Source organism: Solanum pennellii, chromosome 4 (genome assembly GCF_001406875.1).
Source record: "Solanum pennellii chromosome 4, SPENNV200".
In the NCBI taxonomy this organism is placed as follows: Eukaryota; Viridiplantae; Streptophyta; class Magnoliopsida; order Solanales; family Solanaceae; genus Solanum; species Solanum pennellii.
In genome coordinates, this window is record NC_028640.1 from 13,051,943 (window position 1) to 13,124,031 (window position 72,089).

General features: G+C 37.2%; 1 pseudogene across 1 annotated transcript; it reads right to left on the reverse strand.

The window, feature by feature from the left end:
- Positions 1-13,404: 13,404 nt before the first annotated feature.
- Positions 13,405-22,026, reverse strand: LOC107016521 (annotated as a pseudogene). The gene is made up of 8 exons (XR_003577939.1): positions 21,652-22,026; positions 18,661-18,940; positions 17,009-17,027; positions 16,363-16,416; positions 15,894-15,996; positions 14,179-14,345; positions 13,975-14,088; positions 13,405-13,766 (listed from the first exon to the last, which is right to left on the reverse strand). The product of XR_003577939.1 is annotated as a T-complex protein 1 subunit epsilon-like (transcript).
- Positions 22,027-72,089: the final 50,063 nt, after the last annotated feature.

Below are 72,089 nucleotides of genomic sequence, written 5' to 3' on the forward strand. Positions count from 1 at the left end.
CTACACTGTAAGTTCTTTAAAAAAGGCATAATGTGCAAAACTTCACCCAAAAATCAAGAAACTTCAATTGCTAGTCATATGTATATTATTAAAAAGAATGACTAACCTTTATTCTCAAAAATATAAAGGTAACAGGACTTCATGTCGGCCGCGGCCTCCCATGTTGCACCCTCAACTAGATGATTTTTCCATAAAACCGTTACAGAAACCACTTCTTTATTCCTCAACTTCTTGACTTTCCTATCAAGAATTTGAACTGGAACTTCCTCATAAGAGAGGTTATATTTGATACAAAGACCCTTAATAGGAATAATGGACTCGGGATCACCGATACACTTTTTCAACATAGAAACATGGAAAACTGGATGAAGCGAATCCAATTCACTAGAAAGTTTCAATTCATAGGCAACCCTACCAACCCTTTGCAAGATTTCATAGGAACACACACAACGAGGACTCAATTTGCCTTTCTTGACAAATCTAACCACCCTTTTCATTGGTGAAATCTTCAAATACACTTACTCACCTTCTTCAAACTCCAAATCCCTTCTCCTATGATCGTCACAAGACTTTTGCCGACTACAGGCCGTTTACAACTGGTACTCTATGATATGAAACTTTTTCCAAAGTCTTATAAATTATCTCAGAACCATGAAGTAATACTTCACCCACTTCAAACCATCCAATAGGAGGCCTACACCTCCTACCATACAAGGCTTCATAGGGAGCCATGGAAATGGATTAATGAAAACTATTGTTGTAGGCAATCTCCACCAAAGGTAAATGCCTATCCCAACTCCATTCATAATCAATAATGCACACTCTAAGCATATCTTCAAGGGTTTGTATCGTACGCCCCGCTTGAGCATCCGTTTGGGGATGAAAAGTGGTGCTCAACTACACCATAGTTCCTAACCTTTTTTGGAACGACCTCGAAAATGTAGATGTGAATTGTGTTCCCCGATCTGATATGATGGACAAAGGAATACCATGGCGGCACACAATCTCAACTACGATGATTTTTGCATAATCCTCCGTCGAATATCAAGATTTGAAAGAAATAAAACGAGCAGCCTTAGTCAATCGCATATGGAATCATAGGACTTTTGGGTCTGAGGTAAACCTACTACAAAGTCCATATTGATGTCTTCCAACTTCCAACTAGGAATTAGGATCTCTTTCAGTATGCTACCCGACTTTAGGTATTTGGCCTTTACTTGTTTGCAATTTGGACACTCAGCGACAAACTCCGCTATGTCCCTTTTTAGCCCTTCCCACCAATATATCTCCCTTAGGTCATGGTAAATTTTTGTTGACCTTTGATGAATTGAGTAATGGGACCCATGTGCTTCTTCTAGAATCCGATCTCTCAACCCATCTACATCGGAAAACATAATCTCCCTTGGTACCTTAATACACCATCCCCCCTAAGGAAAATAATTCATTCAACTTTCTAAGAAACGATTCTTTGAACTCCATAAAGGCTAAATCAAGGTGTTGTTTGGACTTCACCTCAACCACTAAAGATGACTCGGAGTTATGATGAACTAGTACCCCCATCCGGAGAGCTCTCCACCCTATCTCCCAACCTAGACAACCTATGTACTTTACTTGCTAGGTCATTTTTGGCTTCATCAAAATGGGATAGGGTGACGAAGGACACTCATATCATAATCTTTCAACAACTCTATCCACCTTCTTCTTTGGATATTCAACTCCTTTTGGGTAAACATATATTGGAGACTCTTATGATCGGTAAACACATCAACACGAACCCCATACAAGTAATGCCTCCAAATTTTCAAAGCAAACAGCACGGCCGCTAATTTAAGGTCATCAGTTGGGTAATTTCTCTCATGTACCTTTAGTTGCCTAGAGGCATAAGCTATAACCTTACCGTGTTGCATAAGCCACACCCCAAACCCACTCGGGATGCGTCACAATAAAACACAAAACCCTTGTTACCCTCCGGTAAGGTCAACACCAGAGTGGAAGTAAGCCTATCTTTCAACAATTTGAAGCTCTTCTCACATACGTCCAACCACTCAAAATCTTTACTATTTTAGGTAAAAGTAGTCAAAGGAGATGCAATGGATGTGAATCCATCCACGAACATCTCATAGTAACCCGCTAAACCCAAGAAACTCCTAATATCAGTCAAAATGCCAGTTTTTCACTGCTTTCATTTTCCTTGGGTCTACCTCAACTCCCTCACTAGAGATGATGTGCCCAAGAAAAGTCACCGACCTCAACCAATACTCACAATTACTATATTTGGCATACAATTGACGTTCTTTAAGGGTTTGCAATACTCCCCTTGAATGACCCATATAATCATCCTCATTCTTTGAAAATACCATGATATCGTTAATGAAGACAATGACAAATGAATCTAGGTAATCTCGAAATACTCTATTCATTAGGTCCATAAATGCCACTGGAGCATTAGTGAGACCGAAAGACATGACCAAGAACTCATAATTCCCATACATAGTCCGAAAGTCCATCTTTGGTATATCCTCCCCTCTCACCCTAAGCTGATCAGATCGTGACCTCAAGTCTATCTTTGAAAAGTACTTCGCACCTTGGAGTTGATCAAATAAGTCATCAATCCTACAGAGAGGGTACTTATTCTTAATGGTAACTTTGTTGAGTTGGCGGTAATCAATGCATATTTAAAGTACTTATCTTTCTTCTTCACAAACAAAATCGGAGGACCCCATAGAGAAATACTAGGCCTTATAAAACCCTTTTCTTATAAATCGTTGAGTTGAGACTTCAACTCTTTCAACTCGGTCGGAGCCATCCAATAAGGAGGAATTGATATGGGATTTGTATCCGGTGGCAAATCAATGCGAATGTCAATTTCCCATTGAGGAGGAATACCTGGAAAGTCATTAGGGAAGACCTCCAGAAACTCACTCACTACGGGTACCGACTCAATGGGAGGAACTTCAAAGTCTAGATCTTGGACTCTTACTATATGATAAAGACAACCTTTTGATATAATTTTGTTTTTGTTTAGACAAAAAATAATACGACCTCTAGGAATAGAATTTCCCCCCTTCCACTCAACAATGGGTTCATTTGGGAATTTAAACTTCATTACTCTTGTCCAATAATCAATGGATGCAAAACATGCATGAAACCGATCCATACCCAATATAATATCAAAATCAAGCATGTCTAGTTCTACTAGATCAACATTAGAAACTCTATTGGGCAAGATTATAGGAAACTTCTATACACCCTTTTTGCAATAACTGACATCCACTAGAGTAGATAGTATAAAAGGTTCATGCAAAATATCGGGTAAAATTTCAAACTTTATAGCTACTACAGGTGTAACAAATGATAAAGTAGCACCAGGATCAAGTAAGGAATATAGATCAAGAGAAAAAACTTTCAACATACTGGTTTACCACAGCGGGAGAGGTCTCTTGCTCACCCCTAGAGCGGAGAGCATAGAAGAAGTTTTTCTTTAAAGCATCACTAAACCACTAGCTTGATCTTGGCCACTACCCTTGTCTTGACTCTTCATGTTTTCACAATCTCTCATATTGTGACCAGTCTTGCCACAACTAAAGCAAATATACGTCCCCTCACCATAGTGCTTTTTACCACACTTTCCACAAGTTGGCTTCTCATTTGCTGAATTAGTACATTTTCCCTTCTTAAGTTTACGGTTAGACACCCTCTCACCACTAGCTCTTGGGAATTTGGAAGGAACTTGATTAGAAACCCGCTTCTTAAATTTCGGCTTGTGTTGAATCTCAAGCCTATTCTTTGAAGAACCTCCATTAAATGACCTTTCCCTCTTAGCATCTCTACTTTTTTTTGTTAGCCCTTGCCTCTTCAACCCTTCTTGCATAAACCATAAGACGAGAAATGTTCATGTTGTCATGTAGCATGGCCGATTGGCACTCCTCTTGTAAGTCCTTCGACACCCCCATCACGAAATGGCTCATTTGGTCTCTAGGATCGGATACCCAAGGAGGAGCATATTTGGACAACTTAATGAATTCCAAAGAGTACTCATGGACACTATCCCTCCTTGGCAAAGATTGATGAACTCCGTCACTTTATCCTCCCTCATCTCCGTAGGGAAGAACCATTCTAGAAAAGCCGCCTTGAAGATCTCCCAAGTCACTGGACAATCCCTCAAATTCCTATTATCCCTCCATTGCTCATACCAAGTTTGAGACACATCCTTCAGTTGATATGTGTCCAAATCAGCCTTTCACTTGAAGACATCCCTATAGAATATAGTATATTATAGACCTCATCAATGAATTCTTGGGGGTCTTCATCTACCTTAGACCCATAGAAAGTAGGAGGGTTCATCCGAGAGAATTCCATTAGACGGGAAGCCATAGTAGTGACTTGTTGATGAAGACGGGGAGCGATATCCCGATTGGCTTGGGACGTCATAGCTTGGGCTTAAACCGTCACGACTTCTCCTTGAGTAGTCATGGCTTGGGCTATTCGATAAAGAATATCCCTCATCTCCGTCTCTGTCATAGGTGGAGGGTTTGCCGGGCTTGATCAACATTAGCATTTTCCTCAAGTGGCAGAACTTTATGACCATTGGGAGGAGCTCCTGAATTAGCAACTTCCTCCTCAAGTCTTCGAGCCGCATTCCTTCGAGTGTTCATACTTCCTATAAGCATTAAAATAGGATTAGATGCAAAAACATACCATATGTATACTCTATTGGCAGGACATAAAATTTCCAAGAAAGAGAGTGATTCCTAAGCATCATATAGATTCCTACTCATAAATGTGGCGTGCTTCACAATTATGAATACAAACCTACATAGACGTGGTAGAGAGAGACATAATTTAACGATATTCAACCTCATGCTTTGATACCATGTTTGTTACATCCGGGTTTACCCTCTAGATGTAACCGGCGTCATCAGCCTTTTCAAGGAATAAGACTAACCTCTTAGTCTCATGTCATTACATTCATAGGTTGAAAATGCGGAAAAAATTAAAATTTTCATTATCACTACTTGGAGGTTTACATAGACCTCTATATACACAAAATATATATATATTCATATAGAGTATACATAGACCCTTCATATATGAATGTTATATAGCCTTCTACATTTATTGCATATACATATATAAAAATATAGAAATAGTCTCAACGATTATCTCATCTCATACTATCTAAACGAATATCACAATATGGGCATAGCCCTTACATCAATTCAACAAGACCATGGATAGGTCATACGAAAGTACAATAGTCAATTAAAAAGGAAAAGAATGATAGAGTCAATAAGCTCATAACAATATACGAAGCTAGAGGATGTCATTGCCCTTAAAAGTTAAAGACTTACCCTACTTGGATTAAAGGAATACAAGCCTTCAACAATGACGCCTCTAAACCTTCTCAATGACCGGAACCTAAACTATTTGGAAAAAGGGAAGAAAATAGGGTTCGTACTCCACATGTACTAAGTATGAGATCTTATGCACATACACAATCAAATCATGCAAAAAAGGGACTTTTTATCAAAACATGTCATTTTAACCCTTTAGGGACTTAAGCAAAGTCGAGTAAGTCATATCAATCAACCGACATGCTTGCTATCATACAGGTAATACTTATCCCAACATATTTGAAACCATGATTGACCACAACCCTAACATCAAGGAATAATATCACAAGAATGAATAAGAGTCAAACATATCATAATAAGCAACAAAACTACTCAAAAGTCAGTACCAAGTCAACAAGTTCAATGACCAAACAAATACCCATAACCTTAATCAATCAAGTATCTTCAACAAGAAAACATGACCGATGTCCAACTTTACATATAATGGCATTTAGACTTGTATTTCATCATATATTATCATTAGAATCCAAGGCATATTCATAAATTAACTAATCAACCTATAGTATGAACGACGTGTCATGGTCATTCCATACACATCATATATTATCATAACATTAACATATATAAGAACCTCCTCCTTATAATTCCCTCAAGGCTAACTAGTGCAATGTCTAGGTAAAGTCTCATACCCTTATCTAGAGTAAGCTAGACCCCTTAGGTTCTCCAAGTTAGAGTTCAAGTACTTGAATTTGTTTTACCTTTTGAGAACATATTACCCTAACCGACATAGACTGCATGAGCTAATGTGGAATTTGTGTCATAAAAACCCTACACCGAAAGAAGGTGGACTACTTGCCAAGGTAGTACCAAAACATGAAATGTAGCAACTATGTTGATCCACTTGCTAGTATTCCTATGGGGACAACATAGTTCAATAACTAGGAGATTCAGTTGGGACCTTCTTTATGCGCCATGCATTATAGTCTCCAATCTAGAGAGTAATGTAGTGTTCCTACCTTCCCTATGTGGGAAGGAATACTCCTCTATCTAGTTCCCTCGGTGCTAAGCTAGAGTCATTTTTGAAATGTCTATAAGCCCTTAATTATCAATCATAGCTTAATTAAGGACATAGGTCTACCCCTTGTATAATCATCATCATCACTAGCTCAATAAAAATTGTACGAGTATAAGTCATTTCATCGCAATTCATATAAGTGAGGTTAACACATTAGCATTTCATAACATATTAAGGCACATTGATAGTTTTCACCATCCTTATAGCACCTATAACTTATCAACCTCACAACATAGTCAAGACATTTCAATTCAACATCATACCACCCTATAATCCTAGTATAAGGCATACTTCAATGTAATATCATGACTTAACAACAATTAATTACAGTTGGAAGTAAAGATAGAGATTCTAAGATTTACCAAATCTTCCGCATAGTCAATTATCAAGGTCTTACCATCAACCCAACTTGGGGAGTAACATCAGCACACAATGATAACCAATAGAATAACAAGGCCAATTGCATCTCTACAACACAATGCATCTTTAGATAACAACCTGACACAAGGTACATAGGATAATTTCACATTATAATTCATAACCTAATCACATCTCAAGAACTAGAAATATAGGCCTATAATTCATCTTAATTTTATCATAATAACACCATAGGATAGTAATCAAATTAAGTTGAATGATCACAAAACAATTAAGGTAAAGATCACTACCTAGGGTTAGGGATACAGGATCATATTCTTTCATTTAGACCAAACCATCAACAGTTACCATAAACAAGTTTAATTACATGTTAATTTAATCAATATAGCCCTAATAATTCATTAACAACTCAATCCATAACTTCAATTTCGTAACTGAATGAAACTCGTAAGAAAACTCAACTTTTTGAAATCTATTTTGAAGGAACCCTTTGAGGAAAGAATCTCAAAGGTGCATAGAACCCATACCTTAATTATTTGTCCACAATTTGATGGTGAATTAGTCCCTTTCCATCCCCCAAACCCTAGTTCTTGCTAGAGCCTTCAATGGTGAATTCATGTAGAGAGAGAAATAAAGAGAGAAGGAAGAGAGTTTATTTGAGAGTTATCTTTAGGTTAATACAGGTTGAGGGTATTTATAGTGGGGCTTAATTAACTTAATTAGTCTCCCTTTAACCCCCAACTAACCCCTAAACTACTTAATTAATTAAATGAAATTACTTAAAATCAAATAGTGAAACTCAACCCTCATAGACGAGACCCCGATCGATGGTCCATCTATGAGTCGACGGACACCCCCCCACCTCCATCCTTCACTCTGTCTTCTTGGTCAGAGACTTTGCTAGAGAGGGATTCCTCCAATTAGTCTAAGTGATGGACGACGGTGGCATCGACGCCCTGTCGATCCACACACGGACCATACCCTGTACCTATGCACTCCGTCGATGAGTCTAGAGATTGTGCAGTTGAAAGGACCTCTCCACTGGCCTCAGTGTGGGACGACGGTTGCATCGGCGTCCAGTCGATCCACACACGGACCGTCTATCCTGTCGATGCACACTGCCAGGCAGAGTGCTGCATCAAACTACAGGGGTCCTCCTCAAGGGCCCTTAGTTGGTCCTTGGGGAATCTTACCCGGACGTTTCCAATCATGGAACAACTCAAACAACTATTAGATATGTTTCCACCAATTTTCGTACATTTCCGACTCCTAAAAGTTAGTCAAAAAGGCTAAGGCACACTAACATACCTTTGAACTAACTTCATGGACGTTTTGGACGTTTTGGTTCTTAAGCCTCCTAAATGACCTATATTCATTAAAAATGGACTTAGAAATAGTGTTTAGACTTTATGACACCTATGTTAGGCTTTACAATGAGTCTTGGATTTTAAAGGTGTTACATATGGTCAGGCAGTTCCTCCATATATGCCCCTGCTGTCCACAAGAATAAAAACATGTAGAACCCTGCCTACACCTCCTAAATTTTATCATATCACAAATAGATCAACGCGGTGGTGTTTTTTTAGCATGGCCTAAACTCCTATGTTTCTGAGAGACTGATGCTCGTGAACCCTTAATGGAGACTGACTATTCCTGATTATCAAATCTACTATCTTGGAACTACTTTGGTGGAGGTCTAGGTGGACTACTAGAATATCGGGGTCTGGGATCACTCTAAAAATATCTCGGTGAACCATCGGGCCTAGCCTTCTTTTGTCTATCCCTCTCGACCCTCTCACTCATATATTGTAGATGCCGACAATCCTTTATACCCTCTACGAATGCTGAATTCACGAATTATCCATATTATCATTTAGTCTGGTGGTATAACAAGAATCGATATAGGTTGAGTCAAGTTTTCCCACAAATTTATGCATCCTATCATACATCGTTTCAATGAATTTTGGTTCATATTTAGCCAATAAATCAAATCTCAGTATGTACTCTCTGACACACATGCTGCCCTATCAAAGATTCAGGAACTGGTCCACCCGTCCATCCTTAACCTGTTGAGGCATATAGTGATCTATGAAAGCTTCTCTAAAGTTATCCCTAGTGGGTAGATATGTATCTTTTCTCATGCATTAATGTTTTTTATGCATACGGACCATACTTAGTACATGTATTTTGTACTAAACCATATTTCTTCCTTTTTCTCCCAAACATTGAAGGTTTGGGCCATAGAGGTATCTCGAGGCTAAATAAAGAATGTTTGGACTAGACTCTCCACGTTTTGGTAGGTCCTCTAGTTTGAGGATGACACCACCTATTCTACCTTAGTTGTACTTGTATTGTCTAAAGACATTCTTTTCTCTCCTATCGTTGAAGATGTTTATGTAAGCCCTATGTGGCAACTATGATTTTGTATAAGGGCCATGCCCGGATGTTTTACTTCATTTAGATGGTTTAATGTGAGACAAAGACTTAGACTAAATTCTTATGTAATATTATGTTGTCTTATCCAAAAGCCGAAGTAAGCTTCCTTCTTGAGGGGTCTATGTAAAACTTACTATGTATATATGGAAGTTCTAATTTTTCAGCACTTTTAAACTATGATATGTGATGAAGAATACTAATAGTCTTGTCTTAGTCCTCTTTGAGGACGACGACGCCGGGAACGACTAGGATGTACTTTGGATCGTTACAATAAACTTATGTACAATGTTAAGATAAGGAGATTTTCGGTGCAATAAGTGTCTCTTTAATTTACATATCAAAATTCTACTCTATTATATATTAGTTAGTTTCGAGGGGAAACATAAATTTATGTGATTATAACAAAAAGACAAGAAAATAGGACACTATGTAAAGGAAAGTTAGGAAAAAAGACTAACTTGGAAAAAAGATTATCTTTGAGCATCTCACCATTCCCAATGTTCCAACTTCAAAGGTCGTGAAGTGGCCGAAAACAACATATGACAGATGAAGATTCATTACCTTTTCGACTATGTCTAGCTTCTTATCAGAAACATAATGATGTGACTTATGTGGCATTTGGGGTTATCTAATTGAAGGTTTTGATGTTTTAGAGGAATACAAATAGTCAAGTGGTAAAATTAGGTCTCTATAAAATAAATGGAGAAACAAGAAAAAGTAAAATGAATATTTGAACTTCCATTCTAATATTCCATGTTACAGAGAAATGGAGAGAGAAAACATGCATTAAAGGGAGAAAACTATGAGATATCCAATGATGATAAATATTCATCCTAACCCCAAAATGAAATATGTTTTGTAATAACATACCACACAGACATTGAGTAACACCTCAAAAAGACTCGGAATCAGAAATTGAAAAAACATTTAGAGATCAAATTTCACATTTTGGGACTGATGGAATCGACGAAATTTCATTTCGACACTCAAAATTTGAAACGACACCAAAAATCACTTTCTTAACTACTTATGCTTCCATACTCAAAACTTACCAAATTCTCAACTTTTAACTCAATGTTTAAAAACCAAGTCTTCAAACTCAATCATAGAACAATCGGAGTCAATATCGGAAAGGAAATAGTAAAATATATATGTTAATAAGAATAAAAGGATAAATATACCCCAAACTATCATAAATGTTATATAAATACCCTCTGTCATACTTTTCGGTCATTAATGCCCCTGTCATCCAAAAATCAGAGCACATTTGCCCCTCTCCAAAAATCGGAGCACATTTGCCCCCACTCTATTAGAAAAATAACACCAAGTAGTTATGGAATGAAATTATAGTATCACTTATTTCGTTTTTTGGTTGGCATGTCCAGAATAGCTTGCCCTGGGATTAACAATTAGTACTGGGATAAGTTATCCCTCCCTTGGATGATATAGTAATCTCGAGATAACTTATCCCGAGATAAAATAACTAAATGATAAAAATATATTCATAAACCCTTTTTATACATAATTGTTCATATTCATGAAGGGTATTTTGTAAGAAAATAAATTTTTCTTAAAAAATTATTTTTTTGAATACAACAAACTAGAACATTCAATAAAAAGTAATCTTGATAACTTATCTCATCATGACTAATATTATTATAACTTATCCGATCATAACTAATCACATCATAACTTGAATTCAAACCAGACAACTCTTAAGGGTTTTGTTTCCTGAATTCTTCTTTTTATTCTTTACGTTTTTGTAATTTATTTAGACAATAACACAATACTTTAATGTAACGAATTCTTTATTTATTTTTTAAAATTATTTTTTGGTAATTTATTATCTATTGTTTATTATTAATAATAATATTTTTGATCCCCGTGAGAAATGAAGCTTTGTAGAATGACTTTCTTAGTGCAAAATGCAAATATTAAAGTACCAATCATCAATTTTATGTTTCACACTGTTATTGCTGTTATAAATTCTTTAGTTAATTGCAACTACAGTCAGAAATTTATTTAAAAATTATAGTTCATAACTCATGGATTCTATTTTGTAAGATCATATGTTTCAATAAAATTAATGGATTGATTTTATTATCATGGCATTGGCAGAGAATTGACGGAAAAATAGTAAAATATTTGCAAGAAACTGTTTTTTATGACTTAAAACCACGAATATTTGTCATTCATAAATATTTGCAATTCATTTAGGTAATACAAAAAAGAGTTTAATTTATAAAAAAATCAGTAAAACTTTGCATAACTGCATGGAGTGCGGATAAGTTTACTAGTATATGAATAAAGAACAAATATTCAACATTATTTTTCTTCACACCTCCCCCCTCACAATCTCCTTTTCTTCATACCCCGCCCTCTCATCTACTTCACACCCCAATAAGCTTAAATGGACCAGTAACAAAAAACAATCCATAACAAATTACTTCAAAAAGGGGTAATATTTTGAGTGTTTTCAACCACCGGAGTTTCGGTGGAGTTTTTGAGTGAACATAATGAGTGATCAATTGAACATGGGAAGAAATTCTTTTTTCTATTAATCCTATTTTTCAAAAAATCTCCTGGAACAACATGGAAAAAGACCAAAGAATGTATACTCGGATTTAAAAAACATTTACAACTGCAAATCGCAGTTAATTTGCTCACATTGAAGTGAAACACAAGCTATGTTTCCATGGTCAATCAATGGAAGAAACTGAAGAGAACTTCTTGTGGATATATTTTGAATGGAAGAATTCTTCCACTCCACAAATCAACTGCGGATTGAAGGTAGTTTTCTTGACAGTCATTGTTGAAAGTTTCTCTTCACCATTTTGCTATAAAGATATATAATCATTATTGAATTTTAATAATTAATTAGTGTAAAATATAGCTAACAAAAGAAAAGTTATAGTTTTTTTGAAAAAAAAGGTATAAAAAATAAATTTTTGTTATGGTGCTGATGTAGTGCTAGTGTGACAACAAGTGTCATACACCATATACTATGAGAATTGTATTACATGTATCAAAGTGATATTGAATCAACTTTTTAAGGAATAATTGTTGGATTGAGTCTATTAGAAAAAATCATGCATTAGCCTCGTGCATACTAGTACTTTGTTTTGTACTCTTTTTTAAACTATGTATAACATTAGTTATATACTCTATTGTGTCTTAAAGTGTGTACTGTTAAATATCATGAATTTCTAGGTATTAGCAATGTAATGATTTATTCATGCATTAGCATGATTAAAGACTCAATTGTCCCTCAAAACCTTTTTTACATCTTTCCACCATAATAGTGGAAAGTATCTTTGCAAACAATTCTGTAAATGCAATCCATGCTATTGTTAATGCACCAAACCAAATAATGCATAAAAATAATTATGTAAATTAGTGCAAAACATAACCGATACATGAATTGTTAATACACTTCATTTAGCATTATTCTTGTACACTCTACCAAACAACCCCTAAAGATATGTATTAAATTGGGGAAAATGCACAAGTACCCCCCCCCCCCCCCAACCTTTGTCCGAAATCCCAGAAACACATTTATACTTTACTAAGGTCCTATTACCCTCTGAACTTATTTATAAATAATTTTCCATCCCTTTTCAATATACGTGGCACTAGCTTGAAAAAATGTCAGCACGTGTTGGGCCTACAAGATAGTGAGATAGTGCCACGTAGATTGAAAAGGGATAGAAAATTAATTTGAGGGGAATAATATTACCTTAATATAGTATAAGTCTGTCTCTGAGATTCAGATCTAGGTTAGGAGATAATTGAGCATTTTCCCTGATAAATTGTTACGATAGTTAAGGTATGTAACAGAATTTTCAGGACAAGTCCAAGAGGAAATTATGTTTTTACCCAATATAAAAGGTAAATGACTTAATTTTAGGTTTAAAACAAAAAAAAATAAGACAAGTCCCATAGGCCGCCGAACGTTGCTTGTTCTATGGATTATCGTCCTCTTCGACTAAAACAACATGTGCAAAAGCTTGACTCTCACATATTAAGGGTTTAGTGGTCATTGTCACTTTTATTTTGATGGTTAAAGGGATAAATTTATAGCTATGGAGTTGAAAGAAAATCTTATTTTGTGACTCACACAACTCATCTAAGACACATAGTAAAGATCAGAATCAAAACAAATTAAAGAATTTCTAGTTTTTGCGATACCACTGCTCATTAATCAACGTCTTCAATCCTAAAATCATATCAATTCGTCAACAACCAAAATTTGAACTTAATTACCACATAGAACTAAGATTACCTTGAGTAGCATTACCAAAGCTAAAATGTCCACTTTGATTTATGTAAACATCAATTAATATTCGGATGGACTAATGACATCGTCAATCTTTAAAATCATCTTAACAACCTGTGTTGCAAGCAGCATCTGTTGTTGCTTCCCAATCGGTGTCTCAAACAAATTTTGCTTACACATGTCATTTGTTCCAACATCATTGCAATCTATCCCACACCAAGGATTGTTTCCTGTAAGAAATATCAAGCTATTGTGGTACATGAGAAATAATATAATGCTTTCAGACTCAGAAACTTTGGGAATAGTTGAGAAGTATGTCTATTTTACTTTTAGTCGAGTGACAGAAATACTAGGAATTATCTCTTGAGAAAAAAATATTATTTATTCGACTGAGAAGCAAGTCATCAGATTGTGGAGGGATTTCATATATCTAAGTTCTAACAAGCCAAAATTACCTTAATTTGCTGAGATTTGACAGCAGATAGAGTTTCAATGGGTTGGAGACCACTATTCTCAGCAAGTGCCATTGGGATAGAATCCAAAGCATCAGCAAATGCCCTGATAGCATACTGCATATACAAGGTTCGACGCTTAGCTAATGATAATCAATTCGAAGAAAAAAAAAAGTAGAAACAAGAACAAATAAAATAAAAGCTTGCCTACTGAACTCCTAGGTGTTTATCAGTTGCTGCTTCCACAGCAATTGACCAAAAGATCTCAGTTGAACCACCACCATACACAATGGAGTCGTTGCGAGTAAGATTTGTAGCCACACATAAAGCATCATGGATCCTACATTTTGTCTCCTCTATCATCATCTTGTTACCTGTATAATGATCAAAGTACAGTTCAAATAACCTAATCGGTACATTCTCATGTATTATAAGCTAGGTTTGGCCATGGATTTCCAAATACTTTTGGCAAATATTATTGAGTAAAAATTTAAGTGAAATTTCACTATGTATTAGGTCATACTATTTGGGAAATATATTTCACCTTTTTAAAGAAATATGATTTATAAATTATACCCATATGTTTTAAAAACAATCAAAACTAATCATATGTTTGTATTACATAGCACATGACTTTGTTACCCTAAGCAGATTGTTATCATTGTGAAATTAGGTCTTAGGCTTAACTCAAACCCCAAAAGCTAGCTCAAAGGAAAGAGGATTACCCAAGAAGTATAAGGAGTCCACCCATCTCATTAACCACCGATGTGAGATTTTTGTCATTCTTTAACAATCCATCTCACGCTCAGTGCTTAGAATCTGGTGCGTGGTCAATTTTTTGTTTAGGGGGCAGACTCTTCTCTGATACCATGTGAAATTAGGTCTTAGATCTAACTCATACTCCAAAAGCTAGCTCAAAGGGGGAGGATTGTCCGAGCCTTATAGGGTGTCCACCCATCTCATTAAAGCCACCGATGTGGGACTTTTTTAAATCTTTAACAACTACTATAGAGGGTGTTCTTGTATAAGATAAAAATTTGGTGTAAAATTTAAATTATTAAAAGTTTCCAAATAATGAGATTTGGCCCAAATATTAGTTTTTCCTAGTATCTGGAAATTTGGTTTATTTTCCAAAAATATTTGCTAAATAATGGCAAATTGTATGGACAGACATTATTTGCCAAATTTTGCCCCAATTTTTATTTGGAAAATCTATGGTCAAACGGGCCCTAAGATTTTGCGTAATCCTCCTGTGCTTTTCTTTTTTGAAATTAGTATTAGGAAAAGTTATCTTCCAATAATTTTTTTTTTATAAAGGTAACATTGATCTTCCTATATACTTTTACCACTATCTTCAAATATGTGCACGTAAGAAATGCTCAAATGGTGCTATGTAGGAAACAAAACCCATATATCCTAGTATTAGAAAATGACCTTTCCTCAATCGCAAAGTTCTGGCATCCTATATTAGTAAGTTGTGAGACTAACTCCACTAGGAAAGAACTCAGCATCTGGTGGAGGTCACCGACCTAACAAAAAGGGTTAAAAAGAAATTGGAACCGTATGGTGCATTACCCTCAACCACATTTGCCCAACTAATTATGGAAGCATACTTGAAAATCACACATGTACCATAATTTTAACCAAAATTAAGTTCAGTTGGTATCAGAATCTTTACACTCATTAAAACAAGACTCATGGATCAACATACAGTTACAACAGTTGACTTGATGAGAGTGTCACAATCTAATAGACATAGATGGAAACAACACAAACCTAGAAACTGTAGATCCCAAACCAAAAGAAAATCCAGTGAAGAAGGATTTAAAATGAAAAAAAAAGGAGCACATTAAAATTCTACCGAAAGTTTACATCAAGAAGGATTCCATAGAAAAACTAAATGGCTGGTCACAGAAACATACCACCACGGATAAATATTGTCACAACCCTTTAATTTGCACAATGTTCAATGTAAATCATCCTGTCCTTTCTTGTTCCAAATGGTTTCTCTATAACCAGACCAGCCTGAACTTATAGAACATAACTTTTAGCAATTGATAGAGATCCAAAACCACATTAAGAATTATTATTCGTATTTGAAAGTCCTAGTTAAATGCCTAAATTCACATAAGTTCTTTAAAAAGGATATGAATATGATGCAAAATAGAACATGAATTGAGAAGAATCTCCATACACATTTGAGAAATTAGACATTAAGAATTTGTAAACAGAGGAAGAGTAAAATTTCATAAAAATATAAGTCATCTATGAGTGATATATCACACAGTCAATGACCTATCACCACTTCACACTAAATTTCTAGCTGTATGAACAGACAAAGGAGACTTGAAACAATACCTGCCATGTTTTTTAGGTGTCAACTCTTGAAACCTCGGCACAATTCTCCCACCTAATCACATGTGGAACCAAGGTGGCACCAACATCCTGTCAGATATCAGCAGATAAGTTAGAAATCCAACTCCTAATAAGCCAAACTACCAAAGGATGCAACTTCAGCTCTTGGTAATCTTTGCATGTAAAAACCAACCAAACTGCTCCTTACAGTCCCAAAAAAAAAACCATAGATATCCCCACCCCCTGAAACAATGATATTGTAAACACAGGAAAACTCAATAACATTGCATCCCTCTAGCTTGTACTTGTTTATGGCTTTATGCTAATAACAACCAAGGTGTTGAAACTTCACAATGAAATGGCGAAGCATAAGAGAATGACACAACAACCCTTCATTCACATATTTCGAATATACAAAAATATAGGAGAACAACAGAATTTGTTTGCTTGCATAGGGAGTTGGGAAGGGCATAATAGAACAAATATTTACACTGCTATCAACAACAACATACACACTGTAATCCCAGAAATGGGGTATGGGGAGGGTAATGCATACGTAGACCTTAACCCTACCTTGGGAGGTAGAGAGGTTTCCTATAGACCTTTGACTAAAGGAAAAACATAACAAAGCAGTTTGGGAAAAGAAGTAACAAAAGAAAATAAGCCAAAACCAAATACTAACGATAGAATGACAAAGCATTCTGAAAACAAAAGGAGCAGAATCTACAAAAAAGCTATCCAATGCTAACCTCATATGAAAATACAAGAAACATTTTTAAAAAAAAGGGCACTGCATCCCAGCGTACAAAGCATCACGCATTAGAAAGATCCAAGGAAGGGTCGCACCCTAAGGTGTACTATGTAGACAGCCTACCTTAATCAAGCATTAGTGGCTGCTTCCGCAGCTCGAACTTATATATATTACAAGCGAATTTATAGGAAATAGTTTGACACTTTGACTGGGCAGAAGATAGGAAGATTCTTTAAACTTGTGTTCTTAAGCATGTCCTAAGAGTTGTGTTGCAATAAGACTTTGGTCTTAAAATGCCATACATTTGTGTGGAAATAAAAGTTTCTCATTAAGAGTAAAATGAGAAGTTAAAAGTAAAAAAATTTTCAATATAGAAAGTGAAAATGCATAAGTACCCCCCTAGACTATGACGAAAATTTTAGAGACACATCTTAACTAAACTAAGGTCATATTACCCCCTGAACTTATTTTTTTGTAATTTTTTGCACCTTTTATCTTATGTGTCACACTCCGTGACTCCACGCAATTGAGGCGCGTAGGAGATATTTGGATGCCATTTAAGCTAAAAAGGTGCACAAAATTACCAAAAAAAGAAATTTAGGGGGGTAATAGGACCTTAGTTTAGTTAAGGTGTGTCTCAGAAATTTCGATCATAGTCTAAGGGGGTACATGGGCATTTCCCATATAGAAATGTGATATCTTTTCAAAACAGACTCATAAGGAAATAATGTAACATAAATGGAGCAGGGGAAACATACGGTTACGGTTAAGGTTTCAGCTGGCATAAGCTTAGACTTTGTCCGCACCAGCCTAACTAACAAGTCTAAAAACATGTGACAAACTTTTTTTGCTAATCCCTAAGATTTAACACCCTTCTGTATAAATAAAAAAAGTAGCTTCAATATTTCATGTCCTTTCCACCCCACACACCCATTTATATCTGTATTTAGACAATCTTTCACGATATATACAAACACACACATTCTGCATATTTTACCTTGCATTCCTGAACAATGTCATCAAAGAACTACTGCTCCTGTAGGCGTAAAGTCCGAAATTTTTCCATAGTATCAATGTAAACCTTATGCTTGGTGTTTGGTTTTGGATGCTCGAAAGGACAAAGTCAAATGGCAATATTTGCATCCTGAATTTGCTTTGACATCTAAGGATGACTCATATCTTTGTCAACTACGATTTAGATTAGATCTGTATCATATAATTTCGCACCAACTTTTCCCTCGAGTTTGATTAAGTCCATATTAACATCATTCCTCTATAGATCTGCAACAGCTAGAACTACTTTGACAGCGATCTCAGCCCTGCTACGTTTTCATATGTTCACACTAGAATGCCAATTCCCCATATCAAAACAAACAAGTAGTATAGAAGGGTTTTTGCAGTTGTAATTAGAAACCGATAACCACAAAATACTTTTAGTGCAAGATGCACATTCTGATGAATCACAAGCATGTTCTTGAAGTCAAAAAGTAAAAGTTTAGAACCTAGGAAATAGGAAATCATTAAAAGAAAAGATAGCAACAGAGAAAGGTAACAGCAGAGTTGGCATTAGATTTGGCACTTACATCTTAGAAGATAACGTAGTCATGCAGGTTTGAATCAAAGGCTCAAACTCATTCAAACAAAATTCAACCTTATTTGCAGTATGCTCCAATGCAACTCGAATAGGGTGAACACCGTGTTCTAATAGCTTCTCCGTTTGTTCTAGAAGAGCCCCAGCCATGACAACAACTCCATTAGTTCCATCACCAATTTCATAATCCTGACTTCGTGACAACTCAACCATCAACTTCGCAATCTGATTGTAAACATCCATCTGCTCAAGGATAGTTGCACCATCATTTGCTGAGGATAAAAAATCCAAAGATCAACAAACCTCCTCACAAGAAATAAGTTTTGCATGCATAAGTAGAACAAGATAGGGAAAAGAACATAGATAAGATCAAACATTCTTTCAAATCATTACTCTTTTTGCCAAACAAGGGCGATCAAGGACATATATGATGGAACCAAGACTCAGGTAAGGAGAGTGGGAGGAGACTTGAAGCATTTACCAGTTGTAGTGGGGTTGCATCAAGGATCATGGACGTATATGATGGAACCACTACTCGAGTAAGGAAAGAGCAAGGAGACTTGGACCATTTCCTAGTTGCAATGGGGTTGCATCAAGGATAAAGGGCATATATGATGGAACCAAGACTTGGTAAAGACAGTGGGAGGAGAGTCGGAGCATTTCCTAGTTGTGATGGAGTTGCATCAACGACCAACTCTTATCCCATTTTATTTTCCTTCGTGATGGATGAATTGACGCATCCTATCCAAGGAGAGGTATCATGGTGTATTTTATTTGCGGATGACAAAGTTCTAATTGACAAAACCCGAGGCGGAATTGACCCAAGTCGGTAGTTCGAATGCAAACATTGGAGTCTAAAGGATTCAGGTTGAGTAGAACTAAGATAGAATACTTGGAGTGCAAGTTCAATGACGTAAAACTTGAGTTTGGCAATGAAGTGATACTTGATACACAAGTCATTCAAAAGAGATAAGGTTTCAAGTATCTTACCTAAGATACTTAAGCCAAGAATCTTTTTAAAACCTCTACTTCCATGAGGTAGTGCTAAGGTCTGTGTAAAGTCTTACCCTCCCGGATCCTGTTCAGTGGGATTTCACTAGGTATGTTTTTGTCAGACCTATTATCCAAGGATAGGGAGATTGACAATGATGCCATACATTAATTGGTGCAGGGTGGATGAAATAGAGGCTCACATCTGGAGTCCTATGTGATAAGAAAGTGTCGTCAAAACTTAAATATAGTTCTACAAAGTAGTTGTTAGATTGACTATCTTATGTGGAGGCTGGAGCAGTGTTGTACAGTCAAGAACTCTTACGTTCAAAAGATAAAAAGGGATGTGTGAGCATACTAGGAGAGATAAAATTAATAAACGATATTCAAGACATGATAGAAATGGCATCACTAGAGAACAGACGTGGGAAATGAGATTGAGATTGTTCAGGCATGTGCAGAGGAGATTCATGAATGCCCAGTGTAAAGGGGAGAGAGGTTAGCTATGGATGGTTTAGGAAAGACAGAGGTAGGATGAAAAAGTACTGGGGGAGTTGGTTAGACAAAAATGATGGAGCTTCAGCTAACCGAGAACATAACCTTAGATAGGACAAGAATAAGGTAGAAGGTTGATAAAATAGTCATCTTTGTCTTCATTTATTCGTTTGTATTCTTAGTTGTAGTATTACTCTTGTAGTATCTTGTCCTTTGAGTTTGGTTATTATCTATTGTTTTTTGTACTTTGATTATCATTTTATCTTGTTATAACTATAGTTCAATATGATTTGCCAACTTCTCGATAGTATTATCCATGACATCTTCATTTCCATTATTTATTTCTTTATAGTGCTTTGGAATGGTTTTTCTTTGAACTAACCATCTATCAAAAATAATCTCTCTACCTCCAAGGTAAGGTTACACTTTACTCTCTCCCATCTTGTGGGATTACTTTGGTCTGTTGTTATTGTTGTATTGATAGATCTAAACACACATCTCAAATGAAAGTATATTTCCTAGTAATACCACAGTGCATGATTAGACCAAAATGTAAAATATGGCACTCATGTAGCTTCGATTTCGCAAGGATCCTAAGCATAGATAAGTATTTTGTTCTCTCTTCGAGATACCTTTTCTTGAAACAAAAATCAAGTTTCTAGTATGATGGTTTGAAGTATATATTTGTCCAGAGGTTACAACTAATATAGAGGATCTGGAGTAATTAAATTTTAAGTTATGTTTACAGGCATATTGAATATTTTGCATGTGCAATTATAAAAACCATAAAGGAAATGTATGGAGAGAGAGAACTCTGATAAACCCATCAAATTCACCCACACAAAAAAAATTAAAAATCCCATCTTAACATCTACTACATAATAAAGTTCACATATCAGAGAAACCATATCGTTCTACTATAAAAATGAACTTTGTCATTCTACAATCTAAGAACAACTTTTCATTCTACCATACTAATCTCAGAATTTGTCAGATCATACTGCAGAACATAACCATCAAAATTAGGAATGCAGTACCCTATACATGCATGTACAAAAGCTAAGACTAGGAAAAGAAAAAAATAAATGCAAATAGAAAATTAAGAAAACAAGTTTAAACCACAACTAATAAACAACAACAAAGTGATAGAATTTGGAAATAGCCTGAAAGTGAGTGGCTTGAGAAGATTGTACCAGAGGTTGTGAGGGATTATACTTGCATTAATCGGCAGAGATTGTGTAAGTGTCATGTAAACTACAAATAGATCCGTATAGTCTATTCTAATTTGGTTATGTAGATAACATCCCGCACATGTAATTTCTTATTTTTTAGTTCAGTCTTGTCGACTTTAAACCCTATTTGTACTTTAACTTAGGTTCATTTCCTTTGTTCTTCTTTACCAAATTCCTGTTTTGTAGATCTAACTTACATAATATATATGTGTATATACATATATTACATTAAAAAAAAAAAAAGGAGAATGAGAGAGGAGAAATACTGATAGTGACATCACCGTCAGGGCTCTGAAGCATCTTTCCCATGCGCTTAGGACAAAGAGAAGTACGGAGAATGCGAACTACGTCTTTGCAAGAGGAAATATTGGCTTTTTGAGCATCAAGACCTCTTAATCGGGTTTTCTTCTCTTGTTCCTTGATTATTATGAATGGCCTACCGAACTCATCGAATGCAAATGCCATTTTTCTGATTCACTATCCACCAAGATTGAGAAAAAGAAGTTGGAGACCATACTATAGTTTGTCTACTAGTGGTTCCTCAGAATCCTAGGTTGAGTTCATTGCTAAACCCTTCACTTCTACTCGGTGCTCCCGCTTCTTTTTTCTTTCTGGGTTTAACTTTGTTTTACTTTCCAAAGCAAAAATGATCAAATATGTCAATAAAATATTTGAAGTTCTAGATATATTTTCATTTAAAGTTTGGGTCACTCATATTTTCGCCATCCAATTTTTGGCCCATATATGTTATTATGGGCGTTAGTTGATACGTTGGACATATCAAACTTATTTTTATCTTCTTAAATGCAACATGGAATTGTTATGTAATTTTAGCCTTAACACATGACATTTATATGAAAATGGAAACGGATTCAGACTCATAAACATCTAATTAGCCCATAAATCAATCCCTCTTTTAAATAAACTATCCGACCCATTTTTAACAGTTTTGATTAATTTTTATTTTTTTAGTAAATACCGAAAAAGATCAATTGATTAGTAAATTCAACAATTTGATTAAATTCAACAATTTCATATTTTTATTTATCAATTGCTCATTTTCAAGATTTATCGAAAAAATTAAATTTTAATTAAAATATTGAAATTGTTATATTTAAGATACTATATTTATTCTTGAATTCCTAGCGTTAATTTTATATTAATTTTTTCATATTTTTCTTGTTTTAATGAACCAATTACTCATTTTCGGGATTTACCGAAAAATAAAAATTAATTAAAATTGTTAAAAATGGGTTGGATAGTTTATGTAAAGGGGGGATTGATTTATGGGTTGGATTAAGTATTTATGAGACCAAATCCCTCTCCATTTTCATATAAATGCAACCTGTTAAGGTCAAAATGACATAACAATTCCATGTGACAGTTAAAATTTGAAAAATGAGTTGGATATGTCCAACATACCAACTAACACCCATAAGGGCATATTTGGGCCAAAAGTTGGACGGCGAGGGCATGAGTGACCCAAACATTAAACAGAGGTATATATAGACCTTTTCTAGATTAGTTCTCAGGCTAAATCCATTAGTGGTTTTTAAACATCTTATGTTATGCTTCGCTATATAATTTTTACACATTTGACTAAATTGACAAAGTGTGTGTTGCATTGATTTTATGCGTGTAGAAAATATTTTTTAAAAAGAACAATAATATTTTTTAGTCTTTGTCTTCATTCCTTTTCTCCTTCACCTTTCACCACCATTATGTACTTATTTTGAGTAAAAAATATTTAAAAAAAATCAAACACTCATTTAAAAAAATTAAATCATAAACTGATTGAAATAACTTACAAACTTTATTTTTTAAAAAACAAATTAGATCTAAAAAATAACATCACTACCTCACCGGAAAAGATGAAGATCCACCATTTTTGTTACTCTCTTTTTCTCTCTCCCTCTCTTCTACCAAAATATAGTTTATTTAGAAATAGAATTATTTATGAAAGAAAATATGAAAAGTCATTAAAAAAAATTAGAATTATGTCTCCTTAATTTATCCGGCGAAACTCTTATTTCCGGCCAAAAAAATTTATATACGAGTCATTGCACTGACCAACTTGAAAATGAATTTTTTTATTGAAATATTTTTTAAGATATGAGTTTAAATAGTTTTTCTTTCTTCTTCTTATAATTGATTTTTTTTAAAAAAAAAAAAACAAAATGATACATGCCTTCTCTTAATTTGTCAAGTATAACAAACATTTGTAACTTTTGTTGATTGTTAAAAAAAAGTATCAAAATGACATAGTGGGGCATGACATAAGGTGTCAAAAATGAATAACACTCAGTTGAAGTATCTAAGTGAAAGTTACTGTCAACTTTAGGGGTTCATTGATGTATTCAGTTTACTTTTGAACTTATCATCAAATTAAATTGTTAAAAGGGTCATATTTGTATTTGTACTCTTAGAATTTTTTCATATGAAAGATAGACCTTATTACTATGATGAAAGAGTGTATGGGTTGATAAAAATGTGAAGGTATTCATTTCACATGGTGAATATCAAGAGGATATTTGGTCTGATGTGTTATATTGATACTTGTAACCTTTGTTGTAGGTAATCCTTGGTTTCAAAAGCATCAAATTCCATATAAGCAAGAATTGTACAAGTAGTTAGTGGACGAAAAGGGTAAACTTCTCTTTTCCCCTAAAAAACCTAACAATAAGACAAATGCAAATATGTTAAATTCGAAACATCTCACAAATTAGTAAGTCAAAGTAGATTGAAAAAGTTACAGTTTGGCACAAGTGTAGGTTCTACAAAAGTCATCTACATGTTGTACTAGGTCATAATATTTGCAGAAGGCAGTCGTAGGAAGGGTCATATTTTTTGGTAAAATTTAGGTTTATGAACTTTTCCGTATAAGTTACTATGGCCCGTAGGAAGGGGTTCGTAGAAGGTTTCCAAACATGGTGAAATATTTTGGAGAAAGGTGATTCTAAAAGAACGGTCTATGACCAATGATAAGTTTTATGAATCGTAGAATGAGAATCGTGGAAGTTGATTCGGTTTCTAGGTTTTAGTACTTGGTTCTACTGATGACCAGAACGGCCCATAAAATTTTCTATGGTCATTGGTCATTCTGTAGAAAGTGGTCGACAGTTTTTAATTAATGGGGTTTATGTCATTTCCTTCCCATTCACTCAAAACCATTAAATCCCTAAGTTCTTTTGGTATAAATTCTCTCAAAGCTCTCAAGGGAAAAGACTAGGGTTTCTGCACAGCTTCAAGGTTGCTTCTCCACTGTTTAGGGCTTTTATACCAAAGGTATGTGAGAACTTCATCAATAGATTCCTTTTATCCATTGATAGCCAAAAGACACTCAATTCTCCTTTTGAATTTCACCAAATATTCTAGGGTTTCATGTCAAATCTTCAGGGTTAAATTTATATAATTCAATTTTTTATTATTTGATCTTATTATGCAAAATTTAATTAAATTATATGTTTTCAAATTGATTTCATATGAACCCATTCTTATGTTTATTTTATGAATATAAATTATGTATGTGAATATATGCATGTATCATGAAATTGAAGACTTATGAATTAAGGATGCTTCTAAATGAAGTATTAGGGATTTGTGAAAGATTTTTTTAACTATAATATGATCATGATTTAGATGCTTAGATATGTTAGTGTCTTATGAACAATTTTATGAAACATGATTTTGAAACAAGTTATTCTCGATGTAAAGCGTATGATTTGATTGATATTGCTAGTTCTTTCCAAGCATTGTGATTATAATTATAATATGTTTATACCTATTTTCCATTGAGATTCTACTTACAACCAAGAGGACTTTGAGATGGAGGTTTTACTGTTAGTAGAGGTTTAGTCTATAGTAGTAATCTCTTCATCCCAAACAGTGTTCCCCTAGGACTTGTCTTTGATAGACATAACTAGTGGATCCACCTAAGCTAGATGATATGGTCCGTACTTTTGTAAGTAGGATAACCTCTTCTCAATGAGGGGAAATCACAAAATTCCATGATATAGATCACATCATCTACGTCGATTAATGATAAAATATCCCCTAATGAACTATGATTTCCACAAAGAATAGGCTAACGATCTAATCTAGAATAAAGGCCACGATGAGTCATAGATCCTTATAGTTGTTTTGCTTGCTTTAGATGTGTTTACCCTGAGCGGGGGAGAATGAGTTAAGTAGTAAGGTAGTTGATATCCTTATCTTTTCCTTCTATTTTTACTCAAGTTTGAGACCAAAATTCTTAGTAATGTTGAGTGCCTTTGATTGTATAATGTTTCACATTCTCCTAATGATACCATAATTTCATGGGAAGATTAGTAGTTAATTTATATTTCTCATGTCAATGTGTAGCTAATGATATTTGCCTAAATTGTTTCAAAGTTGTTATGTTTATGTGCCAATGTGTGATTTGAAAGTTATTACATTTTGATCTTTATAATGATATGATGAGCATGTCTAATGTTGAAGAAGGTAGTTACTCCATAAATGAAATGAAAATGAAGAAGTAATTGTGCACTTTGAATTGTGGAAATAGTTCCTAATTTGCTTGTGTTGCTTAGAGTGCATAATGATATGAAGTTGGTGTTCCTACTAAGTTTGGTGCATTAACTATGAATGTTATGTTCATGAAGATATGTGTGGTATGCTGCTAGTTAAGCCCTTTATGTCCTTGAAAGTGTTTAAAGTTATTCGAGGACGAATATTGTTCTAAGTGGGGGAGATTGTAACAACCCTCAAATGAAATAGGTCAAACTAGAGCTTTCAATATGTTCATGAGTAAATACTGTGTTAAAGTAATGAATATTATCCTTGGACGTCAGTTTGTAGAGTTTGGAAGTTAAACGTCAAGGGACGACTAAGACGTTCGACACTAGACACATATGTGCTTGCATGTGTTCTAGTGTGCCTTTGTATATTTCATGAGTTGTTTGGTATCTAAATTTAAAGGATAGGTACCTAAGACCTACATGACCATGTTTAGGGGTTAAACATCCAGGTACGACTCCACCTAGGACCTACGAGGGGACCTAGAAGAGGACCCTATCTGAAAGGCTAGAGGGTGCTAGACTCTGTCAAACGACATCCACAAGGGACAGCCAGTCAATCAAATGATGGACCATCGACCTTAGACGTGGATTGAGACTTTAAGGCCTGCACAAAAATGGGTCTCTAACCCAAACAACGAACACAATCAATGGGAGGTCGTTTGAACGACAGTCCATCATTTGGAGTGGCGTGGTTTGGTCCACAAAAGTTGTCCAACTGCTGCCAAGCTTGGGGAGTTTTGGTAAATTTACCTCAATTATTTTAATGTGTGAGGACGGTTGTGTTAAGGGTTTTTAGGTATTTAAAGTTAGTTTATACTCCTAAATCTAAGTTAGTCTTCAGTTTTCAAAATGAAAACCTCTCTCTCAAGAAATACTCTCTCAAACTCCATGGAAGCTTAAACTCAAGGTAGAGCTAGCATTGAAGGTTTTGAGTGATTTCTTCACCTAATTTCGTGGGATTTTCATCAACTAACGTATGGTAATTCATCCTTGATTTTTCTCTCATTCAAGGAGCCAATTTAAAGGATTTTCAAAAAGGTTTCAAAATCCTAGATTCTTCTATTTTGGATTCTAAATATGGGTTATTGCCTCAAAACGTTTTAATGGATAAGTTATGATATTATTGATGTTAGTTGATGATTTTAAGGTCAAAACTCAATGAACCCCATGCGCATGCAAATGCTCAAATTTCAACTTATGAATTGGGTTTGAAGATTATGATTAGATAATGTAAGAATTGGGGTTTCCTTATGTTGTATTGTGATTATCTACTGCCTTTAATGCTATATTATGGAGAAATATTGGAGAATTTGGTGAATCGGGCGAAATCTTGAACTACGTACATACATACTTTTAAAAAAGGGTAAAGCCAACAGACATATAAAAACCGGTGCTATGAGAAAAGGTGGTGAAAGCTTGGATGAAGGGTAAGTTGATCTATGTTGCGTAATTCTTGTGAATTGAATCTTTAGTGTTATGGTCCACTTGTGGTAGCGGCGTTTATGTGATGTATTTTATTATATATCTGAATTGTCATTATGGCCTTGAAGGAATTGAATGTGAAGAAAAATGAGGTTATGATGCATATGCATATGATGTCTTATGAAGTTGTGCATGTGTGTCTTAAAGATAGTATGTGTGAATGAAGTATTTTGTATATATGAAACATGCTAGTGTGTGAATTATGATGATTGTAGTAGGATCATGTGTAGAAGACAATGCTATGAATAATGGTGATTATGTGAAAGGTTTCCTCCCAAGTACTCACATACAATAAGAATGAATGAAGTTATAGAAAATAAGGAATTGTATGGTAGACACTCTTTGTAGGTAGAGTTGAAGTGTCTAGACCATCCCTACTATTCATAAAGAACTCTAGTAATGAAAAGGATATTTTGGGGTGAACACTCTTCGTTAGTTGAGATGAAGTGTTTAGTAGCAACCTCACTATTCCCAAGAGCTTTCCAAGATATGTTTGAGGTTGAATACTCATCGTGAGTTTAGAAGTGTTATTCAAAAGTAACCTCTAGGGATAAGTGCTCTTCGTTAGTTGAGATGTGGTGCTAAATATTTATCTTTTAACCTATAGTCAATGAATGTTTAAGACTTCGCGGAGGAGTTATGCTTAGCATTGGGATGATTTGAAGAAGGGGTGGGTACACTTCGCTAGTAGAGATATTGTATCCAATTTACCTCTTGAGATGAGTCCTCCTCGTTAGTTGAGAATCAGTTACTTAGAATTAATTTCCATATCCCTTAACTAAGCGTTCTCATAGGTATAGCTACGAGAGATCCATGTAAAATCTAAGAGTATGACCCTACCTTAGACAAGTAGGGTGTAACACCCCAGAACAAACTAAGGTGAACTAGAGACTCATGAGTGTTTCTTGCATTAATTTGTATGTAAAATGAGTTACTTTAGTGTTCTTAGGTAGTGTGTTAACTTTGGTTAAATTTGGAGGTCAAACGTCAAAGAATGTCCATGACGTTCGGAAGATGTCCCTTAAGTAGCGCTTGTGTGTCTTGAGATGTTTGAGTGAGTTTTATGTGTTCGTTTTGCTTGAAACATTCTTGAGATGTTCCTAAGATCTAGACGGGCATGACCGCACCTAGGACCCACAAGGGGCCCTAGATAAAGGGCCCAAGACTTGGACAAAACTGCCAAGAACACTGCCCAATCGACGGAGCAGTCTACTGGGCGTAGGTCCCTTGACGCCCCATCTACTTGGGTCGACGATCCATAATTGGTGGGACATCAAGACCTCCCTTGAACAAGACTTTTATGCCATCAACGCCAAGAAGCACGGGCTGTCGACTCATCGACGTCCAGTATCTTGGGTCGTCGCTTGGCCACTTCCAAAAGCTGTAAGTTTGCTACCAAGTCTTGTGGTGTTTGGTAAATTTACCCCAAGTATTTAATGACCCTAGGACGTTATTTTTAGTGTTTATTAGGTATATTAAAGTTTTCTAAACCATAAGACCTCATTTTCGACCCCTCTTCCTAAAACCCAAAACCTCTCTCTCTCTTTGAAGACTCTCTGAAGTCTCCATGGAAGCTAGAAGTCAAGAAATGGTAGGAGGGCTGTTGGTGGTCGTTTTTCCAAAAAAAATCATTGGTATTTATTCAATGTGAGGTATGGTATCCATCTTTGAAATCTCTTCCATTCAAGGAGTCCCTTCTAATGAATTTTCAAAATGGGTTCTCAACCCTAGTTTCTTCTATATTCAACTCTCAAAATGGGTCTTGCATGAAAACATTTTGACTCACTAAATATTGATATTTCCAATGTTAGTTGATGATTTAAAGGTTAAAACTACAATGAAATCATGATAAAGCTTTTCTTCAAATGTTGGCTTAAGAAATGGGTTAAATGAGATGTTTGTTTAAAGAATGAGCTTTGGTTTTTCTTGTGTTGTTAGTGTTCTTTAGCTATTGAACTAAGGGATATATTATGATGAAATTTTGAGAAAATATTATAGGTGATGAAAGCTTGTATTAAAGGGTAAGTTGGTTATGTTGTTTATCTTTAATTTCGAAATGCTCTTGAGTGGTATGGTCAACCTTCTTGGTGGCATTGTTTACTTGAATTGTATGAATGTGAAGTTAATAGTTTATTGTGAATGAGGCCATGAAGGCTTGTTATGTTGATTAATATGATGATGATGTTATTCTTGCTAAATTTTCTTTATGAAGCTATTATGTGAAATAGGCTAGGGAGTATGCTTAAATGAAGTATTCTTGTTAAGTGTCTTATGAAGTGTGTTATGAAAAGTATGTTAAGAATTATGTTTAAGATGGCTTAAATGATTGTAAAGCATGTTAAAGTGTGTGATTTGATGAAAGAAGGTCTAAGCATGTATAAAATAAAATGTAAATGAAATGATTCTTATGTGCAAAGTGTTCTCACATGTACACACACACTCACACTTAAAAGAATATATGATGCTAAGTTGATATAAATGGAATTTTTGGGTGGACACTCTTCATGAGTTGAGATGAAGTGTCTAGTAGCAACCTCGCTATTCTTAATGAGCTATCTAAGATAGGTTTGAGGATTAATTCCCTTCGTGAGTTGAGATTTGGTATTCACTAGTTATCCTTGACTTGTAGTTTATAATATTGAGAATCCGTGGGAAGTTATGCCTAGCACCGAGAGGATACAAAGGAGAGGTGGATTACACTTCGTGAGTTCAGATGTTGTATTTCCAAAGTAACTCTTGAGATGAGTACTCCTCGTTAGTAGAGAATGAGTTACTTAGTAGCAATATCCTTATCCCTTAACTATTGGCCCCATAGGTGTAGCAATCGGGAAAGCCATGTAAAAGCTAAAAAGAATGACCTCATTCTAGGCAAGTGAGGATCTCTCATCCGATAGGGGTTAATGTCGGCATTCCATGTCTAGCTCTCATGGTCTATGTCGGTTATGCTAACCCTCGACAAAAGAATTTATTGAACTAAGTCTTCTAAAAGAACGTACTACTTAGATTAGGTGGTGGTATGGGACGCAATCTACTCATTGACCTAGGTAGGACCTTCCGAAAGGGAAGACCTGGTGCAAAACCTCAAAATAGAATGCACTACTTAGGGTAGGTGATGGTATGGGACGCTATCTACTCATTGCACTATGTAGTCATTCCAAAAGGGAAGACTTTGGTGATTTGTTGGGTGTCTTTTACTATCTTGCCATTGATTGAGGGGCTTGTTTCTCCCGAGTTGAGTAAGCCGAAATGGGTAGTCTTGAGGATTGCTTTGGTCTGTATTGAAGGAGGCATATGAATACTTCATTCATGTCTTACCTTAGTGAGCCTTAGGATAATCCCGAGGTAGGGTAACTCTTACGGAAAATGAGTTCACTTTCTCTTTCGCTTGGCCTTGCAAGTTCACTCATTTATAATAGGATTGTTCATTGTAATTGCTCAAGTTTACATTGTGAATTCTTTATATGATTTATTGTAAATGCTCAAATCGTTTCACTGTAAATGCTTAAGTAGTTTACTATGATGACAAGTTGAGTTCACAGTAAAAGGTTTGGAATTTAATATAAATGGTCCCTTTTGGTTTAATATTATTGAAATTCTTCTCTAAGTGTTAAATGAAGATTCTTATGATGTTTTGCTTTTATGTTCTTGATTGTTTTGCTAAATTTGCATGAAATGTTATTTTACTAAAATGTACCTTTTTTGCATGTTTTTGCATGTCATACTTAGTACATTATTTTCACTAACCCCATACTTTTCTATAATATCTATGTATATGTTGGAAGCAAGGCTGAAGTCTAGAAGGCAAAGCTTAAGAAAGTTCCTCTCAAGACAAAATGTGTCCTCATATATTCGAGGGCACAATTTCTATCTTCTTGGTTTCCTCAAGTTAAGTACGCCCGGTCACGAAACGAGGGTTCCTCCTAACTTCTAGGGGGTGCTTTCGGGTCGTGATATAGGGATCCCTCATTCAGAAGGGGTCAATAACGGGATTTCATACCCCGCTCTTATGGTGTATGTCGGTTAAAGCTAGCCCCAACAAAAATGAATGTAATGAACTAAGGCTTCTTAAGGGTGTACTACTTAGGGTAGGTGGTGGAATGGGTCACTATCTATCCACTGCACAAGTAGACATTTGGAGGAGTCTTGGTGTTTCATTATATGATAATGTATGAATAGGTCATTATATGATGTTAATGAAGTAAGTTGACTTTATGTGTAATGTTAAAGAAGAATATTAATATTATGTCTTGTATGATGAAAGTTATTTAAATGATGTTTGTGATGTGCCTAGTCTAGGGTAATTCTTAAGAAGCACTAAGTGTAAGTAGTAGTATGGGATGATACTTTCACATTGCACTAACTGTAACTTGGGGGTTGTCTTTGAGGATGATCTTTATGGGAAGTTCCTTAATGCATGTATGTTCCCTCTAGTGTCTGTAGTAATGAATGTTGACTTGTTGAGTTGGTATGAAGTATGCTTATCTCTGATAATCTTACGAATTACTTAGGTGTGTATTGAAGAGGTTGTATGGGCGGTCTCTTCATGTCGTACCTAGGTGAGTCTTCAGATAACTTTGGGTAGGAGAGTCTATATGATAGATGTATTAGTTGATAAATGAATTTAAATATTGAAGTTATGGAAGTTTTACATTGTTTGTTAAACGATGAATTGTATGATGCCATGCAATTTGATTCATGAAGGATTTTATCAGAATAGCAGGAATAGAATGTTTTAACTAAAATGTTCTCTTTAGCATGTTTTTGCATAATTTCATACTTAGTATAATATTTGTACTAATTGCATACTCTTCTACATTTCAAAAAGTATTTGTGGAATGCAAGTGAAGGTTCTTAGAAGCAAAGCTTTGGAAGTTACTTTGTACAATATTTGTACTAATTCCATACTCTTCTACATTTCAAAAAGTATTTATGGAATGCAAGTGAAGGTTCTTAGAAGCAAAGCTTGGGAAGTTGATTCTCCAAAGATAGGTATGTCCTCATATGTTCTAGGACATATACTATGTTTCTTTTAGTTTCTTTCTTTTAAAGACTTGTATAAGACTTAGTATGATTTCTATCAATTTTAAAGGGCCTTGAGCTGATGATATTAATATGTGTCTAAGTTGCCTTGTGTTTATGAGACTTGTTACTTACTTTTATAAAGTAGTCTTCTTATTAGTTATGTTGTGAAAATTTTAAATGTCGCACTACTTTTATACCTATTTAATGAATGATAGCTAAGAGGCTTGTAAAAGACCTCCGTAAGGTCAAGTAAGTCGCGTGGCGACTTAAGAATGCTCTAACTTCTAGCGTGTACTCTTGGGGCGTTACAATATGTGAATGTATATGGAAAAGGTGCTCTTGTGATCTCTATATGATCTTGTATGGGTGCTATAATCATATGATTGAAAACACTTTTTCTGTAATTGCTGATATATGATAATGAAGGACTAAGAAGAGTCTTTATATAATGATGTGTATCTTGTGTTGGTAGACTTAGTTGTCCCTACTTGGTAATTGAATTGTATTGAATGAGTGTTTGAATGAAAGTCTAGGATTGGTAGACCTAAAGTAGGTAACCTTCTATGAAAGACTAATGTGAAACCTTGAATACGAAAAGAAGGTTAAGAATGTTCAACCTTGAATATGAAAAAAAGTTTAATAATGAAGCCTGGAAGTGTAGACCTAAATGGTGCTTCCTTCTTGAGTGGAATGATGGACTTAGGGGTAGGTTGTTTAGAACGGCATGAAATCATCTTTACAAATGTCATAAGAGTTACCCCAACGACCCTTGATTGGCAGTTGTAGTGTACCCATTCTTTGAAATGGTATTATGAGTTTGTAGGGATTAGTTATGGTACATTCTCTAATAAACTTATGTTAATGAACTTACTCTATCAGAACTAAGGCAAAGCACAGAGTGGATCTTCTTAATGGAGTAGCTCTAGTTGAATATGAGGCTAGAGTACAAGCAAACCTATCACGTAAACCATGTGCCAACATGGAACGTGTCCTAGTTCTACACTTGGCAAGTAGAACACTTTCCACGTAGTGGGGTTTTGATGAAATCGGATTCAATACCTAGTAAGTGTGATCTATGTTGGTTAATTCTTATGCTCATCATGTGGGATGTTATTGGGTAGGTTCTACAACGTGCAAGTAGTGAAATGGGATGCTATGTAACGTTTCAAAAATACCCCCAAGGCGTTACATGGCGTACTTCACCTCTTGGAGGTCTTGTACAAGCCTCTTAGCTTTCATTCATTACATATGTATGAAAAGTAGTAAGGAATTAAAACTTCCACAATATAGTTAATAAGAAACTCTTTCATAAAACGTATGAAACGAAGTCTCGTCATCACAAGCCATCTTAGGCACGTCTCGTTATCATAGGGTCACTACCCTTACATTAAAAACAAACTCACGTCTAATACATAGTCTTTAATAGAAAGAAAACTAGAAACATAGTCCGTTTCCTTGAACATATGAGGACATACAAATCTTGAGAGAACTCTACTTCCCGAGCTTCAACCTCATTCTCCCTTCAACCTATACTTCTAGAAAATAGAGAAGAATATTTAGTTTGTACAAATAATGTACTAAGTATGACAATATGCAAACACATGTTTTAAAGAGGACATTTTAGTTGAAATATTTTTTCCATGCTATTGTGATAAAATCTCATGAATCAAGTGTACAAGACATCATATAAGTCATCATCAACATATAAGGTAATACTTTCAAAATTCTCAACGTATAACCATTTTCATAAAGTACACATTAGTCATTTAGAATCTCTATCCAAAGTTATCCTAAGACCCACCTAGATAAGACATGAAGAGCCGCCCATACAACCTTTTCAATACACACCTAAGTGATCCTTAAGACTACCAAAGATAAAAATATTTCATCTCAACTCAACAAGTCAACCTTCGTTAGTAGAGGAAACGTTCATGCACTTAAGAACTTCACATAAAAACCATCCTCTAAGACAACCCCCAAGTACACTAGTGCAATGTGAAAGTAGAACGCCATATTACTCCTCCAACTTAGTGCTCCTTAGGAATAATCATAGACTAGGAACATCACGTTCAATCATTTACATAGCCTTTATCAACATTAGACATAAGATTAACATGTTTCATTAACATTAGACATATAATCAACATGCTTCATTAACATTCAGCATAAAGTCAACTTAGTTCATTAACATCATATAGTAACCCATTCATTCATTTTACTTACAAGGAAACACCAAGACTCCCTCCAAATGTCTGCTTCTGCTATGCATAGATGACATCCCATTCCACCACCTACCGTAAGTAGTACACACTTAGGAAGAACTAGTTCATTACATTCATTTGTGGGGGGGAAATTTAAGCAACATAGACCATGAGAACTTGACATGGAATCCTGGTATTTACCCTTAGCGGATGAGGGATCCCCACTTGCCTAAGGTAGGGTCGTTCTTTTAGCCTTTACATGGAATCATCAATAGCTAGTCCTATGTGGGCCATAGTTAAGGGATAAGGAGATTGCTTCTAAGTACTACATCTCAACTCATGAAGAGTACCCATATCAAGAGGTACATTGGATACTAAATCTCTACTCACAAAGAGTATCCACCCCTTTGTCAATTCCTCTCGGTGTTAAGCATAAATCTCCACAAAATTTTAAACATTCATTAAATTCATTACCTATAGGTTAATAGATTGATACTAGACACGATCTTTACTTATTGGCAATTCGGTCACTTAGCGACAAATCTCTGTGTCTCTTTTTAAACCTTCCCACCGATATATCTCCCTTAGGTCGTGGTACATTTTTGTTGAACTCGGATGAATTGAGTAGCGGGACCCATAGGCTTCTTCTAGGATCCGATCCCTCCACCCATTTACATCGGGAACACATAATCTCCCTTGGTACCTTAACACTCCATCCCCCAAGGATAAGGATTAATTCAACTAGCCGAGAATTGATTCTTTGAAATCCATTAATACTAGATCAAGGTGTTGTTTGAACTTCACCTCAACCACTAGAGATGACTCGGAGTTATGATGAGCTATATCACCTCCATTCGGAGAACTTTCCAACCTCACGCCTAACCTAGCCAACCTATGTACTTCCCTAGCTAAGTCCTTCTTAGCTTCGTCAAGATGGAATACACTACCCATAGTCATACGACTTAAGGTATCAGCAACCACATTAGCCTTGTCTGGGTGATAAAGGACACTCATATCATCATAATCTTTCAACAACTCTATCCACCTTCGTTGTCGGAGATTCAACTCCTTTTGGGTAAACACACAGTGGAGACTCTTATGGTCGATAAAGACATACACATGAACCCCATACAAGTATTGCCTCCTAATTTTTAAAGCAAACACCACGACCACTAACTCAAGGTCATGAGTGGGATAATTTGTCTCACGTACCTTAAGTTGTCTAGAGTCATAGGCTATCATTTTCCCGTGTTGCATAAGCACACACTCGAAACCCACTCGGAACGCGTCAAAATACACAATAAAACCCTTTGCGCCCTTTGGTAAAGTCAACATCAGAGCATAAGTAAGCCTATCTTTCAACAATTTGAGGCTTTTCTCACATGCCTCCTACCACTCAAACTTCTTATTCTTTTGGGTCAAATTAGTCAAAGGAGACGCAATGGACGTGAAACCATCCACGAATCTCCAATAATAACCCGCTAAACCCAAGAAACTTCTAATGTCGATTGGAGTCAAAGGTCTAGGCCAATTCTTCATCGCTTCCATTTTTCTTGGGTCTGCCTTAACTCCCTCACTAGAGATGATGTGCCCAAGAAATTTCACCGACCTCAACCAAAACTCACGCTTACTATATTTGGCATACAATTGATATTCCTTAAGGGTTTGCAATACTACCTTCAAATGACCCCTATGATCATCCTCATTCTTTAAATATACCAAGATGTCGTTAATAAAGACGATAACAAATGCATCTAGGTACTTTTGAAACACCCTATTCATAAGGTCCATAAACGCTGCCAGAGAATTAGTGAAACCAAAATACATGAACAAGAACTCATACTGTCCATACCTAGTCTGAAAGGCCGTCTTTGGTATATCCTCACCTCTTACCCTAAGTTGGTGATACCCCGACCTCAAGTCTATCTTTAAAACGTAGCTCTCCCCTTGGAGTTTTTAAAACAAGTCATCAATCCAAGGGAGAGTGTACTTATTCTTTATGGTGACCTTGTTGAGTTGGCAGTAATCAATACACATTCTCAAGGACCTATCTTTCTTCTTCAAAAACAAAACCGGAGTACCCCATGGAGAAATACTATGCCTTATAAAACCCTTATCTAGTAAATCCTTGAGTTGAGCCTTCAACTCGGCCGCAGCCAACAGATAAAAAGGAATTGGTATGGGATTTATATCCGGTAGCAAATCAATGCCAAATTCAATTTCTCATTCGGGAGGAATAAGGGGTAGGAAAGACCTCCGAAAAATCACTCACTACGGCTACCAACTCAATGGGAGAAACTTCGGAGTCAAGATCTTTGACTCTTACTATATGATATACACACCCTTTTGAGATCATTTTGCATGCTTTTAGACAAAATATTATATGACCTCTAGGAATAGAATTTCCCCCTTTCCACTCAATAACGGGTTCATTTGGGAAGTTAAACTTCACAACTCTTGTCCTACAATCGATGGAAGCAAAACATGTATGCAACCAATCCATACCCAATATAACATCAAAATCAAGCATATCGAGTTCTACTAGATTAACATATGAAACTCTATTGGGCAACATTATTGGATAATTTATATACATCCTTTTCGTAACAACCGACTTTCCCATCGGAGTAGACACTACAAAAGGTTCATGCAAAATATCGGGTATAGAAAAAACTTTAGCTATTAGAGTGTAACAAATGATAAAGTAGCGTCGGGATCAAGTACGGCATATACATCAATAGAGAAGAATTTGAACATACCGTTCACCACGTCGGGAGAATTCTCTTGCTCACCACTAGAGCGGAGAGCATAGAAGCAATTCTTCATTGGATTATCACTAGAACCACTTGCTCGAGCTTTACCACTACCCATTTTTTGAATCTTAATGTTTGGACAATCTCTCCTATTGTGACCACTCTTGCGACAACTAAAGCAATTATTCGTCCCCTTAAGGCAATCACTATAATGATTTTTACCACACTTTCCACAAGTTGGCTTCTGATTTGGTGAATTAGTACCTTTTAACTTCTTGAATTTAGGGTTAGGCTGTTTAAAAACCTTAAAATTACTATGCTAAGTAATGCTTAAACGTACCTAGAATGCCTGGATTAGATCGGGTTTACACGGATTGATGCACGTGGAGCTAGACCTCCGAACCTATGCAAATGTTAAGCAAACCAACCTGTTTAGTTAGGTGATCTAGGCAAGGTTGGTTCCAGCCATGTAGGGCCACCAAATATGAAGATTCACCCGGATGAGTCTTAACCAGACTTGAAAGGGGTAATCTTAAGTTAGGAGAAGTAAAATGTTCTTTTCTAGGCTAAGGGTAGTAATGTAATTACCTTAATTAATTAATTAATTAATTAATATGGTTAAGGGGCAATTTGGGTAAAGGTGGCCGAATTTTACCCTTTTAGCGAAATCTAGCTCCACCCGGGTTCGAGCCTTGGTGGAAGCAATGATTTAATTGATTAAACTGTTTTTGTGAATAAATTAAATTAATTAATTATTAATTTTATGATTTAGGGAAAAGGAAAAACTCAGATATTTTTATTAGTTAATGATAAATCCTAATTTGACTAAGTCTCAACCTAATCTCCTAATCCTAAGCTAACACTATCACACGTTTCTCTCTACTCTTCTCTCACATTCACGCTCAACTTCTTGTAAAACAAAAGAACAGACCAAAAATATAAAAAAGTTCATCCACATTCAAGAACTTGATCGCTCAAACTCAAAAGCAAAATAAGCTTCAAAACGAAAAGCAAAAAGGGGTTTCTCGACGGGATTGTGTTGAGATTTCAGTGGTGAGGGTTGGTTTCCTGAGAATTGGAAGCATTGAAACAAGTGTTTAACGACATTAAGGTATGGATTTTCATCCCTCTTGGTCCCTTTCCCAAGAGACCCTTAAGGTTTAGTCTAATCACAATATAAAAACTAAGGTTGTCCCCGTTGCATGCCCCTATCATAAGATCCTCTGAAAGATTCAAAGTATGTGTCGGTATGATTTCTGTTAGATGATTTTAGGTCTATTTATGATTACGTGTTTGAATGTGTATTATGTGAGAAATGAAAGATGTGTTCCGAAAAAGTGAATTATGTAATTTGTTTTTGCATGTGTGTGCCGTGAGTTAGTCATAGTTTGAAGCCTGAATTTTACATGTTAAAATGTTGTATTTTACGTGTATGAATATGTTAAAAGTGTGCTGTTCATATAAGTATAATGTTTCTGAATAAATGTCTCATAAAATACTCCAAGAATTAACAAAAAAATGAGAGAAAGATAAATTGGAAGATGACCGAATTTCCAGCTTGCTGGAAATGTTGGTATCGGGTTGTGTATTGGAGATGGAGATATATTTTAATTTTTTTTAAAATGTGAGGTCATTGGCGATTGAACCCAAGACCTCACCAAATGCAAATTACATAAAAATTTCATAAGAAAAACGAAAGGAAAAATAAATGAGGTGAGTGGGGATTTAACCCACAACCTCTTGAATAGATGAGAGAATTACGAGAAAAATGAATGAGGTGAGTGGGCATTGAAAGCACAACCTCTTGAATAGATGAGAGACTTACGAGAAAAATGAAAGAGAAAAATAAGATGAGATGAGTGGGGATGGAACTCACAACCTCTTGGATAGGTGAGAAAGTTAAGAGAAAAATTAAGAGAAATAAAATGAAGTTGTGGTGAGATCGATCCCACAACCTATGAGAGTGTAAAGTTAATGAAGAGACCAGTCTTTATGAACACTCTAATGAAAGTATTGAAGTTAATACATACTTAATACTAATAATGAGATGAGAAATCATCTAATGAGATATGATGTCCTTATGGTAGAAGCCAGCTTCTATGATGTATGAGATGAATGTAATGGAACTTTATACTGAGCACCGATAGGCTAGCTATGAGTGGAGATTCCTTCATTAGTGACGGCAGAGGTTCTTGTAATTATCATGAAATGAGACTGCCTGTCTAGACGGGTATGGGTATACTTATATCTCATAGTCTTTGAACCTATGCATCCAACATAGGGATCTAGCAGGGTTCAATTCCCTATATATGCTAGAATGTTTTGGTTTCACTTTGGCCGGTGATTCCACCTTTTTTCGGTGTGGGGTAGACACTAGATTTCATGATGCTCACATGATCTATGTCGGTTAAATTCAATGTTTCCAAAGAAAGAATTAGGTTAGCCTCATATAATGCACACAATGAAATGAACGATACCAAAGGTGTTTGGGTGGGATAATCAAGAGGTGAACTAGACTTATGTAATGACACTAGGACATTCTTAGTCATTGCAAAGTTAACCCAATGAGTGTCTTAAACTACATCTTAGGTATAGCTGGTGTTTACACTAGCCTATTAATGAAATGAAATAAAGTACGTATGAATGAATGAGGCAGAATTTGCGATTGCTAAAGAAGGCTACTTAGTTGAGGTCCTATATGTTGAGACCTTATTTTGGGAAGTCCTAATGTTAAGTCCATGGTTCCAGGGTCTCCTGGCATATGAAAGAATGAAATGAAATATGGTATGTGCTATACGCAATATGTTATGTGCTATATGCAATATGTTATTTGTTCAGTGCAATATGATACGTATGATGATGCATGTTACTCTCATGGCATGACTTTACTAATCAAATTATGGCAAGTCCACTAACTTGACTTTCCATAACGCGTATTGTTAGGAGAGAGCTATTCTAAATCATGCATATCTGTGGTGTGTGATAGAATATACCCATACATAGTACAAGTGTGTACTAATTCCATAACATTTATCTACTTTTAGGTGCAGGTGCAACTAGACTTTAGGGCTTACGAGTCGATGCAAAAGTTATCCAAACATGGAGCTTTCATCTGAATTTTTTAGGACCTCATGCTTTCGAGGATGCTTACTGATTTATTCTAGACGTAAGGATGAGCTAGTGGAGTATGTTCCACTAGCGTTTCTTTCGTATTTACTTTCAGACGTTGTATTGGTGCCACTTTGGCAACTCTATATTTATCACTATATCTTTAATTTGATTATCTTGATTTAACTGGTTCCTGTGAACTCTTATGAGCTTACGTATATAACATTATGCGAGATCCATGTTTTTTCAGTATGAAGTTTAAGTAAATAAAAGTTCAAATTTTCCGCTAAAAATTAACCTATATGAAATAACGACGACATATGTAGGCTTGTCTGTGACGTCTGAGAGGTCAACGACACCACTCTTGTTTGGGGTCTAAATATTTCGTGACAAGTGTGGTATCAAAGTATCAGATTAAATTCTAAGGATAATGAGTTCACATCAGCAACATCTATTAGTTTCCAAGTTATGGTAGTGAAGTGCACCACTATTATGAATTAAAGACTGCATGATGCGTAGGAAAATATCCCTTCTTCTAATCTTATCAATAATTCCTTAATGTCCGATTTCTTTGTGTTATGAGCGTATCTTACATCAATTCTTGTTTTTTAAGAAAATGAACACAAAGGGGAACGTTGGTCGGGAAAGAGTAGGAGCAGCTGCTAGGAACAACCTAATTCCACCCCCAGGCTCTAGCTGCAGTAGTGGCCACGCAAGTTAACCCAGCTGGGTTGATTGATGCTGAGGTGCGAAAAGCGTTGGCAAAGATGGCTCAAGCCATCACTTTGCAGGCTCAGGCTATGACAGACCAGGTCAACAGACTGGAGGTTCAGCGGGAGAACCCACCATCCCACAACATGGCAAACAGGTTGTGAGATTTTACGATGATGAATCGTCCAATCTTTACAGGACCTAAGACTGCAGAGGACCCTTAGGAGTTCGTGGAGGAGGTCCAAAAGATTCTGGTGGCGATGGGGGCCACAGAGATTGAGAAAGCTGAGCTGGACTCGTATCAGTTGATGGATCTTGCACAGGCTTGGTGAAAGATGTGGCAGTATAGAAGGGCTTTGGGCGGAGGTTTGATCACATTGGAGTTGCTTAAGACAGATTTTTTGGGGAGGTTTTTCCCCAGAAAAATGAGAGAGTCTAAGGTTTAGGAGTTCATCAACCTTAAGCAGGGCTTGATGACTGTCAGGGAGTATTCCTTGAAATTCATTAAATTGTCCAGGTATACAACTTCTCTTGTGTCGAATAGCAGGGATGAGATGAGCAGGTTCCTTACAGGGCTCTCAGAGGAATTGGAGGAGTGTTGGTCCGCGATGTTCCATGATAGCATGGACTTGTCCAGGCTTATGGTACATGTACAACAGGTTGAGGACAACTGGAATAATAGGAGAGTCTGTGAGGTCAGGAGGCCTAACCCTTATTACAAGACAGGTTCCAGCAGAGGTGGTAGCAGGAGCACTTTTGGAGTTCGTGATCAGCCCAGATTTAAGAAGGGGCATCAGAGTGCAGGGAAATCTAACTCTCAGAGGAGTGCAACACATAAAGGAGGCAGATCCGTGCCAAAGAAAGGAATGGAGGTGATGTGCAGTATCACAGAAAGGAATGTGACAAGTGTGGACGTATTCATAGTGGAGAGTGCAGACTAGGCACAAATGCCTGCTTCGGTTGCGGAAAGAGCGGACACATGGTAAGGGACTTTCAACAGAATAGGGGTCAGGCTGGAGGTAATGCTCATCCTAGTCATAATCCCCAGAATGCTACTGCAACCGAGCCTCCAAAGAGGAAAAATTCTATGCCTTGAAGGGCAGGGAGGAGCAGGAGAAGTCTGCTGATGTGGTCACAAGTATGATGCAAGTTTTCTCAACCTCTGTTTATGCTTAACTTGATCCAAGGTCTACGCTTTCTTTTATGACTCCCTTGCTTGCTCTTACTTTCGAAAGACTACCTGAGGTTTTGCAGGATCCTATTGTAGTTAGTACTCCCTTAGGAGAAAATGTGAGAGCTGAGAGGGTTCATAAAGAATGCCCAATAGTAGTATGTGGTAAGACTATGTGTGCAGACCTTGTTGAGTTACCCATGAATGACGTCAATATTATATTTGCTGTGGACTGGCTCCATAAATGCTATGCCTTCATGGATTGTCGTAGTAGGGTTGTGAGATTCCATTTCCCTAATGAATTAGAGCTTGTATGGGAGGGGTACAATGTGAGTAGTTCAATTCCCTTCATTTCAAACCTAAAAGCTAACAAAATGATGTCCAAGGGATTGTTATGTCATCTTGTGAATGTTAATGATCTAGATCATGACATTCCTTCCATATATTTTGTGCCTGTAGTGAATGAGTTCCAAGATGTTTTCCCTAATGATTCGCCTGGAGTCCCTCCCCCTCGAGAGATTGATTTTGGTATCGACCTAGATCCCGATACCAAACCACTTTAGGCTTTACAACACGTCTTGGATTTTCAAGGTGTTACAGTCCCTTTTTCTTCAAATCCTTTTCTAGTGGATATAGGAGATGACAACAAGATGGGCAGCCGCAAGGAGAGTTGAGGAAGATTTGGTTAATGGGGAAACTCCTCCCAAAGGCACCAAATCTCCTCCACTAGGCAATCAAGTTCCTCCGCAAGATCAAGCTCTGGTCATCCCTCCACCTATGACGGATGGAGAGATAAGGTCAGATTTTGTGACTTTGGCTAAAGCTTTGTGTCACATCCAAGTTCACCCCCTAGACGTAACCGGTGTCTTCTTCCTTTTGAAGGACTAAGACTAGCCTCTTAGTTTAATGTCATTACATTCATAGGTTGAAAAGTGCGGAAAATTTTAAAACTTTTATTATTACTACTTGAGAGGTTTACGCGCACCTTTACATACACATACTATATACTCATATCGAGTATACATAGACCCTTCATATATGAAGGTTACATAGCCTTCTAATTTTATTGCACATACATATATAAGAATATGGAATAAAGTCTTAATGATTGTCTCATCATATACCTTCTCGACGAATATCACAATGTGAACCCTTACATCAATTCAACAAGACCATGTATAGGTCGTAAAAAAGAACAATATTCAAATACAAAGGAAAGGAATGATAGAATCAATAAGCTCATAACAAAATCCAAAACTAGAGAATGGAATTGCCGTCGAGAGTTGAGGACCTACCCTACTTGGATGAAAGAAAGAACCCAAGCCTTCAACAATGACGCCTCCTAAAACTCTTCAATGACTGGAACCTAAAATGTTTGGGGAAAAGGGAAGAAAATGGGGTTAGTAATCCGCATGTAATAAGTGTGATATCTTATGCACATATACAAGAAAAATATGCAAAATGGGAGCTTTTAGTTAAATCATGCCCTTCTACTCCTTCAAGAACTTATGCACAACCAATAGTTAAGGAAGCGAAATGTATATCAACACGCTTGAACCAATAATATCGTATACTCCATTACCAAGTAATATCATCACAAGCATGAATAAGAGTAATCACATAAATATCAAACTAAGTTAACAAATCATAAATTCCCATAGATTCAACAAGTGCATTGACCATGTAAAGCCCCATAACCCTACTTAATCAAGTCACCCAACAAGAACTATAATTAGTATCATACTCCACACAATATAACCTCATATATTCATAAATTCATATCTTTAGTAATTAAGACCATTAAGGCCGTTTGCATGTTCATAAGCATCATAATTATCATATAAAAACATTTACATTTAACATAATCCATATACATAATATTAACTTCCCAAAGCTCTCATCGAGGAAAACTAGTACAAGGCATAGGTAGAGTACCATACCCCTACCTAGGCTAAGTCAAACCCCTCAAATCACTTTAGTTAGTGTATACTTCATTCTTCCATTTTAGTTTAGGGAACATTCGCTTTAACCGACATAGCCCACATGAGCTAAATATGGAATCCGGTGTCATAAGACCTTACAACGATGGAAGGTGGTCCACTGGCCAAGGTAAAACCTCATATAAACATAGCTTTTTGCGTGGATCCACTAGCTAGTATCCTATGGTGGAAACATAATTTAAGGAACTAAGAGATAGGTATTCCCTCTACATACCATTTAGTAATTGGGGCCTCACCTCATGTGAATGAATATCCCTCAAAGGGGAGTCAAATTCACTTATAGACCTATAGGGTAACACTTCCTCTGTGGAAAGCCATCACCTCCCATTGTCAAGTTACACAGTGCTAAGCTAAGTCCCTTTATAGAAATGTCTTTAATCCTTTAATTCTCAATCATAACTTAATTTAGGTCATGGGGTCTACCCTTTGTATAATCATCATCATCAATAGCTCAATAAGAATTGTATGAGTATAAGACCTTTCATCACAGTTCATATAAGTGAGGTTAATGCTTTAACATTATATAGCATATTAAGGCACATTGATAGTTTCACATACACCTTAATCAACCTCACAACATAGTCAAGACATCCTTATTGCACATACACCTTAATCAACCTCACAACATAGTCAAGACATTTCAATTGAACATCATACCACCCTATAATCCTATTATAAGGCATACTCCAAATGTAATATCATGACTTAACAACAATTAATCACAATTGGAAGTAAAGATAGAGATTCTAAGACTTAACAAGTCTTCCTCATAGTCCATCATCAAGGTCTTACCATCAACCCATAACTCAACCCAACTTGGGGAGTAACATCATCACAAAATAATAACAAATAGAATAAAAGGCCAATTGCTTCTCTATAACACAATTCATCTTTAGATCACAACTTGCGGCAAGGTACATAGGCTAATTTCACATTATAAGTCATAACCTAAATCACATCTCAAGAACTAGCTAAGCTTCTATGAGAGTTGTGTTTTGATTAATGAGGGTTGAGGGTATTTATAGTTGGACTAAATCAACTTAATTAGTCTGTCTTTATTCCCCAACTAACCCCTAAACCATTTAATTAATTAAATGAACTTAATTTAAAACGTGTAGGAATTTGCAGACCTCATCGACGAGACCTCGACTGACGGATCATTAGTCCACTGACGGTCCATGCTGCACATCCGTAAGTTCGGTCAAAGACTGGCGCAGTAGAGGATTTTCTCCAATTTTCTAAGTGTGGGACGACGGTGGAATCGATGCCCCGTAAATCCTCAGACAGACCGTAGCCTGCACTTTTGCATTCCGTCAATGATTCCAGAGACTGTGCATGTGAAGGGACCTTTTCCACCAGACTAAGTGTGGGACGACGTTGGCATCGATGCCCCGTCGATTCACACACGGGTTTTCGTCTATCCCGTCGATGTACACTGCCAGGCAATGCTGCATCAAACTATAGGAGTCCCCCTCAAGGGCCCTTCGTTGGTCCTTAGGGAGTCGTACCCGGGCGTTTCAACCATGGAACAACTCGAACACCCATTAGATACCTTTGCACATTTTTCATATATTTTTGACTCCTAAAAGTTAGTCAAAAAGGCTAAGGCACAATAACATCCCTTTGAACCAACTTCTAGAATGTTTTGGACGTTTTGGTTCTTAAACCTCCTATAAGACCTATATTCATTAAAAATGGACTTAGAAACAGTGTTTAGACTTTATGACACCTATGTTAGGATTTACAATGAGTCTTTGATTTTCAAGGTGCTACATGATCCCCCCCCCCCACACGGAACATTCATCCCCGAATGATACTAAAATTCTTTTGAAGGAAGAAATAGACCCAAGACTAGCATCCCAACCAATCAACAATATCAATTCAACATAAAACGTTCCATATCAACAAGAAAAATATCAAAACTCACATGACCACACATAAGGCTCAAAACACTTCATCATGAGGCATTTCCTTCTCACAACACTTATGAGCTGAACATACGTCACATGATTCAATTAGCACAAAGTTCAACTTAACAACATGCTACCTATCATTTCATGAAGATTCACCATATCAAAATGCACAACATAACTCAAAACAAGCAAAAAGCAAAAAATCAAGTTTTAATAGCAACACTACAGTAACTTCACTATAAGTTTCTTTCAAAAATGCATAATGTGCAAAACTTCACCAAAAAATCAAGAAACCACATAACCTTGTCATAATTATATAATTAAAAAGAATGGCTAACCTTAATTTTCAAAAAGATGAGGATAACGGGACTTCATATCGGCCTCGCCCTCCTATGTAGCACCCTCAACTAATTGATTTCTCCATAACACTTTTACAGATACAACCTCTTTATTCCTTTACTTCTTGACTTGACTATCAAGAATTTGAACCGGAACTTCCTCATAAGAGAGGTTATCCTTGACACCAAGACCCTCAATAGGAAGAATGGACCCGGGATCACCGATACACTTTTTCAACATAGAAACATGGAAACCGAATGAACCGAAGCCAAATCACTAGGAAGTTTCACTTCATAGGCAACCTTACAAACTCTTTGCAAGATTTCATAGGGGCCCACATAATGAGGACTCAATTTCCCTTTCTTTCCAAATCTACCCACCCCTTTCATTGGTGAGATTTCCAAATACACCTTATCACCTTCTTCAAACTCCAAATCCCTTCTCCTATGATCGGCATAAGACTTTTGCCGACAATAGGCTGTTTGCAACCGGTTCCTTATTATATTAACCTTTTCCAAAGTCTTATAAGTCAATTCGGTACCAAGAAGCGACGACTCACCCACTTCAAACCATCCAACATGAGACCTACACCTCCTACCATACAAGGCTTCATAGGGAGCCATGGAAATGGATGAGTGAAAACAATTGTTGTAGGCAAACTCCACTAAAGGTAAATGCCTATCCCAACTCCCTTTAAAATAAATAATGCATTCTCTAAGATATCTTCAAGGGATTATATCGTACGCTTCGCTTGACCATCCGTTTGAGAATGAAAAGCGATGCTCAACTTCACCGTAGTACCTAACCCTTTTTGGAACGACCTCCAAAATCTAGAGGTGAATTGTGCGCTCGTATTTTATATGATGGATAATGGAATGCCATGGCAGCACATAATCTCATCTAGAAGATTCTAGCATAATCCTTCGCCGAATATGAAGACTTGATGGGAATAAAGCGAGCAGATTTAGTCAATTAATTCACAACCACCCATATTGAATCATAGGACTTTTTGGTCTGGGGTAAACCTACTACAAAGTCCATATTGATGTTTTCCCACTTCCATGTAGAAATTTGGATCTATTGTAGTAAGCCACCCGGCTTTAGGTGTTCGGCCTTTACTTGTTGGAAATTCGGACACTTAGGAAGAAATTTTGCTAGGTCCCTTTTTAGACCTTCTCACTAATATATTTACCTTAGGTCATGGTATATTTTGGTCAACCCCGGATGAATTGAGTAGCGGGACCCATCTACTTCTTCTAAGATCCGATCTCTCAACCCATCTACATCGGGAACACATAGTCTCCCTTGGTATCTATCACACCATCCCCCCTAAGGAGAATGATTCATTCAACTTGCCAAGAACGGATCCTTTCAATTCCATTAAGCCTAAATCAAGGTGTTGGTTGGACTTCACCTCTACCACTAAAGATACTCGGAGTTATGATGAACTATGACACCCCCGTCCAGACAACTCTTCAACCTCACCCCCAACCTAGCCAACCTATGTACTTCCATTTCTAGGACCTTTTTGGCTTTATCAAGATGGGATACACTACGCATAATCATCCAACTTAGGGCATCCGCAACTAAATTAGCCTTACCGGGGTGATAAAGGACACTCATATCATAATTTTTCAACAACTCAAGCCACCTTCTTTGTCGTAGATTCAACTCCTTTTTGGTAAAAACATATTGGAGACTCTTATGATCAGTAAAAACATCAACATGAACCCCATACAAGTAATGCATCAAAATTTTCAAAGTAAGTACCACGTCCGCTAATTCAAGTTCATGAGTGGGGTAATTTATCTCATGTACCTTTAGTTTCCTAGAGTCATAAGCTATCCCCTTTTCGTTTTGCATAAGCACACATCCCAAACCTACTAGGGATGCGTCACAATACATCACAAAACCCTTTGTATCCTCCAGTAAGGTCAACATCGGAGCGTAAGTAAGCCTAACTTTCCACAATTGGAAGCTCTACTCACATGCCTCCGACCACTTAAACTTTTAACTCTTTTGGGTCAATGTAGTCAAAGGAGACGCAGTGGACACGAAACCATCCACAAACCTCCGATAGTAACACGCTAAACCCAAGAAACTTCTAATGTCATTTGGAGTCAATGGTCTAGGCCAATTTTTCACCGCTTCTGCTTTCTTGGGTCTACTTCAACTCCCTCACTAGAAATGATGCGCCCAAGAAAGGTCACCGACCTAAACCAGAACTCACACTTACTATATTTGGCATATAATTGATGTTGTTTAAGGGTTTGCAATACTACCCTCAAATGACCCATATGATCATCCTCATTCTTCGAATATACCAAGATATCGACAATGACAAACAAATCTAGGTAATTTTGAAATACTCTATTTATTAGGTCCATAAATGCCGACGGAGCATTAGTGAGACTGAAAGACTAGACCAAGAACTCATAATGCCCATACCTAGTACGAAAGGCCGTCTTTGGTATATCATACCCTCTTACCCTATGTTGATGATACCCCGAGGTCAAGTCTATCTTTGAAAAGTAACTATCCCGTTGGAGCTGGTCAAATAAATCATCAATCCAAGGGACAGGGTACTTATTTTATTGATGACCTTGTTGAGTTGGCGGTAATCAATACACATTCTCAAAGACCCATCCTTCTTTTTGACAAATAACATCGGAGCACCCCATGGAGATATACTAGGCCTTATAAATCCTTTGTCAAGCAAATCTTTGCGCTGAGCCTTCAACTCCTTCAATTCGGCCGGAGCCATCCGATATGGAAGTATTGAAGTGGGATTTTTATTCTGGTAGCAAACAAAAATCAATTTCCTGTTCGGGAGAAATATCGGGAAGGTCATTAGGAAAAACCTTCAAAAATTCACTCACTATGAGGACCGACTTAATAGGAGGAATTTTGGAATCTAAATCTTGGACTTTTACTATGTGAAAGAGACAACCCTTTGAGATTATTTTACATGATTTTAGACAAGATATGATGAGACCTCTAGGAATAGAATTCACCCCTTACACTCAACAACGGGTTCATTTGGGAAGTTAAACCTCACCACTCTTGTCCTACAATCAATGGATGCAAAAATGCATACAACCAATCCATACACATCATAATATCAAATTTAAGCATATCGAGTTCTACTAGATCAACATAAGAAACTCTATTAGGCAATAAAATAGGACAATTTCAATAGACTCTTTTAGCAACAACTGACTATCCCACAGGAGTAGACACTACGAAAGGCTCATGCAAAATATCGTGTAAAGTATCAAACTTTTTAGCTACTAGAGGTGTAAGAAAGGACAAAGTAGCACCCGGATCAAGTAAAGCATACACATCAAGAGTATCTCTTGCTCATCTCTAGAATGAAGAGCATAGAAACGGTTCTTCTTTGTAGCCTCACTAGAACAACTTGGCTGTCCAATCTTCTCTCGCCCCTTAGCATTAGGACAATCTCTCAACATGTGCCATTTTTCCCATAAACAAAGCAAATCCCCGTTCCCTTCCAGCATTCACCAAAATGACCCTTTCCACATTTGGTACAAGTTGGTTTCTCATTAGAAGAACTCCCAATCTTCCCCTTTTGGACTTTCGTCCTAGAGGCCTTGTCATCCCTAGCCTTAGGAAATTTGGGTGGAACTTGATTTGAGAATATCTTCTTGAATTTTTGCTTGTCTTGAATCTCAAGCCTTTTCTTTGTAGCTCCACCCTCAAGCCTTGCCTTTTTTGAATCCCTATTCTTCCTCTTAGGTCTAGCCTCCCCTACCCTCCAGCATGCACCATAAGATGGGAAATGTTTATATTGTTATGTAAATCACCGAATGACATTCTTCTTGAAATTCATCTGATACACCCATCACAAATCGATTTATCTCGTCTCTAGGATTAGAGACCAAGAAAGGAGCATATTTACCCAATTGGATGAACTTCAATGAGTAATCAGAACACTCATACCCCCTTGGCGGATGTTAATGAATTCCACTACTCCATCCTCCCTCATCTCTCTAGGGAAGAATCGATCTACAAAAGGTGCCATAAAAATCTCCCAAGTCACCGGACCACCCCTCAAAGGCCTATTATCTCTCAATTGTACATTCCAAGTTTGAGCCACATCCTTGAGTTGATATGTGGCCAACTCGGCCTTGTCACTTGAAGACACCCCCATAGCATATTGTATCTTGTAGACCTCATCAATGAATTCATGGGGAACTAAATCAACCTTAGACCCATAAAAAGTAGGAGGATTCATTCGACAGAAGTCCCTTAGAAGGGAAGCCATAGTAGAAACTTGTTGATGAGGACGGGGAGCAATATCTTTATTGGCTTGGGCCGTCATAGCTTGGGCTTGAACCATCGCGGCTTGTGCTTGACTAATCATGGCTTGGGCCATTTGAGCAAGAATAGTTCTTATCTCTGCCTCCGTCATAGGTAGAGGGTTAGCCAGGGCTTGATTAATATTAGCATTCTCCTCAAGTGGAGGAACTTGTTCATCATGGGGAGGATCTCCCCCATTAGCAGTTTCCTCCTCAAGTCTTCGAGCCGCATTCCTTCGAGTGTTCATGCTTCCTATAAGCACAACAACAGGATTAGATGCAAAATCACACTATAAGTATACTCTATTTGCAGGATATAAGATTTCCAAGAAAGAGAGTGATTCCTAAGCATCATATAGATACCTACTCGGAAGTGTGGAGCGCTTCACAATTATGAATACAAACCTACAGAGACATGGTAGAGATAGAGACATAACTCAACCATATTAAACCTCATGCTCTGATACCAAGTTTGACACATCCAGGTTTACCCCCTAGATGTAACCGCCGTCGTCGTCCTTTTGAAGGACTAAGACTAGCCTCTTAGTTTGATGTCATTACATTCATAGGTTGAGAAGTGTGAAAAATTTTACAACTTTTATTATTACTACTTGAGATGTTTACATAGACCTCTACACACATATTATATATTCATATCTAGTATACATAGACCTTTTCATATAGGAAGGTTACATAGCCTTCTACTTTTATTGCACATACATAGATAAGAATATGCGATAAAGTCTCAATGATTGTCTCATCTCATACCATCTAAACGAATATGACAATCTGGGCATAGCCCTTACATCAATTCAACAATAACATGTACAGGTCGTACAAAAGAACAATATTCAAATAACAAGGAAAGGAATGATAGATTCAATAAGATCATAACAAAATTCAAATCTAGAGGATGACATTTCCCTTGAGAGTTGAGGTCTTACCCTACTTGGATGAAAGGAAGAATCCATGCCTTCAAAAATGACGCCACCTGAAACTCTTTAACGACCGGAACCTAAAATGTTTGGGTAAAAGGGAAGAAAATGGGGTTAACACTCCACATGTACCAAGTATGGGATTTTATGCACATATACAAGAAAAATATACAAAAAGGGAGCTTTTAGTTAAATCATGCCATTTTACTCTATTAAGAACTTATGCACAACCAATAGTTAAGAAAATCAAATGTATATCAACACACTTTCACCCATAAATATCGTATACTCTATCACCAAGTAATATCATCACAAGCATGAATAAGAGTAATCACATAAATAGCAAAGTAAGGTAACAAATCATAAATTCCCATAGAGTCAACAAGTGCATTGACCATGTAAAACCCCATAACTCTACTTAATCATGTCACCTAACAAGAACTATAATTAGTATCATACTCCACACAATATAACCTCATATATTCATAAATTCATATCTTTAGTAATTAAGACCATTAAGGCCATTTTCATGTTCATAAGCATCATAATCATCATTATACAACATTTACATTTAACACCATCCGTATACATAATATAAACTTCCAAAGCTCTCATCAAGGAAAACTAGTGCAAGGCATAGGTAGAGTCCCACACCCCTACCTAGGCTATGTCAAACCCCTCAAATCACTTTAGTTAGTCTATAATTAATTCTTTCATTTTAGTTTAGAGAACACTCACTTTAACTAATATAGACCACATGAGTTAAATATGGAATTCGGTGTCATAAGATCTTACACCGATGGAAGGTGGTTTACCGGCCAAGGTAAAACCTCATATAAATATAGGTTTCTAGGTCGATCCATTAGCTAGTATCGTATGGTGGCAACATAGTTTAAGGAACTTAGATATAGGTATTCCCTCTACATACCATTTAGTAATTGGAGACTCACCTCATGTGATGAGTATCATTCAAGGGGGAGTCAACATCACTTATAGACCTATAGGGTAACACTTCCTCTATGGAAAGCCATCACCTCCCATTGTCAAGTTCACTAGGTGCTAAGCTAAGTCCTTTTATTGAAATGTCTTTAAGCCATTAATTATTAATCATAACTTGATTTAGGCCATAGGGTCTACCCCTTGTATAATTATCATCATCAATAGCTCAATGAGAATTGCATGTGTATAATTCCTTTCATCACAGTTCATATAAGTGATGTTACTGCTTTAGCATTTTATAACATATTAAGGCACATGGATAGTTTTCAACGTCCTTATAGCACATAAACGTTTATCAACCTCACAACATAGTCAAGACATTTCAATTCAACCCAACTTGGGGGAGTAACATCATCGCATAATGATAACCAATAGAATAACAAGGCCAATTGCATCTCTATAACACAATTCATCTTAAGATCACAACTTGAGACAAGGTACATAGTCTAATTTCATATAATAATTTATAACCTAAATCACATCTCAACAACTAGAACTATAGGCGTATAATTCATCTTAATTTAATCATAACAACACCATAGGATAGTAATCAAATCAAAACCTAACTAAATTGAATGATCACAATACAATATAGGTCAAAAGATCATTACCTACGGTTAGGGATAGAGGATCGAATTCTTCAATTTAAACAAAACCATCAATAATTACCATAAAAAAGTTGAATCACATTTTAATCTACTCAATATAACCCTAATAATTCATTAACAACTCAATCCATAACTTCAATTTCGTAATTCAATGAAACCCATAAGAAAACTCAATTTTTAAAATCTCTTTTGAAGGAATCCTTTGAGGAAAGGATCTCAAAGGTGAATAGAACCCATACCTCAGTGTTTCTCAACAATTTGATGAAGAATCCACTCTTTTACAGCCCCCAATTCACCTTCCAAGCTAAGCTTCTATGGAGTCTTCTAATTAGAGACAGAAAGAAGAAAGAGAGTTTATTTGAGAGTTATACTTTGATTAATGAGGGTTGAGGGTATTTATAGTAGGACTACATAAACTTAATTAGTATCTCTTTAATCCCCAACTAACCTCTTTAACACTTAATTAATTAAATGAACTTAATTTAAAACATGCAGGAATTTGCAGACCCCATGAACGAGACTTCGATTGACAGACCTTTGGTCCACCGACGGTCCGTGCTGCACATACGTAAGTTTAGTCAGAGACTTGTTCAGGCCACGCTTTTCTGCAATTTTCTAAGTGTGGGACTATGGAGGCATCAATGCCCCGTCTATCCACACATGGACCGTAGCCTACACTCCTGCATTCCGTCGATGATTCTAGGGACTGTGAAGGTGAATGGACCTTCTCCACCAGCCGATGTGTGGACCGACGGTGGCATCGCTGCCCCGTAGATCCACACACGGTCCGTCGTCTATCCAGTCGATGCACACTGCCAGGCAGTGCTGCATCAAACTGCAGGGGTCCCCCTCAAGGGCCCTTGGTTGGTCCTTGCGGAGTCGTACCAGGGCATTTCAACCATGGAGCAACTCGAACACCCATTAACTACCTTTCCATCCATTTTCGTACATTTCTAACCCCTAAAAGTTAGTCAAAAAGTCTAAGGCACACTAACATCCCTTTGAACCAACTTCTTGGATGTTTTGGACGTTTTGTTTCTTAAGCCTCCTAAAAGACCTATATTAATTATAATGGACTTAGAAATAGTGTTTAGACTTTATGACACCTATGTTAGGCTTTACAATGAGTCTTGGATTTTCAAGGTGTTACAATATGACTACTATATCCCAAGCTGTTGCTACTCAAGCTCAAGCCATGACGGGTCAAGCAAACCAGGAAGTTGGACCTCGTGTTCAACAAAATGCTAGTACCATGGATTCTCGCTTGAGGGACTTAACAAGGAGGAACCCTCCAATGTTCTTTGGGTCTAAGGTGAATGAAGATTCCTGAGACTTTCTTGATGAGGTGTACACTATCTTATATGCTATGGGAGTGAGTTCTAATGAAAAGGCCTAGCTATCCTACTATCAACTCAAGGATGTGTCTCAAACTTGGTATACCCAATGGAGAGACAATAGGTCTTTGAGAGTGGGTCCTATAACTTGGGAGGTGTTTAGAAGGATTTTTCTTTATAGGTTATTCCCAAGGGAAAAGGTAGGCCAAAGTGGAGGAATTCATCAACTTTCATCAAGGAGGTATGAGTGCGCAAGATTACTCCTTGAAGTTCACTAAATTGTTTAAGTATGCCTTTTCCTTTGTGTCTAACCCAAGGGACGAGATGAGTCGCTTTGTTACAGAAGTGTCCGATGATTTGGTTGGATGGTTTCATTTGGTGATGCTCCATGATAATATGGACATTTCTCGTTTGATGGTGCATGCTCAACAAGTGGAAGAGACCAGGCTTATGAGAAAGGCTAAAGATGTTAAGAGGGCTAAGTCTTACAAAGGTGGTTATTTCAAGGGTAGGTTAGATATTCAAGACAAGCCTAAATTCAAGAAGATGTTTTCCAATCAAGTTCCTTCTAAGTTCCCCAAGGCTTGTGATGATAGAGTGTCTAACCCTAAGTCCTCAAAGGGAAGAGGTACTAATTCACTATATGAGAAATCTACTTGTACCAAGTATGGTAAGAAGCATATGGTTGAATGTTTTGTGGGAACGGGTATGATTGGACACAAGGTTTGGGATTGTTCTCATGTAAGCGGTCAAGAGAAAGGAAGTGCTCAAGCTCAAGCAACTGGTTCTAATTCCAATGTTCCAAGAAAGAATTGCTTTTATACTCTCCGTTCTAGGGTGAACAAGAGATTTCTCCCAATGTGGTGACCGGTATTTTACAAGTCTTTACTATTAATGTTTATTCTTTACTTGATCCTGGTGCCACCTTGTCATTTATTACTCATTTGGTATCCAGAAAGTTTGATATATTGCCGGTGGGTGACTTGATTATTACTAAATAGTCAATAGGAATTGTCCTATAATGTTGCCCAATATAGTTACTTATGTTGATTTGGTAGAACTTGATATAGTTGATTTTTATGTCATCTTGGGAATGGATTTGTTGCTTCCTTTTTTTGCATCCATAGATTGTATAACAAGGGTGGTTAAGTTCAATTTTATGAATGAACCCATTTTAGAGTGGAAGGGGGGAAATTCAATTCCTAGAGGTCGTATAATTTCTTATTTAAAACATTGTAAACTAATCTCTAAACGGTGTCTATACCATATTGTAAGGGTAAAGGAATTAGACTTTGAAATTCCTCCCCTAGAGTCGGTCCTCGTAGTGAAGGACTTTTCCGAAGTCTTTCCCGATGACTTTACTAAAAATTCCTCCCGAACGGAGAATTGATGTTTGTATTGACTTATTACCGGATACGAACCCATTATAATTCATCCTTATTAGATGTCTACGGCTGAATTGAAAGATTTAAAGGGTCAACTCAAAGACTTACTAGACAAAGGCTTTATTCTACCTAGTATTTCTCCATGAGGCGCTCCAGTGTTGTTTGTGAAAAAGATGGATGGGTACCTTAGGATATTTATTGATTACCGTTAACTGAATAAAGTCACCATTAAGAACAAGTATCCTCTCCCTAAGATCGATGACTTATTTGACCAACTCCAAGAGGAAAGAAACTTTTCTAAAATTGATTTGAGGTGGGTATATCACCAACTAAGAGTGAGAGGTGAAGATATTCCCAAAACGGCTTTCCAAACAAGGTATGGTCACTATGAGTTCCTAGTAATGTCATTTGGGTTAACCAATGCCCCCATCGACTTTTATGGACCTAATGAATAGAGTGTTCCGGAATTACCTTGATGCCTTTGTGATTGTCTTTATTGATGACATTTTGGTATATTCTAAGAGTGAGGATGAGCATATGTGCCATTTGAGGGTAGTGTTGCAAATTATTATGGAACACCAACTCTTTGCTAAGTATAACAAATGTGAATTTTGGTTGAGATTGGTTGCTTTTCTTGGTCATATAATCTCTAGTAAGGGTGTAAAGTTCGATCCGAGAAAGACGAAAGGGGTTAAGAATTGGCCTAGACCTTTGGATCCAACCAATATAAAAAGTTTCTTGGGTCTAGTCGGTTACTATAGAAGGTTCGTCGATGGGTTTGCGTCTATTTCATCTCATTTGACAATATCAACCCAAAAGAAGGTGAAGTTTGAGTGGTCGGAGGCTTGTGAAAGAAGCTTCCGAGATTTGAAAGATAGGATTACCTCCTCTCCGGTGTTTACCTTATCGGAGGGTACCAAGGGTTTTGTAATGTAATATGACGCCTCCCAAGTAGGTTTGGGTTGTGTCCTTATCCAACATGGGAAGGTTATAGCTTAGCCTCTTGGAAACTCAAGGTTTATGTGAAGAACTACTCAACTCATGATCTTGAGTTAGTGTCCATGGTGTTTGCCTTGAAAATATGGAGGCATTATCCCTATGGAGTACATGTGGATGTATATACCTACCACAAGAGTCTTCAATATGCATTTACTCAAAAGGAGTTGAATCTCCGACAAAGAAGATGGTTGGAATTATTGAAAGATTACGACATGAGTGTTTCCTACCACCCCGGCAAGGCTAATCTGGTTGCGGATGCTCTAAGACGTATGACTATAGGTAGTGTGTCGCATGTGGAATAATCCAAGAAAGACCTAGTGAAAGATGTCCATAGGTTGGCTCCATTTGGTGTTCGGTTGGAAGATTCTCCAAATGGTGGTTTTATGGTCCACCATAACTCCGAATCGTATCTAGTGGTTGAGATGAAGTCTAAGCAACACCTTAACCAATTATTGATGGAATTCAAGGAATCAGTTCTTGGTAATCTTAATAAGTCATTCTCTCGGGGGGATGGTGTGCTTAGGTACCAAGGTAGGTTATCTGTCCCGGATGCTAATGAGTTGATGAAGCGGATTTTGGAGGAAGCTCATGGTTCCTGATATTCTATTCAAACATCAAAACCCCTGTGACTTACTTCAAGAAATGCAAGTCCCCGCTTGGAAGTGGAAAATCATTAATATGGACTTCGTAGTGGGTTTGCCTCAGACATGTAGGCAAAATGACTCTATATGGGTGGTTGTGGATAAGTTAAGGAAATTCTTTCACTTTATCCCCGTTAAGTCTTCTTATTCGGCAGAGGATTATGCAAGAACTACATAGATGATATTGTAAGTCTTCATGGGATCCCTTTGTCCATCATATTTGATAGAGGTGCATAATTCACTTCTCATTTTTGAAGGCCTTTCCAAAAAGGGTTGGGTACACAAGTTAGGCTTAGCACCGTTTTTCATTCTCAAATAGATGGTCAAGCAAAGTGTACCATTCAAACCCTAGATGATATGTTAAGAGCTTGTGTAATAGACTTCAAAGGGAATTTGGACAATCACTTGTCGTTTATTGAGTTCTCTTATAATAATAGATACAATATGAGTATTAACATGGCTCCATTTGAAACACTCTATGGTAGGAGATGTATATCTCCGATTAGGTGGTTTGAGGTTGGTGAGTCTTCACTTCTTGGTCTCCAAGTAGTCTATGAAGCTTTGGAGAAAGTTCATGTAACACTCTGGAAATGCCATGACTTAGACTAGATATTAATCTATTCATTAATGTTTAAAATGATGTTTCACGACCTATATTAGTGTTATAAGTTCATTTGAAAAATGGTTAGACCCAAAACGACAAAGAAAGACCTTGATGTCTGCAAACTAGCTAATTCGAACTAGTTGACGTCTGATGTACCGTCGTTTTACGGTAATTTCAATGATTTTTCCTTAAGTTTTTGTGTATGTCTAAAGCCTTTTTGTATTAATTTCAATGTACTTTTCTCTTTGTTTTTGCAGGAAATCTGTCGAGAATAAAAACGTGGAAGAATTGTGCTGTAGAAGTGACTACCTATGGAGCAATCGACCGCTGTCGACCCCTCGACGGTCCATAGGTGGACACCGTCGTATGAAAGAAATGTTGATGAAGGAAGATTGGGGAATTCTCATTAATTTTGGGGCTACGGAGCCTCTCGACGGACCGTCACATCCACGACGGACCTTCCTGCATATCAATCATCGTTAATAGAAAGTAGCTCCAGTACACGACTTGAAAAGATTCGAAGTGTGGACAAATGGAAGCCATCGATGGACCGTCGTGTTCTTAACAGACCGTCATCCTTGTCCGTCGATGGTAACAGTGAGTTGGAGAAGAAAGCAGATAAAAAAGAAGTTAAGTGTGGAACGACGTGGGCCCTCGACGGTTCATCGTGGCCTCGATGGGCTGTTGGTCCGGTCATCGACTCAGACGTATTTTTTGGGCAGAGTTTCCTTAAATAGATTTTTTTTATGTTAGGACTTCTTTATTATAAATATTGGTAAAAACTTCATCTTTGAGGTTAGACTCATGGGTGTTTTTCATATTTTATTGTTCTATTTGTGATCTTGTGATTTTGTTAAATTCGGAAATCATTTGTTTCAACAATATTGATTAATTCAAGTAATTTTCTTGATTTTCTTCAATATCATCAAAGTAAGTACATGAGTTCTTATCAAACTAATATGAATTGTGTGATTATTAACATTGGTAACAAAATCCATAGCTAGGGTTGTGGGAACCATGGGTAATTAACAAGGTAAAAACTAGCTAAAATAACAATTCTAGAATCGTGTCTTGCAGGTATTGATAATTCTTTTGTTTAGAAGTCTTTTTAAATAGTGCACGCGTTAGAACTCGCCTTGTTGCTACTTGCCGGACCAAGGAGGTAGATATTAAGAAAAGAATTATCAACGTATATTTAGTATATACTATCTAATAGGCTAGTGTCGATTGGTGCGAAGTAACAACTAAGGCATTCATCGATTATGATACTTAATATGAGGTAAAAATAAGGTTTAGTAACGCATACACACGTAGCCGGACCAAGGTGCGGATTGAAATTTCCTAGTTGCCGGACCAAGGAATTAGGGATACATAACTTACCACCTTGCATGCAAGATACTATGAAAAGATTGTTATATCTAGAATTACCGCGTTATGCACTTGTGGGGAACACTTAAGTCCTACTTACTCTCATTGCTTAATAAAAATCAAATCTTTAAACCTGTCACTTGTTTATTTAGAAATAGCTAATTACATTTATTGCTTAAAAACCCCTATTTGTTACTTGTTTCTGGAAAGGACTTGACTAAATAGAAATAATAATAGGTTAAAGTTAAGTCTTAATCATTTTCCTTTTGGAATTGACCCCACCCTCCTAGTTGGTTCTTTACTTTATACGACCGCTTATACTTCTTTTTGAGAAGTAAATTTGAGTGTATCAAATTTTGGCGCCGTTACCAGGGAAATTGGCTTTTAGATTAACTGTAAGCTTATTACTAAAGTTTAGTCAACATTTTCCTAATTTTACTTTGTCTCCTTGTTTTTTTCTCTTGCAGATCTAACTTCCGTGTATGCCACATACGCGGAGTAGAGGAGAACCCACACTCTCACCCGACCCAGAACTAGAGCGTACACTACTCAGAATGAACCAAAATTTAGGTATTCTCGATGGTGATCACAACTTGGAACATCCACCACCGATTGATGCTCATGATCAATTATTACCTGCAAAATCGTGGGGAAGGTAAAGTACGGAGGCAACCTCCCGCTCCACGCCCTCAAGAGTATTATAGGGGATATAATTATATTACTGACTCTGACGAGCCACTTGTCTTGCCTCCCCTACCACACGGCAATACATTTGTGGTAACTAATAGTTTGATGTAGATGCTCAACGCTAGAGGTTTATTTTTGAGGCTACCTTTTGAGGATCCACATGCTCACATCGCCAAGGTGAGGTCTGTGTGTAAGAGTTGTGTAGGGAGGCCTGATTTTAATATGGACGTAATTGGGTTGAGAGTGTTTCCTCTCTCACTGATGGGAGAGGCTGCTATATGGTTTACTGAGCTCCCCTATAACTCAATCTACACGTGGAATCAATTGAGGGATGTCTTATTAGCCCGTAACTACCCGGTTTCTAAGTAGCTAAACCATAAATATAGGGTGAACAACTTTGTGGCACTACCAGGAGAATCAGTCAGTAGCTTTTGGGACAGGTTCACTCCGTTCTTAAGAAGTATCCCCAATCACTGCATCGATGATGAGTCACTGAAAGAGTACTTCTATCGGGGACAAGATGATAATAATAAAGCAGTACTGGATACGATAGCGGGTGATTCTTATGGGTAGTGTCCTTATGATGAAATTGCTTATAAGATGGAGAAAATCTCCAAAATAGTAAAGCTTAGAGCACTAGGAAGTCAGATACTTGGAGAAACACTTTTGCAGTGCAATCCACACACAACCAAGCCACAGATGAGATTCGTGAAGAAATGGATCAAATGAGAACTGAGTTTGGGTTGGTGTTGAAACACGTCACTCATGGTGCATAAAAGGTAAATGAGATGAACTACTTGTCTAAACCACCACCGCCGACTAATGAGTATTACAATGAGGAGGACTCTTATGCGGTAAATGAGCAGATGGGAGGTTTTCCGAAAAAACTTCCAAGGATCCAATTAGGAGAATTGGCCCCAAGGTCAAGGTAATCAAGGTCAGAACTGTGGTAATTACAACCGAGAGGGTCATTATGTCCGATATGGGAATTACAACCGCCATAACAACTTCAACCGAGGTAAATATGGTAACAGAAATGATAAAAGTGGGCCCTATATTCTACCTCAAAATCGTGAAGTTGCTCCTAGGGATGGTGGAGGTTTTATGGCGCGAGTGGAGAATATGTTGCAGAAAATGATGAGGAGGTTTGATGCTAGTGATGAGAACACTAATGAGTTGAGGAGTGACTTAGCGAGTATTGGGCAAAAAGTTGATGCACATGCAATCTAGACTAAGCATCTTGACTTGCAAATGGCCCAATTGTCTTCGACTGTGAACCCACTCCAACCAAGATCTCTTCCTAGAAATACTGTCCAAAATCCAAAAAATTAGGGACATTCTATGGCAGTCACAACTCGAGTTGGTAAGCAAACCATAGACCCACTGATGCTGTTTGGTGTATAAAATGTGATAAGAGGCGGTGATGAGGTAGTGTAGGGTTAGGAGACAAAACGGGGAAAGAAGCTGAGGTACCCCAAAAGCTGACCCCCATTCCTAGACAACCACCTCCATTCCCACAGAGGTTAGTGAAAAAGATCGAGGATGATAAATACCGGCTTTTATCACTATGCTCAAAAAGCTTTCCATCAATGTCCCTTTAATAGAAGCTCTTGAACAAAAGTCCGGTTATGCCAAGTTCGTGAAAGATATGGTCACTAAGAAAAGATCGGTCAGTTTTGAGGATGATGATAGAATGCAGCATTGTAGTGTTATTGCTACAAGGTCTCTAGTGCAAAAGAAAGAAGATCTGGGTGCCTTCACTATTCCATGTACAATCGGGTTATTACACTTTGCAAAAGCATTGTGCGATCTTGGGGCAAGCATAAATCTCATGCCTCTCTCTATTTACAAGAAGTTGAGTTTGGGTGACCCAAAGCGCACTGCGATGCGGCTGCTGATGGCCGATCTAACGGTGATGAGGCCTATAGGGATACTCCATTATGTGTTAGTAAAGGTGAATTCATTCATATTTCCGGCTGATTTTGTGATTCTGGATTGTTAGGTTGATTTTATGGTTTCTATTATTCTTGGGAGGACATTCCTTGCTACGAGTAGATCCTTGGTTGATATGGAGAAAGGGAAAATGAAACTTTTGTTGAACAACAAAGTGACTTTCAATATTTGTAGGTCCATACGCAAAATGGTGAGATCCAATCGGTATCTGCCATATATTATAGGGTTGAAAAGTCATCTGAGGTACAAATAGAAGAGCGTCTGGGTGTGGAAGCACTAGCGGCAGTGATGAGGAATTTCGATAGTGATTGCATTAAAGAGTATGGGTCATATGTCACGGCACTTCATCGAGGTGATGTTCAGTTTAAACCGAAGAAGTTGGAGTTAGATATGAAGCATCATGAGTCTCCACCCGCAAAACCATCTATAGAGGAGGCTCCAAAAGTTGAATTTAAGGCTCTACCACCTCATTTGAGGTATGTATTCTTGGGAAAAGGTTACACTTTGCCGGTAATTATTGCATCAGATTTAAATGTGCATCAAGTTGAGAGTTTGGTCGAGGTGTTATAAAGGTTCAAAAGAGATATTGGGTGGACTATTGCGGACATTATTTTGATCCCTCCCGGGATTTGTTCACATAAAATCCAACTCATGCCCGATCATAAGCCAAGTATTGAGCACTAGAGACGTTTAAATCCACCTATGCAAGAGGTGGTGAAGAAGGAAATCATTAAGTGGTTGAATACTGGAATGATATATCCATCGCCGATAGAAGTTGGGTATGCCATGTTCAGTGTGTACCTAAGGAAGGGGGAACGACTGTTGTGCCCAATGAGAAAAATTAGCTTGTTTTGATGAGGCCGGTGACTGGATGGAGGGTATGTAAAGATTACCAAAAATTAAATGCATGAACTGAGAAGGACCATTTTCCTATACTCCTCATGGATCAGATGTTAGATAGACCTGCAGAAAAGGGGTGGTACTGTTTTCTTGATGGATATTTAGGTTATAATCAGATTTCTATTGCACTAGAAGATCAATGTAAAACCACCTTTACTTGTACTTATGGAACCTTAATGTTCAAGAGAATGTCGTTAGGGTTATGTAATGAACCGGCCACATTTCAGAGATGTATGATGTCGATATTCTCCGATATGGTGGAGGACACTATTGAGGTATTTATGGATGATTTTTTAGTGGTTGGTGACTCCTTTGAGCGGTGTTTGAGTAATTTGTCTCTGAAGATTGTGACCTTATGCTAAATTGGGAAAAATAACACTTTATGGTAAAAGAAGGTATTGTATTGGGTCATCGCATTTTAGAGAAGCGTATTGAGGTTGATCGAGCCAATGTTAAGGTGATAGAGCGACTTTCTCCACCTATATCTGTAAAAGGTGTGAGAAGTTTTCTTGGGCATGCAGGATTTTACCGGAGGTTCATCAAGGATTTTTCAAAGATTGCACACCCTTTGTGCATGTTGCTTGAGAAAGAGTGTAAGTTTCATTTTGATGAATCTTGTCTTAAGGCATTTGGTGAGTTGAAGGAAAAGTTGGTGTCTGCACCTATCATCATTTCTCCGGATTGGAGAAAGCCTTTTGAGGTGATGTGTGATACGAGTGGGGTTGCTCTTGCTGTGGTATTGGGACAAAGAAGGGACAAAAACCTTCATCCCATTTACTATGCTAGTAAATCTCTTAATGAATCCAAAAATAACTACACCGTGACTAAAGAAGAGCTCCTTGGAGTAGTCTTTTCTTTCGAGAAATTTTTCTCCTATTTGCTTGGAACGAGGGTTATGATGCATAATGATCATTCTGATTTGAGATATTTTATAGAAATGAAGGATGCGAAACCGAGGTTGATTCGTTGGGTATTACTAATGCAAGAATTTGACTTTGAGGTGAAAGATAGAAAAGGGACCAAAAATCAAGTTGTTGATCACTTGTCCTTATTAGAAGATGAAGCAATGAGGGAGTTAGGTGAAAAGGCTGAAATTTATGAAACTTTCCCTAATGATCATGCACTGGTTGCCTCCCAAGACTTGATTCGATGGTTTGCAGATTTTGCAAATTATCTGGCTAGTGATATCGTCCCACCGAACATGTCCTTTCATCAAAGGAAAAAGTTCATGCCTGATGTGAAAAAGTTTTTTTGGGATGAGCCATACTTATATAGGAGTTGTGCCGATAGGCTTATTCTGCGTTGTGTGCCGAAAATTGAGATGTTGAGTGTTTTGGGGGCATGCCATTCTTCGCCTGTAGGTGGGCATCATATTAGTATCCGGACTGCTCACAAGATCTTGCAATGTGGTTAGTATTTCCCAACAATCCACCAAGATGCTCATGTGTTCGCCAAGGCATGTGATAGATGCCAAAGAGATGGTGGCATTTAGAGAAAGCAAGAGCTCCCTTTAAATCCCATTCATGTGATTATTGTTTGATGTGTGGGGCATTGACTTTATGGGCCTATTCGTGAGTTCTCATGGGATGAAGGACATTCTTGTGGCAGTCGATTATGTGTCAAAATGGGTAGAAGCTATCTCACTTGCGAATAATGACGGGAAGAGTGTCATCGTGTTCTTGAAAAAGAACATATTTTCTAGATTTTGTACCATAAGAGCCATTATCAGTGATGGGGGATCCCACTTTTGCAACAAGCTGTTTAAAGGATTATTGGGAAAATATGGGGTTCACCATAATGTGGCAACTCCTTACCATCCTCAAACTAGTGGGCAAGTTGAGGTGTCAAACAGGGAGATTAAGTAGATTTTGGATAAAACGGTGAATGCTAGTAGAACGGATTGGTCAAGAAGGCTTGATGATGCTCTTTGGGCCTACCGGATAGCATACTAGACTCCCATGGGTATGTCCACCTACTTGTATATGGGAAGGCTTGTCACTTACCGGTTGAATTAGAGCATAAGGCCATGTGGGCAATGAAGAAGCTGAAAATGGATTGGAATGAGGTTGCGAAACAGAGGTTAAACGGGTTGAATGAGCTTGATGAATTTCTCTTAAAGGCATATGAAAGTTCATCCCTCTACAAAGAAAAGATGAAGAAGTACCATGACCAAAAGATTGAGAAGCGCGATTTTTTTGGTTGGGGATTTAGTGGTTTTGTTCAATTCTACGTTGCGTTTGTTTCCGGGAAAACTCAAGTAAAAATGGACTGGTCCTTATTTGATCACCCAACTATTCCCTCATGGTGTGGTTGAGTTGGAGAACAAGGAGAGCATTAGGTTCAAGGTGTACGGGCAGCGAATCAAAATCTATCTAGGGCAATGCTGAAATGGCGAAGGAAGTGATCGAGGCATACCATCTTCATGAAGTCTGAGTAATCAAGAGTCATCCGTCGTGGCGCGACGTTAAATCAAGCGCTGATTGGGAGGCAACCCAATATGTATCCTCTATTCAACTATAGTTTTTTCATGATTTTCTAGGCATAGTTGCATTATTTTTGCTTCTACTACTTATGTCACGTTTGAATGTTCCTTTATTTCTCTTTAGAAGTGTTGGCTAGAGCATAGAGTAGGGTCCGTGTCCAAAAAGTGTCCAAAAAACACAAAAAGATTTGCTTAATTTGTGTTAAATGTGCAGGGACCAAATCACTACAAATCTGTAGAAAATTGATATGGTGTACCCATCGACGGACCGTCGGTAGGATCCGTCATACCCAGGTATGTTCTGTAAATTTTTCAAAGTTAGGGCACTGTCGACGGAGGGGTCAATGGACCATCGAACGGATTACGTTCCGTCGACGGGGAATCACCGATCCCTCACCCACCAACCCGACCCGACCCGTCTGGCTACAAACTAAAAGTGTTTAAACTCTTCAATTACCCACCTCTTCACATAACCCCCATAACCATTTCCCTCCTTTTTTCCTCTCATTTTCCCTAACTTCCTGACACATTCACTCCCATTCCATCATCAGATTCCCACACTTCCCCCACTTACATAAAATCCATTATGTCCCAAAATCTCCTATTTTCTTCAGTTTCTTTCCCGGTCGGTGTTCGTGGTGGTGGTTGCTGCTGTTCAACTACTAGTGTTCATACTATTTCTCCTCTACTACAGTTGTCAGGTATGTTTTCTGAGATGCAACATTAACTTTTGTTAATATTCCTGATTATTGTGATGTATAACTATTTGGTTACTTAATTTTGGACCATTTTGCATGCTAAAACTTACACACAAAAATCCTAAGTCCCTTAGGACACTGAAATTGAAAGGGATGGGGGTGTATTGTTAAAAAATAGTGTGTGTTTGAATGATTGTGTTCCTGACCTAGGGTTTGATAGGCTTTCGAAAATGCATGTTAAAACTAGGAAAATTCATGCCATACTAATTATAGGATGTTGGTTAAATGTTTAGTAAACTTAGGTTTCTAAGAATACTTTAAATTAGTATGATAGGGTACCAAATTGGCTGCAAAACTGTGTTCTCTCAAGGTCAGCACGAGACCCCATCGACAGACCGTCGGTCCAGCGACGGACCATCATTGGGGTTCGTTAACCCAACTTCCCGAGTTTACTCTATGTATCCATCGACGGACCCTTCTCACGGACCGTCGTCCCTTCAACGGTCCGTCCTACACAACAATTTATGGTGTCAAAACCTTTGCTTATGTTTTTTTAATAAAATTAATCTAAGTGTCCATCGACGGACCCTTATGACGGATCGTCGTCCCTTCGACGGTCTGTCCTGCACAACCGTCGATGGTGTTAGAACCTTTGTTTTTGACGTTTTTATAATTTCTTCTAAGTGTCCCGCGATGGTCCGTCCATCACAACTATCGACACTGTCAGAACCTTTGTTTCTGACATTATTAAAATTTATTCTAAAGTATACCTTGACAGACCCTTATGACAGGCAGTCGTCCCTTCGATGGTCCATCTTGCATAACCGTCGACACTATCAGGACCTTTGTTTCCTGACATTTTTAAAATTTATTGTAAGTGTCCCTCAACGGAACCCCATGACGGACCGTCGTTCCTTCGATGGACCGTCGATGGGTCTATCCTGCACTCTGTACTTCTGCACTGCCATTCCTTTTCTGTGTTCAGCTCTTGTGTTTTCTACTTCTGCATGTGTTGCAGGCTTCCACTGGTACTAACTACTTCTCTTTACAGGTACAAATGGCACCTTAACACGACCGCGTCTATTCACAAGGGCGTTTCGTCCCGTCGAACAGGCTCATCATAGGCTCAGATGATGAGCGTGACCCAATGTACGTGCCACCAGGCACACACACTCCTACCCATGCTGACCTCTCCACTACAGCCACGCCCACGAGGGTGGCGCCCGGCATAGTCAGTGCCTCCCATTATGACGAGGAGCGCGTACTGACCGGCACATCTTCTGTGTCGGCTGCATAGTCCGAGGGAGCGTCTGGCTCCGTAGAGGCATCCGATTCTGAGGAAGCTTCTGGCTCTGTGGAGGCTTCTAGATCAGAGGTGGATTTTGCTTCTGCCTTGTCTGATGAGGATGCTTGTGCGGGCTGTACTCCAGCACCCTAGACTGGTGTCCCCGCTTTGGTTGCTGATCAGCGCAACCGGTGGTGTATCAACGTCCCTATGTTTGGTGAAGGTTTTGAGGTGTCAAATGAAGTCCAAAACTTTTAAAAAGACCTTGGATAGGTAGTATGTAGTACAAAGGTTCCAAACATCTGGTAACAACACCCACGGTCCAACCTAAGGGTCCTTGGGGAGGACCCCATCATGGGTAGGTAGGCTGCCAAAGTAGCCCGCGCGATCAAGATTGGAGCATGAGGTGTGCGACGCACAACCTACATTAAGGCTAATGCCTAAAGAATTGAGAAAAATCCTCGCGATGGGAGGCTGAAAAGCACCTCACTACATCGACCAAAAATTTAAGAAAAATAACGGGATTTAGCCCCGTAACGTGCAGCCATTTCCTAGAATCGTTAAAGTCATAATTTTGGTAATTTAACTTCATAAAAAGACCCTTTTAAGTGAAGGTTCTTTGGCATTTTATAGGACAACTATATATGGAAACTAAATCAGTTTTAGACCACTTTTTACACGTCCAAATCAGATTCAAACATAATTACCCATCTCTCTGAAGAAACACTCTCTTTTCCAAACTCCATTGAAGAACACGAAGAGCTTAAGGAAGATGACTAAGACTCCAAGATTTCCAATCAAATTTCGTGGATTATTCTTCTATAAGGTATGGGTTTTTCAATCTTGGGATTCCTTTCCCCAAGAGGTCCTTTCAAATATAGTTTTCAAGAAATTCAAATTCTAGGGTTTTTACTCTACAAAATGGGTTTTCTTCCTAACTCGAGATTTATAACTTTCGGTGAAAAATAATGATTTTCTGTGGTTGATCTCACACGAATTGTTGAGTATTTGATAAATAATGTTTGAATTTCGTGTGTTGCATGATCTTTATCTAATTGATTGTTTCGAGTGGGTTGTTTCTACTACTTTATAACGTGTAAACGTTAGGATTGGAACTAAGATTTGAAAGAACTCTTTTATTACCCTTTCCCTTATCCTACATTAGGAATTGATCTTGTATATGAATTGAGAGTTGGTATTGACTATGATATTGAGTATTTTACTATGTTATTGTTATGATTATTGAAAAAATTGAACGTAAGTTCTTGAATAAGGTACTTGGAAGCAAGAGGTAAGTCTTCCGAAGTTGTGATTATATTTTTATGTTTATGTTAGCCTATGAATGATGATAATATGCTAATGAAGTATGCATGATGTTGTTGCTATGAATATATGTCGGGCTATGAACATAAATGTGAGATCATGATAAGAATACGAAAATGCAAGTTTATGATATCCTTTTTTATGATTTACAAAAGGTGATTATGTTATGTTAGTCTCACATACGGAGGGCTATGATGAAAGGAAATTCTCACCTAATCCTAAAGAGCTCATGATCTTGTTTATACAAGGAGTTAAAATCCTATGACCTATGATAAGTTTATGGTAAAAGAAAACTTAAAGGTTATTCAAGAAAGGGACTTAAGCTAAGTACCGATGGACTAGATATGAGAGGTGTCCCTTCCCTAGTTGGAAGGTAGGTTCACAATGACTCTAATGAGATAGAGGCTGCCATGTAATGTAGAACTATGGGTCTCTAATACATCTTGTAGTTCTTTAACTATGTTGCCACCATAGGATACTAGCTAGTGGATCCATCTAAAAAGCTATGTAATGTTTGTTTCTACTTTGGCCGGTAGACCACCTTCTTTTGGTATGGGGTTATATGATATTGGATTCCATGTTTATCTCACATGGTCTATGTCTCTTAAGGCGGATGTTTCCCTCATAAAAACTGAAAGACAAGTAAATGGACATTGACTAGGACGACTTAAGGAGTCTACTTAGTATAGGTAGGGGTATGGGACTGTACCTAGACATTGCCCAAGTTGACTCTAAGGGAAGTCCTAGGAGATTGTTCTTATGTAATATGATAAGATGAAAGGTATGATTCTTATGATATATATCGTTACTCTTATATAATGTTGGTTATGTTGATGAACATGTTATTGGTCTATATTGCTATATGAGATGATAACTACCATGTTACAATTTATATGAAGCAAAGCTTTACTTATGGTCTCCTATCTTATCTACTTGGTTGTGTAGGTTTATAGGGCTTCACATGAGCATTTCACTTGTAGGTTGGGGATGAGATAATTGGTAAGTGTTTTGTATGTTATGTGTATATGATCTATGGAATATGAAATGTTAATATGACTCTATGATAATGTGTCTTTGATTATGATCATGTTGTATGTTGATGAAATCCTTACCGTGTATATGTTCTATGGTATGTAAATTGAAGACATTCACATGACTTAGCATGCTTTCCAAACAAATGACAAATGATCCTTTTTTATGCATGTTCTTTAATGTTATGTGCATATACCCATACTTAGTACATGTGGTGTACTAACCGAATTACTTTATCTTAATACAAATTTAGGGTCCGGCCATTGAAGATTAAGAAGGTCGATTGAAGAAAATTGGAATTCTTTCTCCAAGTGTTGGTAGGTCCTCATGTTCGGGGATGTTATCCTTTCATTATTATAGCTTGGAAGACTTTAGTACATTTTAATACTTGTATTTCCATTTATGTTCCTTGGATTCCTTAGTATTAAGGGCTATATGGAATATTGACTATTTATTGGCTAAGTCCAGATTCGTACTCTTTTGTTGGTTTTTATATAGGAAAAGTTTTAGAATATCATTACGTATGTTTTCATGATTGGTATGTATGAAGTCTAAGTATACTTCTTATAGTATTAAAACTTTTAATTTTCCGCAATTTCAAATGATGACATGCTATGACGAATGTTAAGGGCTTGTTTGAGTCCTCTGAGAGGACAACGACGCCGGTCTCATCTGGGGCATACTCTCCAGGTGTGACAGTTCATATGATATGGAATATATTAAAAATGCCCTATAGTCAGCAAAAATCTTATGCCAACAATAGTAGAAGAGACCTTTAATTTGAAGTAGGTGATAAGGTGTACTTGAAGATTTTACCTATGAAAGGGGTGATGAGGTTCGGTAAGAAAAGGAAGCTAAGTCCCCGGTATGTGGGTCCTTATGAGATATTGCAACGAGTTAGAAATGTTGCATATGAGTTGAAAATACCTAGTGAACTAGCTTTGGTATATCATGTATTTATGCTTAAGAAGTGTATTGGTGATCCTGAGTCCATTCTCCCAATTGAAGGGTTAGGTGTGGATGAGACCCTTTCCTATGAAGAGGTTCCGGTGGAAATACTTGATCGTCAAGCTAAGAGGTTCTGGTGGAAATCCTTGATCGTCTATTTAAGAGGTTGAGGAACAAAGAGGTGCCTCTATAAAAGCTCTATGGAGAAACCACCTAGTTGAGGGTGCAACATGGGAGGCCGAGGCCGACATAAAGTCCCGTTATCCTATCTTTTTCCTCAAAATTCTATCCAAAATTGAGGTTAGTAATAATCCTCTTGAAAATAATGAATAAATTTGAATTTGGATTGCCTTGCTAAAATGTGCATATTTATGGTAAAGGTTCATGATAAAGTGAGATTTCATGTGAAAATGTTCTTCTGGTTGATTTGCACTTATTTGTGTATTGTGTATTATTGCTTTCATGAAATAGTATTGAGCATGTGAATGTGTTTTTTAAGAAGGTTGACATAAGTGACTTGATGACCATGTTGAGCTCATGTTGATGTTGAGAAGGTAGTTCCTCATGTTGTGATGTGGTAAGTTGTGATTTGAGTTTCTATGTGTAAATGACATGTTTATATGTTTAATGGAGTTGTAAAATTACCTCCTCTGAGTGGTAACTCATGTTGATTATGTGTTGTTGGTTGGGCTACTAGTATTGAGTCTATCCTTTCTCTATAAAAAGATTTCAGTTTCATTCGGGGACAAATTTTCCTAAGTGGGGATAATGTAACACAACGAAAGGCCATGACTTAGTTTAGAGCCTCACACGATGAACGAAGAATTTTAACATTGTTTATATTCCTAAAATAATGTATTTAAATCAACTAGGAAGTGTAGAGTCAAAACATCAAGAAACGTCCACGAGGTCCGGAGACTAGTGAAATTGAGGTTAGTGTGCCTT